The sequence below is a fragment of the Mustela lutreola genome, chromosome 1, assembly GCF_030435805.1.
Source record: "Mustela lutreola isolate mMusLut2 chromosome 1, mMusLut2.pri, whole genome shotgun sequence".
In the NCBI taxonomy this organism is placed as follows: Eukaryota; Metazoa; Chordata; class Mammalia; order Carnivora; family Mustelidae; genus Mustela; species Mustela lutreola.
Window position 1 is genome coordinate 130,354,168 of NC_081290.1, and position 72,089 is coordinate 130,426,256.

Here is a 72,089-nt window from a genome sequence, read left to right on the forward strand (position 1 = left end):
ACTGCTTGAATCCTGCTGTTTTTCTGATATTCTGTTTCCTTTTTTAATGTATTCTAGTAGTTACACAGCAAACTCCACTTTGGATAAAGGAAGTAGAATAGAAACACAGTTTATTTCATTCATCTCTGTTTCTTTTCCCTGCCTCCACACCATTGAAAAGTCCCCTGCGGCTCTTCTCCCCTCCTGCAGATCAATACTTCTTGTCTTAGTTTAATGAACACTCCTACATTGATCTCTCTCAGGTGCTGTGTTACTTTATGACAAGTTTCTTGGTTACAACTGGCTTTTAGCTAAGTCAGTGGAGCACCCTGCCATTCCCTACACAAAGCGTATTGCTACAATGGGAGCTTTATTCATCACAGGTTAATGTGTGATTTTTTCCCCCTCCCTTCAGAAAGGAACAAATAGATTTTTTTCCGATTTAATTTTTTAACTTATCATTCTTTAACTGTATCTTTTGGTTGCATTCCTGAAAGAATTGTAAAAATAGTTAAGAATAGTATGAGAAAATAACACACAGAGGCTGTGGATCTTTAAAGTCTGGAACACTTTTCCAAAAACTGAAAGTTACAATAGGCTTGTTGGTTATTTTTATTGGCTTTATATCTTGTTACCATAGTAGCAAGTCATTTAATAATCCTTGTACCCAGGAAGATAAACCAGAGGTATCTATCCCTGACACATAATTCCTTTCCAAAGTCAGTGCTCCCATCTGAGTTGTCCTGTGTGGATGACAAGAGAGAAATGAGGAGCACGAGTGAAGGCACAATAAGCCTATGGATGGTCACTCTTGGTCTCCATGTTAAGAAAAGCTTTAATAAATTCTCATCCTTTTGTGGCTTTTCTTTCTGTTGTTACAGTGTGTCATTGATTGACAGAGTAACTGCCTACTCCTAGGACAGAAGCACATCAATTTCATCTTCTGCCTCATTCACCTGGTCACTTCTTCTTGCTTGGTTTCCCTCTCAAATACTTGTAATCCCAAGTAAACATTTTCCCCTTGTTTGCTTAAACTAATTGCTAGCTCCGTTGCCTTTTGTTTGTTTGTTTTAAAACTGATTTCTTAGAAGTAGATAATTTTTTTGCATTTATTTATCTATTTATTTAAAAAAAATGAACATCATATCACCACACTTTGGGATACCATCAAAATATGACATATTCATGCATAAATTCTGGAATCTCTGGATTTGCAGCAAAAATAAGGATCAATCTCCAGTTTCAACTAAATGCTCATCAGTACCAGAGAGGCACAAAACTCAATGTCAATATTGACTCTTCATTTTTTTTTTTTTTTTAGCAATTCCTTTGTCTTTTCAAAAAATATTTGGCACCTTATCATTTCTCATACCTCCCACTACTCTTACTATTATCTTGAATAGTCACCAAGATCCTCCATCTGACTCCTTCCTTGCCTGTGAGAAGACAAATTTCTGTACAGCTGTCAGATGGTCCTCCAAAACAGAAGTTGGATCATATCACTTCTTTCCTCAGAGCAAGCTACTAACTCCTCATGTCATTCACAGTGAAAGTCAATATCTGTATGAGAACCAACAAGTTCATACATAGTCTCATAGACTGTTTATTTTAGTCTGTTTGGGCTACCATAACCACATAACACAGACAGGGTGACTTATAAACAACCGAAATTTATTTCTTTCAGTTCTGGAGACTAGAAATATGAGCCCACAGAGCCATTATGGTCAGACGAGGGATCTTCCAGATTGCACTCTGCTGACTTCTTACTGAAACCTCACATGATGGAAGGGGTGAAGGTCTCTGGGGTCTCTTATATAAGAACACTAATCTCATTCACGAGGGTTCCACCTTCACAACCTAATCACTTCCCAAATGCTTCCTATGGACACCATCACTTGGGCATTAGATTTTCAACAGTTAAATTGAGTGACACAAACATTCAGAGCATAACACTTTTCATACATTTCTGAGCTGATCTTATCACGTCCTTAACCATTCTATCCACATACACTCTTCAAATATAGTTAACGGGGACACCTGGGTGGCTCAGTGGGTTAAAGCCTCTGCCTTCAGCTTAGGTCATGATCTCAGGGTCCTGGGATCGAGGACCACATTGGGCTCTCTGCTCAGCAGGGAGCCTGCTTCCTCCTCTCTCTCTGCCTGCCTCTCTGCCTACTTGTGATCTCTGTCTGTCAAATAAATAATAAAAAATCTTTAAAAAATATATATATATAGTCAACAGAATTTCAAGATTTTGAGTTTCTGTTTCTTCAGGTTGAAATGCTTTTCATAAGCTAGTCACAGAGCTCAATTCCTCCCTTTTAGTAAGTCATTATTCGAAAGTCAGCTTATCACTAAGGCCTTCCCTGATGAACCTATTCTAAGTTGTACCCATTTGTGGCTCTACTTTATCATTTCCTATCCCATTTATTTGGTTTATTTTCTTTCTCCTCAATTACAATGTAAGTTCCCTGAAGTCAGAGCTTTTGTCTATTTTCTGTACTCTACATTATTCCATAATCAAAAAAACTGTCCTGCAAATGATACTCAATAAAGTCTATCAAATTAATGAGATGGCATGACTAAATGGGAAATCACTTTGTACATCACAGAGACTAATCTTAACTCTACCATCTGGGGGGCAAAGGATGTGTAGTCAAGTCTCCTAAGAGCCCTCCCAAGAGGATAGTATCCACATGTTGGGGTTTGTGAGTTTGAGGCCATAAACTCTGTGTTGACATTTGGCGGAAAGTAAGAATACCTATCAAAGGGTATACAATTCTATTGCTGGTATCAATTCTTAGGTCCATTCTCTAGTCACTTTTTCATCAGTACTAGATGTTGTCCTTTGTCACTTCATATTTTTTTTCCCCCACAGTGGACGTGTATCTTTATTATCCTACTGTAAAATGGAAAGCTAAATGTCGAAATCAAGTTAATATACAATTTCCACAGATGGTGGGTAGAGGAGGTACAAAGAAATATTTGCTATGAAAATGTCAAAAAATCTCTTTCTAAATTTTACCTTGACCTCCAACTAAAGAAAAGCATTGCACTTCTGGTTATATATTTACTACTCATTTCCCTTTTCATTTGATAGGATGTCACCAAGTAAAGTTACTTACCTGGAGAGGTGGGGGATGGCTGCTCTGAAACATTTCTTTATATCTTTTTCAGTTTGCGATGCTCTTTATATTAACTTAATTAGCGAGAGAGAAAGAGAGAGAATGCACACTGTAAGGTTTTACAGGTGAGATAAACATGACACCAGGGGAGATAGGCACAAGGCAAGATTATTAAAGGCGCTCTCAGACGAGGTTCCACGACTCAGGAAAGGGGAGTTGGGGAAGTTGTGTGCGGGAGGGGTCGAGTGGGTCTTTTATCTGGGTTAAGACAGGGCATAGGTTCACAGCCATAGAAGGTAAGGTATTCGGGGCATGGGTTCACAAGCATATTTGGTAAGGTATTTGGTGATTGGAGGGTAGGGGGAGTCCTGATGTTCCTGTTTCCTGCATAGTTATCAGGTTATTTATGGTGACGTGTCCTTGGCATGCGTCCGTCCGGCGGGAGAGTCATGGGTTAAGGAAGAGGGCAGCCTGGAAGATGACCGCCTGGCAGCCATTTTTATTGCTCTTCCTGCGTTCCTGGAGCTGCCAACCCAACAAATGCTAATCTAAAACCATTTAGGTAATAGAAGATATACTCCTATGCAGTTCTGACACCTACAAACAATGGCAACTATGGGAAGCTACTATCATCTTCTTGCACCTCATTTTTTCTCTTCCCAAGATGGACATAATAATACTACCTTGCAGGCCTGGCAAGGGTAAATATAAATGAGAAATATAAATGTAAGTATAAATGTGAAATCCTTGGCATACTGCTTTGTTTAAAATGTCTTAAACGTTTTAGAATTCTGATATGTCCTCATTCATTTTTCAAGCACATATTGAGTATTAACTATGTCTGTTGTTTTCATCCAGGCATTCAAGATGCAAAGATGATTTAGACATAGCCCTGGATATCTGTTTTACTGTGTATATTTCAGATTTATTTTTCATTCAGTACATGTCTGAAATGCCCTCTCCTTAACACTCCTGGATTTTTTTTATTAGTGAATCTAAAATCTTTTTTGGAAGGTGGCATGTTGCAATTGATAATCATAAAGTAATTATATATTCAGATTTAACACATAAGTCACTTTAGAAAATAGCCAATTTCTGTAAAGTAACTGAGTACTTAAGGAAAAAAAAAAAACTTTTTTTGTACCCTCAAAAATGTCTTTGCTTCTTTCTCAGCTGAATTGAAATACATCTTCTTATAATTTAGTTTCCTCCTCCACTGCTCATAAATGATTATACACATACTGGAGATTTTTTTCTCCCTGACAATTCATTATAGTGAATGGCACATGCAATATCCCATCCGTCTTTCTAAAGGCACATCAATATTGGCCTACTTTGATTGAACTATCTAGACCAGCAATTCATTAACCTGTAACACACTAGGCCTGTTGTTTTTATTATTACTCCCTTAATGCTTCCCTGTTATTCAGAGATAACATGAAGTTTCTAGTTCTCTACTTGAACATTTAGCTTTATAAAATACAATTATTTTCTCTCTTATTTAAGTGCTAGACCAAGGCCTCTAGATACAGGACTATAAGTAAGAAAATCTGTTAGTCATTATATGATGCTGAATAAAAATGAATCTTCTCATAGACTTTTCCTTTATTTCTTAATGCATTTTCCTCTGTCTTCCTCTACATTTTTAATTATTTTCCTTCTTTCTATCTCTTATATTTAATTACGTTGTGGGTTGAAATGAAAATCAAGAGATTATTTTCTTCCTCATCTCCTTGGTAATTAAAAGCCTTTTTATTTTTGGTGGTTACAAGTGACAGTGGAATAAATCATTAAATGTCACTTGGTACAGGGGATAGACTTGTGAATTGTCACATAATCTGATATTTCTAAATACAATTGGGTACCGCTTTATTCTTATTGTCTTTCTTTCTGTGATATCAAAATTACTTCTGATATAAATATCAGTCGACAATAATGCCATTCTTTCTTGAGAGTTGATATCTTAACGGACAGGAGAAAAGATAAGCAGACAGCTATTATGTCAAGTGATAAACTTGACTTATTCACACAAGCTACTGAAACATCTTTGAGTGGGACATGGTGAGTTGAACATATGATGTTAGTTCAGGAGAGAGATTTAAAATAGAGAGGTAGATTTGAATTCAGTAGTATATTGGCTGTAGGTGAAGCTATGAGGCTGGTTTGCTATTCAAGAAACATCTAGTTAGAAAGAAGAGATACAGTCTAAGACAGACCATGGAGGAACAAAAAGAAATTTAAGGGAATATGTACAGAGAAAATCTAAAAATCCCCTGAGAAAGAACAAGCAGATAGGAAGAGAGAGAAACGATGCCTTAAAAGTCAAAAGGAGGTGTCAGAAAGCTACTGGTCAATGATATTAAATATTTTATAAAGGTCAAGTTACAAAATCAAAGAAGTTCTGCTTAATTGACATGGTTATTTGCCTTTAGAAAGGAAGATATGATATTTAAAAAGCAATAGGATATTAGTGTCATAAAAATGTTCCTCTTTATGCAGTAGGAAAGTAAAAATGTCTCCTTCAACTTTGTTACAATTATCTGTGGAGTACTCATTTATATTCTGAAACCAGTATTGACCTAGAGTGTAGTAGAGATACTTATAGAAGGAAAAAATAAAAATAAAAACGAACAAACAAAAAACTAAGGCAGTTCATTGCAAGTAGAAATAATAGAGAGTTGAATTTTAATTGGTAACTCCTTTGAAAATAAATAATTCTTTTAACTAAATCTATCTGGATAAGAAGAGTGTAGGGATAGTTTTAGTCCCCTCAGAGCTGAATTGTTGGTAATAGAAAATGAAAAAGAGGTGTGGCAATGTGATTTTGTGTACCAGGCTCTGGTCTCATTTCAGAGCTTGGCTGCATGTGATCCCAAACTCTCCGGTGAGAAGTAACCCTTAGAGTGTCACCATCTCTGCTGGCTTTGACAGAATTATATAAGAAGAACTTTGCCTCCTTTCTTAATATAAATGAAGTAAAATCATTCCTGTTTAAGAATGCATCTCTTTATCTTCTATATTATATTCCTTGCTTCTGGTCTCCATTTCTGAATGCAATTTTTAAGCAAGGGTGACATTAGGATAGTAAAATCAAAGGAGAGTTGTCTGTTCTCCTAATTTAGAAGAAACCCTTGAGAAAATCCCAAAGGTCTCAAATTGATAAAATGGATATATAACTAGGGCATATGAATAGAGTTCAGGATATTATTGTTTCCATTTATCGGAGCAGATGGTTCAAGTTAGAAAAGATGTCATTTTTTTAAATAATTTTTTATTTTTTATAAACATATATTTTTATCCCCAGGGGTACAGGTCTGTGAATCACCAGGTTTACACACTTCACAGCACTCACCAAAGCACATTCCCTCCCCAATGTCCATAATCCCACCCCCTTCTCCGAAACCCCCTCCCCCCAGCAACCCTCAGTTTGTTTTGTGAGATTAAGAGTCACTTATGGTTTGTCTCCCTCCCAATCCCATCTTGTTTCATTTATTCTTCTCGTACCCACTTAAGCCCCCATGTTGCATCGCCACTTCCTCATATCAGGGAGATCATATGATAGTTGTCTTTCTATGCTGACTTATTTCGCTAAGCATGATACGCTCTAGTTCCATCCATGTTGTCGCAAATGGCAAGATTTCATTTCTTTTGATGGCTGCATAGTATTCCATTGTGTATATATACCACATCTTCTTGATCCATTCATCTGTTGATGGACATCTAGGTTCTTTCCATAGTTTGGCTATTGTGGACATTGCTGCTATAAACATTCGGGTGCACGTGCCCCTTTGGATCACTACGTTTGTATCTTTAGGGTAAATACCCAATAGTGCAATTGCTGGGTCATAGGGCAGTTCTATTTTCAACATTTTGAGGAACCTCCATGCTGATTTCCAGAGTGGCTGCACTAGCTTGCATTCCCACCAACAGTGTAGGAGTGTACCCTTTCTCGGCATCCTCACCAGCATCTATCATTTCCTGACTTGTTTATTTTAGCCATTCTGACTGGTGTGAGGTGATATCTCATTGTGGTTTTGATTTGTATTTCCCTGATGCCGAGTGATATGGAGCACTTTTTCATGTGTCTGTTGGCCATCTGGATGTCTTCTTTGCAGAAATGTCTGTTCCTGTCCTCTGCCCATTTCTTGATTGGATTATTTGTTCTTTGGGTGTTGAGTTTGCTAAGTTCTTTATAGATTCTGGACACTAGTCCTTTATCTGATATGTCGTTTGCAAATATCTTCTCCCATTCTGTCAGTTGTCTTTTGATTTTGTGAACTGTTTCCTTTGCTGTGCAAAAGCTTTTGATCTTGATGAAATCCCAATAGTTCATTTTTGCCCTTGCTTCCCTTGCCTTTGGCGAATCTAGGAGCTGGTTCTTTGAAAGAATTAATAGAATTGATAAACCCCTGGCCCGACTTATCAAAAAGAAAAGAGAAACGACCCAAATAAATAAAATCATGAATGAAAGAGGAGAGATCACAACTAACACCAAAGAAATAAAAACTATTATAAGAACATACTATGAGCAACTCTACGGCAATAAATTTGACAATCTGGAAGAAATGGATGCATTCCTAGAAACATATAAACTACCACAACTGAGCCAGGAAGAAATAGAAAGCCTGAACAGACCCATAACCAGTAAGGAGATTGAAACAGTCATCAAAAATCTCCAAACAAACAAAAGCCAAGGGCCAGATGGCTTCCCGGGGGAATTCTACCAAATATTTAAAGAAGAACTAATTCCTATTCTCCTGAAACCGTTCCAAAAAATAGAAATGGAAGGAAAACTTCCAAACTCATTTAATGAGGCCAGCATCACCTTGATCCCAAAACCAGACAAGGATCCCATCAAAAAAGAGAGCTATAGACCAATATCCTTGATGAACACAGATGCGAAAATTCTCAACAAAATACTAGCCAATAGGATTCAACAGTACATTAAAAAGATTATTCACCACGACCAAGTGGGATTTATTCCAGGGCTGCAAGGTTGGTTCAACATCCGCAAATCAGTCAATGTGATACAACACATCAATAAAAGAAAGAACAAGAACCATATGATACTCTCAATAGATGCTGAAAAAGCATTTGACAAAGTACAGCATCCCTTCCTGATCAAAACTCTTCAAAGTGTAGGGATAGAGGGCACATACCTCAATATCATCAAAGCCATCTATGAAAAACCCACCGCAAATATCATTCTCAGTGGAGAAAAACTGAAAGCTTTTCCGCTAAGGTCAGGAACACGGCAGGGATGTCCATTATCACCACTGCTATTCAACATCGTACTAGAGGTCCTAGCCTCAGCAATCAGACAACAAAAGGAAATTAAAGGCATCCAAATCGGCAAAGAAGAAGTCAAATTATCACTCTTCGCAGATGATATGATACTATATGTGGAAAACCCAAAAGACTCCACTCCAAAACTGCTAGAACTTATACAGGAATTCAGTGAAGTGTCAGGATATAAAATCAATGCACAGAAATCAGTTGCATTTCTTTACACCAACAACAAGACAGAAGAAAGAGAAATTAAGGAGTCAGTCCCATTTACAATTGCACCCAAAACCATAAGATACCTAGGAATAAACCTAACCAAAGAGGCACAGAATCTATACTCAGAAAACTATAAAGTACTCATGAAAGAAATTGAGGAAGACACAAAGAAATGGAAAAATGTTCCATGCTCCTGGATTGGAAGAATAAATATTGTGAAAATGTCTATGCTACCTAAAGCAATCTACACATTTAATGCAATTCCTATCAAAGTACCATCCATCTTTTTCAAAGAAATGGAACAAATAATTCTAAAATTTATATGGAACCAGAAAAGACCTCGAATAGCTAAAGGGATATTGAAAAGGAAAGCCAACGTTGGTGGCATCACAATTCCGGACTTCAAGCTCTATTACAAAGCTATCATCATCAAGACAGCATGTACTGGCACAAAAACAGACACATAGATCAATGGAACAGAATAGAGAGCCCAGAAATAGACCCTCAACTCTATGGCCAACTAATCTTCGACAAAGCAGGAAAGAATGTCCAATGGAAAAAGACAGCCTCTTCAATAAATGGTGCTGGGAAAATTGGACAGCCACATGCAGAAAAATGAAATTGGACCATTTCCTTACACCACACACAAAAATAGACTCAAAATGGATGAAGGACCTCAATGTGCGAAAGGAATCCATCAAAATCCTTGAGGAGAACACAGGCAGTAACCTCTTCGACCTCTGCCGCAGCAACATCTTCCTAAGAAAAGATGTCATTTTTAATCAATTCTGTGAAATCCCTGAGGATGCTGGACCTTATGCTAAATACCCTTTTAGAGTTAAGATTTTCTAAATCCACTATCAGATATGTTGAGTTGTAACACATTTTATTTTTTGATTCAATACATTTCTTTCTTATATCTGTTAGGAGTTTAGGAAAATGAAATATGTCATATGCTGATATGACAGTACAGTTGAATAAGTCATTATTAGTATACCATTACAGGATATTTCTAGTCTCTCATATTTGCAAAAACCCTTCCTTCCCTGCACTTTACAATGACAGGTAGCATACTGGAGCAGAAAGGACACAGGATATATAGTTGGGACTTAACTCAAACCTAATTATTTTATTTTACTGTGGCCTAGGCATACTAAGTTATTTCTCTTAATTTTTACAATATTTTATATAGATGAAAGTATCTATGGTGATCATGTACATTATATTAACTATATAAAATTATCTGTCATAGTGTTTGATACATAGCCAGACTTTAATGCATGCCATTCACTTTTTCTTATCTGTTTTCTCCCTCATTCTTTCTTCTTTTTGTTGTCCCCTCTTTTGTTCCTGCCCCCTCCCTCCCTTCCTTCCTTTTCCCCTTTTTCTTTTTTTTTTTCTTTTCCTCTGAATAATCATGAAACATTTACTTTACAGTAAAAGTCCTACAAAGTTCAATCTTTTTCCAGTCTTTCCTACTATATCATCCTCTGTTACTCAATTTGAACATTTCATTTCAGAAAGAATCACTTATCATTGCTTCTAAGCATAGTTTTTTCTGTTCTGGTCCTACATTTTTTTCTGTGTAGTCCCCCATAATAGAAATGTCCTCTCCATTTGATTCTTTTAGAAGCTCTCTAATTTTAGTAATCCTCTGAGGTCACCTTGACAAACATAAAAGACTTCTCTGATCTTACTGAACTTCAATGATTATATACCCTAAAATTCCAACTTAATATAATTTGCATTATTATTTGATTAAACAAATGTGATTTATAAACAAAACAATTTTTATCACTTTATCTGTTTCAAACTAATCACTGTAAAAATCAAACATGACAGATATTGATATGCTCACTCTATAGATGATCAAATAAGCTTACAGAGGAGAAATGTTTTGCCTGAGATCACAAAGCTAGTAGGAAGATAGTTAAAGCACCAACCAGGTTTCTTGCTTCAAGCAAAATGTTTTAAACTATTCAATTGCATTTTATATGTGTTATAAATTTCATATTATAATATCACAAATGAATAAATCATAAAAACCTTAGGGGAAAGACATCTTTAATTATATATATATATATATATATATATAATATACAATGTATATATAAAATACACAATTATATATAAAATACATAGTTATATATAATTGTGTATTTTGACTCCATCCACTTATTCATGCAAAAAATATAGAAGGATAGTGGAACAAATAGGGCCGTTCTTATATATTTCAAATATATATGGATTTTTCAGAAGAAATCAAATCACATAATGTTAAATGCGTTCGTTTTTTTTTCCCCAGAAGTAAAAAGCACTCTGCATAAGAGAGAGAGAGACAAAGATAACTTTGTAACCATTCCTGAAGTTACTGTCTTGCTGATCTAATAGTTAGATGAGAAATTGATCATTATTGTTATGCAGGTATATCTAGAACATGCCTTCAGATGATAACAGAAAGGCATCTGATTTCAGAACAGAAGCTGAGTTATCTTATGGATATCCTCTTACTGAAAATCAATACCTCATTTTTCACCAAATCTTGACCCTTAAGTGGATTTGCTCATTATTCTGAAGTAAATTTTTGCTTTTATTAACAATGTTGAACATTATATCTGTACTCCCTTCATCAGCAAATTGATATTTTGAGTGGTGATAATATTTAAACTTTTGTTTGGTTTATACTATGTTAAAATAAAGGTGTTTTACTTTATAGAAAAGATAACGGTGTAGTGTATTGAGTTTCTCCTAGAAGGATGATAAACAACATCACATACCACTATTCCCATTGTCATCTTATATCTTTGTGTAGGCAAACACACATTTAAAGCTTATAATGATATATGACTTAGAGTCAGATCACCCTTTACATGACCAAGGTATCATTAAAGGTACAACCTGAAGGGAAAGAAAAAATTTTTCCTCTATGATCAGGGTCTTCCAGAGGGAGTAAGAATTAAATTTACATGATACAGACTAACAGGAGAAAGAACTAAAATTTTATTACATGCACATGGAAGCCCAATAATGAAATTGAGACCTAAAGAAATGACCAAGGCAGGAGGTTTTCATACACCTTACATAAAGAAGATAAATTTGTGAGGCACTGACAGGATAAAGAACATAGATGTTTGGAAGCTTCAGTTAGCAAGGAAATCTACACAAAATTTGGACTGAGGTAGTAGATTAGAAAAAAAAAAAGTAACAAAGTTTCTTTCCACAGCTTTCTCAGTTTTAAAGCCCCTAACTGGTGATAAAGATGTCTTTTTACTTATTAATACAGGAAGGATAATTTTCATACCAAGATTTGTTTTCTGCTTTCAGGAAGACAAAGGAGAATCTGAATGTCTTTGCACTAGCCTGTTTTTAAAGTAACTTTTATTTAAAATAATCAATATGCCAATGTGGCACATTTGGGGGCAACCTGCCTTTAGCCCCTATAAAACAGATAAGATCGGAATTTGAATAAGACTTAATACTTCTCATTTAAGTATACATAGCTTGAGTCCAGCTAGAATATAAAAGAATATTATTTTTTAGGAAATCATTTTCAGTTCCTGTTTGAAAGGTTGTTGCATAGCAACTAATTGCTCACAGAGCACTACCTAATAATACCTGACCCATCTGACATTGCATCTATTTTTTAAAACTTTAATGCTATCTATCTTCCAAAGAAATCAAGGTAGATAATTACAGTGACCTGAACATTTTAAAGATAAAGGTTCATCTTTTTAAATTGATATGATGAAATTTCTATTCAGAAAACCATAATAGGTTTAGATGTACATGTCAGTTTAAAAGTGTTTTAATCTAGAATAGGACTAAAACAAATATGTCTTTTAGCTAAGGTATTTAGGTCAATCTAAGGAACAAAGAATTGATTGATATCTTACCAACTGACCAGCAATTTGTTAATGAAATCAACCTTATAAAATTTAGGATGTGGAGAGAGGGGAACCCTCTTATACTGTTGGTGGGAATGTAAGTTGGTGCAGTCACTTTGGAAAACAGTGTGGAGATGCCTCAAAAAATTAAAAATAGAGCTACTCTATGACCCAGCAATTGCACTACTGGGTAATTACCCATAAGATACTGATGTAGTGAAAAGAAGGGCCATCTGTACCCCAATGTTCATAGCAGCAATGTCCACAAAGCCAAACTGTGGAAAGAGCTGAGATGCCTCTTAACAGATGAATGGATAAAGAAGATATGGTTCACATATACAATGGAATATTACTCAGCCATCAGAAAGGATGAATACCCAACTTTTGCATTAACAGGGGTGGAACTGGAGGAGATTATGCTGAGTGAAATAAGTCAAGCAGAGAAAGTCATTTATCATACGGTTTAACTTACTTTTGGAACATAAGGAATAACATGGAGGACATTAGGAGAAGGAAAGGAAAAGTGAAGGGGGGGAATTGGAGGGGGAGACGAACCATGAGTGACTGTGGACTCTGAGAAACAAACTGAGGGTTTTAGAGAGGAGGGGGTTGGGGGGTTGGGTGAGCCCGGTGATGGATATTAAGGAGGGTATGGATTACATGGAGCACTGGGTGTTATATGTAAACAATGAATCATGGAACACTACATCAAAATTAATGATGTACTGTATGGTGACTAACATCACACAATAAAAAAATAAAAAGAATAAAATTTAGGCAATAGTTGAGTTCTCTATTTTGCTTTGCTGGTGTTTTAATGTTTTGAGGAAAATTTTCCATTTTATTACATATACCAAATTAAAAATTCTGGAATTTATTTAAAATAAATACATCAATTTTCTTATAGAAAAATCTGAATATTAATATAATTCAAGTATTTGTGTTCACAGAATTATGTGGTAATAATAAGAAGAAGAACAGCAGTAATAGTAAAAGATAAAACATCAAGGGGATTTGATTCTTTCCTCCAACATTTACAGATAGCCATGTGATTGTTGTGAATTTCATAAATGAAGGATAGCAATTTCATATATGAAGATAACACCTACTAGGTAGAATGAAGGTTATGGATGTTAAACATGATAATGAATGAACCTGTTACAGTACCAGAGTTAGGTCATATGACTAATTCATCTTGTACATCAATCCTTATATTTCATTTTAGATATACTAATTCTTTTGTGTACAGAACATTTCCCCAATGGCCATCATATTTTGCAGTTGGAGTTTTGGCAGATTAGGTGGTGACCTGGTGATGTGATTCTGGATTCTTAGATTCTTAAGAGAAAATAGTCAACACTTCTTTCTTTTTATTTTTTCCAATATTGTCAGAATGAGAGGAACTGAAAATCAAATGTTATGTGCTACAGTGAGAGGCAGAGTATAGTAATCATTCACAACTATATCTTTCCTCAAAGGCAGTGAACAATCTGACGAAGATAGTAGATTTTGTAAAATAAACCTTCATTCCACTCTTGTAGAATATGCTTACATAGCATAGGATATGCTTACCAAGTTTTCAGGAAGAACAAAAGTGATAGGCTTGTAATTAAAGTCAAAATAAGCATTTGGAATGTATTAAAAGAATGGAGATATAAGATGAATCCTGTGATCTAAAATTTTAAAAGACTGAATATAATTTGCTTCCTGAAGTTCTTAAAAATAAATTATACAAGTACCACCTGACTCAGAAGCAATATGGATGATAACGATTTAGGAAATACGTCAGTTTCTGATCATGTTCCAACAAACTACCATAAACTTAGTATTTTAAAACAACACAGATTGTTATTTTTACAGTTCTAGAGATTAGTAAAAAAATGTGTCTTATCAAGGATAAAATCAAGGTAGCAGCTTGGCTGTATTCCTTCTGGTTACTCTGCGGCAGGTGGGGACGGGGAATCACAACTTTCCTTTTGTAGCTCCTATGAGCTGTCTACATTTCTTGGCAGTTGGCTCTCTTCCAGCAACACTATAACCCTGACTTTTACCTTTAATATAACATCTTCTTCTCTGACTCTGTTCCTATGCCTCCTTCTAGTAAGGACACTGTAATTATATTGAGTCCACCCAGATCATATGGGGTACTCTCCTCATCTCAAATTCTTTAATTTAATCACACTGCAGTCTCTTTACCATGCAAATTAACAAATTCACAGGTTCTGGGGATTAGGGTGTAACATCTTTAGAGAAAGGATATTATTCTGCCTACCACAGGTGTTTTAGGTGGAATAAGTGCCATACAAAACAGCCATGTAATTGAGACTGAGTAAAGTTAATATGACATTAATATTCACGGGTAGAAATATAGCAGTTGCTAATGGAGGAAATAGTCCAGTTCAGCATTACACTTAAAGTTAGAGAAGACCTGGACTGAAATGATAAGTAAACTTAAAACAGATGTATGACAGCTTAAATTTGAAAAGGTGTATATAAAAATATTTGTAAGGATGTCCATCATATGAAGGAAGGGTTTAGCATTGTTCTTTTAGGCTTGAAGAGCTAGAAACAGCACTAGTAAGCAGAAGTTGTAGTGTAGCAAACCCTTGAGTCACCATGAAGGTGAACAACATATTTCCTTCCCCAGATGTTTTCCTTCTCTAGATGTCTTCAAGCTGGGATCTTATCTAACCCTTTATGGGCATGTGGTGATGGACATTAAGGCATCAGAGAAGTCAGATTAAATTACACAGTTTTTAAAGTTAATTCAAAAACCTTGATTTTATATTATTCTTTGATGTTAATGTCTTATAACTTATATTTAGGGCAGAATCATTCTTAAGTTTATTATTATTAATTTTTTTCCATCTGTCAAGTAAGAACTGGTTTATATAAGTCAATATTGATCTCAAGAGGTATTCAATCAGGTGGTGAGTTCTATCAGAAATAGAGCCAAACTATCACTATAAAAAGCTCATACATCATGAACAAAGAATTTATATTTAAATGACAAAATGTAGGGTAAAGATTCACACTTTGAAAAAGCTATGCAAATAATAGAGGAAGACTGCTTTAATATAGTTGTAGCACAGAAGAAAATAGGAAGAAAGAACAAATACCCAACTTTTATATCAACATGGATGGGACTGGAAGAGATTATGCTGAGTGAAATAAGTCAAGCAGAAAGTCTATTATCATATGGTTTCACTTGTTTGTGGAGCATAACAAAAAGCATGGAGGACATGGGGAGTTAGAGAGAAAGGGGTTGGGGTAAATTGGAAGGGGAGGTGAACCATGAGAGACTATGGACTCTGAAAAACAATCTAAGGGGTTTGAAGTGGCGGGGGGGGGGTTGGGAGGTCGGGGTACCAGGTGGTGGGTATTATAGAGGGCACGGATTGCATGGAGCACTGGGTGTGGTGAAAAAATAATGATACTGTTATGCTGAAAATAAATAAATGAAAAAAAAAATAGGAAGAAATTTCTAAGTACATAGGAAGGTCTCAGTCAATGAGAATTACACCTGTTCACCTTTGTAAAACTGTTGCAAATACTCTGTATAAAATGTTATTAATCCAATAAGAGAAGGAAGCACAGATGGCATCATCTAAATTTATATATAAAGTAGCATAATTAGAGATTATTTTCTTTGAAGGACATCAACAAAATAATTGTGTCCTTTCAATTATATAATTGAATTTTGATAAACAAGATGAATTCTCTACCCAAACTACAAAATTTGATATGCTGAGGAATCTCTCTCTTTGCCACTGTTATCATTTTATCAAAGCAGAATTTAAAAATCAATGGTAAACCTCAAACCCTGAATGTAGCAAAGGGACATAAAGAAAAAAAGAAAGAAAAGATATGTTTTTGAAGGTTTTTTTTTCATATAAAATTTACTTTGATAATAGTAAGGAAAAAGTCAATAATTGAATATCTTTAATTCGTTAGTAAAATAAAGATAAGATGTTCTGAGTTCAATAAAAAATAGTTAAACAAAACAAGGTGAAAACTTATAGAAGATGAAATTTGCTATGTTTTTTATAAAATATATTTTGTTTTGGGTATAAAATTGACTTTGGACGTTTTAAGGCACAAAGAGTTTGAAAGAATTAGCTATACATATTGGGAAGAGGGAAGTTATCCAAAAGATCAATTAAATAAACAGAAGAAAATAGGATAAATAAATGGATAAATTTGTCAAATAGATAAAAGGCAAAAAGAACATAATTTAAATATTATATTTTGTTCAAATCTAAGTCATTTTTATCCAATAGAAAATTAAAATATCACTTCAAATATTCTTTAGATGGGGCTCCTGGGTGGCTCAGTCAGTTAAGTGTCTGCATTCCACTCAGGTCATGATCCTGTGACTCTAGGATTGAGCCCTGCATTGGTCTCCTTGATTAGGAGGGAGCCTGCTTCCCCCTCTCCTCTGCCTGCTGCTGCCCCTGCTTGTGCTCTTTCTCTCTCTTTCTCTTAGTTAAATAAATAAGGAAAACATTAACAAGAAAAAGGTGATATCTTTAGAAAAAAAACGTTCTTTTAGAAAGCAGTCAAAATCACAGTGTTTTTCATAGCAAACAACCAAGACCTGGATGAATAAGAGACATTCTAGCCAGATTAGGGATATAAGAATGACTTTTTTGAGAACTTATAGAGGTTCAACATTGACATGGTAAAGTGATGCATCCTTACAGAGGAAAAGGGCCTTCAAGATATTTGTAATGGAGAATGAAAAATTAAACTAGCTTCAAAATTGCAAGCCAATGGGGCGCCTGGGTGGCTCAGTGGGTTAAGCCGCTGCCTTCGGCTCAGGTCATGATCTCAGGGTCCTGGGATCGAGTCCCGCATCTGACTCTCTGCTCAGCAGGGAGCCTGCTTCTCTCTCTCTCTCTCTGCCTGCCTCTCCATCTACTTGTGATCTCTCTCTGTCAAATAAATAAATAAAATCTTTAAAAAAAAATCGCAAGCCAATAACTCTTCTCTCAGAAACATACAAAATCTTTTCTAAAGTGATTGGACCCTTGAACAGTGCAGGGTTGAGGGTACCAACTCCCTGCACAGTCAAAAATCCATGTTTAACTTTTGAGTCCCACAAAACTTAACTACTAATAGCTTGCTCTTGATGAAAATCCTTACATAAACACAGTTGGTTAACACATATTTTGTATGTTATCTGTATTATGCATTGTATTATTACAATAAAGTAAGCTAGAGAAAAGAACATGCTATTTAAAAAGTCACAAGGCGGAGAAAATACATTTATAGTGCTGTACTTTATCTAATGAAAAAAATCCATATATAAGTGAACCCACACAGTTCAAACCTGTGTTGTTCAAGGGTCAACTGTATTCCATTCCATCAAGGAGGTTTCCACACTACAGTTCATGAGAGAGGAGTCAGATTCTGTCCTAAGGTTGTGATATACTAAAGTGTCCTATAAATGATCTCTTAAGTTTAAAAGAAGATATGTCATAAATTTGCCTCAAAATAATTTATGTAAATCATTTTAAACTGCAAAATAAACCTTGAAAATGCTATAGTGACAAGAATTTAAGCCTGCCCTTTGGAAAAATAGTACTTTACAAAACTTAAAAAATCAAACATATGGTTGATTGAAATTCCTTTGAAGACATAAACAATAGTTTTCAATTTTATTCCCTTTTCCATCAATGATTCAGATTAATTGTTCAATATGAGGTTATTTTTAAACAAGGAGGCTCCAAGTTACTCCTGAAATAAGAAGGAAGGGGTCAAACACTTCATACTGCACAACCATTAAATTCCTGTGCAATGTGTAATACATTTACTTTCAATCATGTAGTAATCCTTTTTTTCAAGGAGTATTTTAATGTAACCCCACACTCCAACTTCCAAATTGAACACATGAAGTTGAGGTCCACGACAATGGAGAATCTAGGAAGGAAAGAGAGAACTTTCTCTTAACCATGTGGATAAAGAGCTATCATTTGTTGCTTCATGAGAAGAAACAGGGAGTCTGTGTTAGATGTTACTGTATAACCTTGAGTGGCAGCCTATATGAAATTCTTTTGACAAGGTATGAGTTCAATCATTTCAGCAAACTATTTTTTGAAGTTTTAGTTTAGAACTCTTTCATTACACATAGACCTTATGTAATGGAACATGTGTGTAACTTATCTAGGTAATTATAACCATGTCATTGGATAAAGAGGATAAAATCAGATAAATACACCCTTAAATGAGCAAATCAGGAGATAGACCCCTTGACCAGTTATACTTCAATTTAGGGGTGAGTAAGGACAACCAAGAGGGTTTATCAAACCTGTATATTTCAAGCTTGTACTCAGAAATTTTGACTCCATATTGTGAAAAAATAAGTGAAAAGAATGGAATCTTACCAAGTCTTATTGTTATTGGTGTTGTTATATCTCACCTACACTCAAGAACTGAAGTTACTTCTCCACAAAGCAAGGACTGACATGAGGTAAATATGTTGTGAATATATTTTATAGGAAGAGATTTGGAAACATATGTGTGTTTGACATGTGGCACTAGCAGTTCTATATTGCCTTCAAAGACAGATCGTGTGCATGTTATAACAGCAGATGGTCTTTTCACCTAAAGACATTAATCTTAAGGAAAAGAAATCATCCATCAGTTAGACTGAGCAGGTGGTGCTTTCTGATCTCTCTGCCCCCAGTCTCTACCCACAGAGCAAAGACTAATTGAATTTTCTTTACAATGTTCTTATTAAGGCAAAATGAAAACTGGTCAAGCAAAACCAAACAGCTAGAAAGAATGTAAATTCAATGCATCGCCAATTTAGCAAATTGGGTTTGGTTAAACTATCTTGTTTCCTAGGCTTTATGGGGTTATTTTGGAGCTTAACCTGAAAATAAACTCAGTCTTTTCATTTATTTTACAGACAAGAATACTAAAACCAGTGTTAACTTAAATTGGGGAAAGTTGATAAGAATTAAAGATTTCTAATATTTTATCTTACTTTTAATTTTGTTAAGCAATTCTAATTTCAATGGTCCTTCCCTAGAAAATCTGAAGGTTATCTTCTTTTGGTGACCCAAATAGCACTGTCTGCCTAGTCACTTTCTCACCAACTTTGTCAGGATATGATAGACCATTGGTCTGGAGGTAAGAACAATTTTATGTTGTCAGGATTCTGCTGTTAACCAGTAGTTTTTTGTAGGTTAGTGTGATGGATACTTATCTATCGATTCTGTGCTGGAGCAAAAGTCTCCATACTAAATTTCACAGACTCTTTTGGCAGGAGGGTATTAGAAAGAAAGCCTAAGGGAAGCATTAGAGGAAAGTGAGAAATTGGGAAGAGAAAAGGGACTTCTTATTTTCGGTGTTTAATAGTGTTGTCCCTGCAAGAGAAGACAGTTGCAGCTTCATACTCTGATCTGCTTTCTTTGGGCCCTTCCAGCACCAGCTTTCCTCCTCAGAGAGACCAAGACCAGGAAACTCAATCTCCTTCAATGATTCCAAGCTCCAGTTTCACATTTCCCTCACCACCACCTACCACCACTAAGCTGTCTAAACTTCCCGATGGACTCTATGAAGTGACTGCACTCCCTGTGTTGTCCTCTGAGAGCCCTGGCTGTTATTATTCTAGCCCTGTGCCGTCCCCAGCCATGCAGCTCACCTCAGTATTCTGGATGGGCAAGAAAGAAGTGGGCATCTCTGACAGCATTGTGCATAGCCAGGAAAACCAGGGACTCTCACATTCTCACTTTACCACATGGAGAAAAGTGAGGGCTGAGAGATTCTTTCTTGGCATGAGTTATTTTAAATCAATAGGCTTATTTTTAATATAAAAGTTTGCATTTTAGATTGTTTAATATGAGCCCTTTAGAATTCAGCAGTGTTACTATTAGGATTAAGAAGGAAATAATTAATCTAAGTGGTAGATGACCTTCTAGTGGCAGAGATGAAACACTAGGGTAGAGGAAAGGTGATGCAGAGAAAGTGAAACTATTCCTCTTACCCTCTTAAGTGCATACAATCTCAGATTTTTTTGTTCCAGCTGTGGGCTAGAACTTTTCCACTAGACTTCTGGACTTCCACAAGGGACTTTTATCAATAGGAGGTTGTCAAAATTGGTGTTCTTTGTGGGGAAGATGGTAGAAAACACCTACTCCCTCATCTTACTGATGTCTCTTTTTCTCAGACACATCCTTACTTTGAAATTTTGGTAAAATGGAACCCAAACATGGTCTTTGATGTGAGAGAGCTCTTTCATTTACATTGTGAAATTAGAATATTTATTTACTCCTTGTAGGTCTTAGTATCTTTATGTTCAACATAGTTAAATACCTTGCAAAGTTATCAGGAGGATTAAATAAAATAATAAGTGAGTAAAGTTATTCATAAAATAGCTGTTCATAAATTTTACCACTATTTTTAGAGTAAATATAATGGAGTTGTTAAGAATATTGGTTATAGAACTAAATAGATGTGTGTTCAAATTTTGTTGCAGGAATTGGATGACATCATGATAATAGCTTGTCAAGCATTAAGACCTGGAACATAGTTGTTCAATGAATGGTGAATTATCATTATTATCTCATTTGTCAGTTGCACTGGGTTCTCTATCTTCATGTATAGTTCTTTCCTATGTTCCCTTTACAAATGAAAATTTAGCTGCCTCATCTCTGCCTTTAGAAGATCATTCACCCACTCAGACTAACTGAGGATTTTCTTTTTAACTCCAACATTAACACTGTTGAGTTATAAAGGGTTTATGTTAAACAATCTGAAATGATAATTTTCATATTTAAGATAAAACCTATTGATTTCAAATAGTTTCCCCTTCAGTAAACTTTGAAATTCTTGATAGCTTGGGAAAGGGAATTTTTTTCCTGAGAGTAGATTTAGAATTTATTTGGGGACGCAGCAGAAATGTCAATTTGCCAAGTTTTCAAGGTACTTGAAGTGGATAAATGACAATTTTTATTGTTACTTTTATTGGTTTTTCAATAATTTTTCAATAATTTTCAGATTTTTCATTCATTTTATAGATGATACTGTTAATACATAAAGAGCACAATTTACTTGTCAATGATTTAGCAACAGGTTTATTTATGATCAATGAAAAAACACAGTTGGATGTTTTCTAACATCTTTTGTCGGAAGATAAATAGGATATAATTTCTGGTGAGGCAGATGCCCTAGACATAATTTTACCATTATCAACACATGTCTTTTAGTATTGATGTGCTGTTTTGAAATCAGTGATGTTTAAAACTACCATACTACCTTGGTTCTCATTAAAAGGATCAGTGGTCTATGAATATTAATGTGAGAGAGTCCAAAGAACTAAAGGCCCAAGGATAAAATCAATAGAAGAATAAAAAAGGGAAGCTCTACAGTAATAGGTGGGAAAAGTGAACCTACTCAGACATGATGTTGGGTGGCATATTAAAAGAAAATTGAAGTAATTTAGATTTGAATAAGAATATGGATGGCTTAAATTGCAATAGCAAGGGTGATTATGAAAAGAGTCAGATTGTGAATCTATTTTGAGGGTTGAAATTGGATGGATAAAGATTGTCAGAAAAAGAGAAGAAGCATTTTAAACTAGAAGATTTGGGTTGCCATTTGCTAAAGAGTAGAAGACAGGAAAGAACAATTTGGCGATAGAGTGGAAATCAGAATTGCAATTTTAAACACATTAAGTTTGAAATACTTTCAGTAATTGAAGTAGTTATTTGATAAGCCATTAGATATTTGAGTCCAGAATTAAGAGAAGTGTAGGAAAGAGATACACACTTGAAAGTTAGTATATGGGTTGCTCTTAAAACCACGAAACAGGAGAGATTATAGTTTGGAAATGAGCAAAAGGGAGGGGGGAGAAAAGATTCAAGAACTATGGATCACCAAAACGTTTTGACTTAAGTCATAGGAAAAATCGAAAGGAGATGTGAAAGGGGAGATGCATGTGCAAATTTATAGAAAACCCAGAGGAAAGCAACACATACTAAACCTATGAGAAAATAACCTTGCTAAAATGGTATTCTGTAAAGATTGCTGTGCATCTCATTTTCCTACTTTTAACAGCTAAGAATATTTATTCAGTCTTAAGGTGAGGCATCTGTTCATAACAATCCCTGCCCAAGATCTTCAAATTTGGATCTGATGAATATGAATAGGGACAGACAGGCATGAGAGACTGAATCTATATTCTATTTGAGGTATGCATTATACTTAGTTATCCTCAGTAATTCTTACCTGAGCAAACAATGCAATGGAACTTGACATCAATATCTGTTTCAGATTTATCAGTAAGTAATGAAAACTATTTTACATATTCTGTGATAAGGTTGAGTTTTTTTTTAACCCCTTAAAGGCCTCTTTCTCTTACTTATATGCATTAACCTGCAGATTCTTTAAGCTGTCTCTATTAATTGATTTTAGAAATTTTGCTATCTCCAATTTGATCTACCAGGTACTAGCTGCTGGATTTGTATTTCAACCAGTAATATCTTGCTTTCTTGCTATTGTAACACTGCTATATAACCTTTTTTTTTTTTTTTTAAATCTCTTTGTACATTTTGCTGGTCAGTGCCAAAGGATGGAATTTTAACCTTCTTTGAGCTAAAAAAGAAAGTCTTGAGTGGAGTATGAGCTAGGTTACGGTTTATTTCATTGAACAGAAACTTGCTGATATATTTCTTATGTTTAATGTTAAAATTATTCTGTTCATAAATTCAGTGAATTTATAGTTTTTAAACACATCAATCTCCGTATTACACTGAAAACATCAGATTATGAAATTGGTAAATGGAACACTGTAATTCAAACAAAAGTTTGCCTTGTGTCAAACTCCATATTCTTTCTCCTGCTTCAGAATATCTGTAGCTGCATCTACCAGGCAGCTTCTACACAGACTGGAAGAGAGTTAGAAGAGAGAACAGAAAATGCCCTAAAAATACTCAAGTGGTGGAGATTTCAGTCCAAATTCCTCAGCTTACACTCTTATAAAAGCATGTGTTAAAAGATTCTTCTCTAATCCTATGGTTATGAGTATATGCTCCATTTCTTATGCAAGTCATATGGGAAGATATTCAACTGAACTACTATCTTACCATTGCCACTGTATTACCAACTTGAGGTGGTATAATCATTCCTCAAGTACTGCTGATACTGCTCCTATGATATATAGCAATAGTCAATCTCTAAAGGCTAACAATAATGATATAAGACAAAATGAAAGAACGTCTTTCCTGAGAGTGAGGAATCGTGAAGGTTTAATTGTAGAAAAGCCAAAGATCATTCAGTCCAATACCTTAACTTAGCATATAAGGAAATTGAAACAGATACAAGCTATGCACTAAACCCAGACATTTTGACTCTTGTCTTTACTATACTACAGTGGAGTTTCTGTCAAGAGAAGTGTTCTAAGCAATGTGGCAGAAAATTAAGTATGTTCATCTGACCCTGTTTCCTAGCGCTTCTGTTTGGGCCCATGGAAAACCACACACCCTTGTGTTAAGCATATAATCCGTGTTAAGCATATCATATGACTACTTCTGATGAATGAGTTGTGAGCCTAAAGTACATTTGTCACTGAAGCAATGGAAGCTCCCTGTTCAATTAGTCAATCTTTCTCTTCCTTTGTAGCAGGTGTCTTGGAAGAGTCCTCCTGTTGTGCTAGCAGGTCCTTAATATTGAAGTATTCTGCATTCTTGCTCCTTGAGGCAACTTTTTTTGGACTTCAGTGAGTGAGAAAAAAAACTTTGGTTGTATTAAGCCACTAAGATTTGGGGTTGTTGTTATCCAAGCAAAAAAGTCTTCTATTCCGACTAATTCAAGTACTTAAAGATGCTAAGAAAGGACCAAATCTTTGTGAACACTAGAATCGAAACCAAACATATAAGTGATCAAAGCACTGACTGAAAGCAGGATGCAAATAGACGACCTTGCAAACTAGGAACAGTTATTATGAATTGAAGGCATGCTATGTGAGGCTGGAAACTCTGATTTGACATGAAATACATTTTATTCTCTTTTAGGATTTACTTTATCTTCTACTGCAACTCCAATGTCATATTTAGGAAAGGAGAAATGCATATTAAAGGCATAAAAATAGAATTCTCTCCTTGAGTAGACACCACCTGTTCTGTGCACAGTCTTTCATTCTCTTTTTAATTTTTGCAAAGTGCATTTGACAAGATTTTTCTATCTGTGGAATGCTGTCAATGAGAAGTGGATCTGCTTTTTTTCTGGGGAAATGCTATTAGTAATGATAGTCACAGTTCAGCAACACTATAACAAGGTATTGCAGTATAATCAAATGATGCCTGTGGACTAGCAGAGTGATTAAAGAATCAATCATTGGCTCTTGGAGAATTTTATCAGTCTCTTAAAAATAATTTAAATGTACTGAGGTATAGATTCTTATTTTGAAAACTCTTACATATATAACAGACTGAATATTGTTTTTTTAAAAATGAGTTAATAATTAAGAAAGTTTGATGACACAGAAAATAATTGACATGTGTTCTTGGTCAAAAAATAGTAGCTTTAATTTGATTTGGCAGTGGGAACCCAGATTATTAAGGACCTGGTTTCCTTCATATGAGGGCTCTGGCAGAAAGACACTGTTAATATAAAGTTAGAAAAACTGAACAGATTTGCATTTTAAAAAATTATTTAAGACTTCTGTAAGATTTTTAGCTCAATATAACTGGACCCCTATTTTAGGTATATTTATTAAGCATGCGTACCTCTTGTATCATTTGGAGTCCCTTTCATGTCCAGCATCTTAAGGAGCTTTATTTTTAACTATTTTTCACTAGGGAAATACTATAATTAACAAAATGTAGTTGAAAAGGTGAAGGGGTAACTTGGGAATATGCAATTTGTTTTGTATTTTATTACTGAAATATAGCTGACATTTTAGTGTTAATGTTATTTAGTTTCAGGTATACAACATATTGATTTGGCAATCCTACACATTACTCAGTGCTCACCATGATAAGTGTAGTCACCATCTGCCACCATGTAACATTACAATATTATTGACTAGATTCCCTATGCTGTACTTTTCATCTCCATGACTTACTTATTTCATAACTGAAAGTTTGTCCCCCTTAATCCCCTTTATCTGTATTTTAATTAAAGAATATATTTTTGCATATTTTTGAAGTATTACTATACATGTGTGTTATGAATAGATAGGTGAATGGACATCTGGAACGCTTTGAGTGTTTGATATTTATTCTCTAAATTGAGGTACATTTGTCAAAATAATTGTTATATTCTGAATATTCGTGTCTCCTCCTCCTCCAATTCATATGTTGAAATTCCAAACCTCAAAGGTAATGGTATTAGGAGGTGGGACCTTTTGGAGGTGCGTAGGTCATGAGGGTGGCACCCTCATGGATGGAATTAGTATTATAAAAGAGAACCCACACAACTATCACCCCAGTCCCTTTCATCATGTGAGAACACAGAAAGAAGTCACCAGTTTATGAACCAGCAGTAGGATTTTCACCAGAATGCGACTTTGTAGGCACATTGATCCTTTCAACCACCAGAACTGTAAGAAAGAAATTTTATTGTTTATAAACTACCCAGTCCATGGTATTTTATTATAGCAATCTGAATGGACCCAAAAGATAGTATTTCGTGAATCTCTGAACACCTTTCTTCACAAAACAGTATCTGGACACAAAACATGATTTGACCTCATGTGGAGTTAATCTTCTGCTTTTAATGGTTTCCTAGAGTTTACATCTTACTCTTGGAACCATCTAGGATTGATGGAGTCCAAAGATTTGAAATCAACCATACAGCACTCTTCACTAAGAAAGAGCTTACTTCTTAGCTGGAACCACTATTTTACATGGGCTTCATTTTTTTTTTTTTTTAAACTCTTCTCTGTATCTATTTTCTTTGTATGAAAATTTGCAATCTGACCCACAAATGGTAGGTTATATTTCTCTGTACTTTGAATTAGAATTCTGCCCATGTAACTTGCAATGGCAAGTTAGTGGATTATGGGACATGAATAGGGACTTAAATGTGTCATCATGATTTTTTTTTTTTTTTTTTACTTCAGCAATCACTTGGAGCAAAATGTCTTTCCCAGGGAGAGAGACATGTAGAACAGATGCAAACTCTCAAATCAGCGATGTTCAGTGTATAGCCATGACAAGTTGGCACAGAGCCATTCTTGTATACTCATAAAGTGTTGCATTGCTTTATACCATCAAGTATTAGGGTTATTTTTATCATGCAATATATTGAATGCCACAGTTAAAACAAACAAATAAACAAAAACAAAGTAGAGCTGGACCATCTACCTAGAATAAGTTGGAAATTCCTAAAATATCACAGAATTTAGTATTATATCCTGGTTTTCTATCTCCATTTATGAAATCAGAGGGAAATATTTTAAAAGGCCATGTTCATTTTACTCTTTTTGCTCATGGTTGCCAATATCTACTATCTACTTTCTATTTATTGCTGTTTTAAGGTATGGATTTTTCTCTACCTTACTTGAAACTTGCAAATTCTCTCCAGCTTTTTAAAGTGCCTGATAGGATTTAAAAAAAAATCCTAAATACTTTTTTTTAGACTTGACTTTTTGGGTGTTGAGTTTCAGAAGTTCTTTATAGATGTTGTTCATAGCAGCAGTGTCCACAATAGTCAAAATGTGCAAAGAACCAAGATGCCCTTCAACAGATGAATGCATAAAGAAGATGGGGTCCATATATACAATGGGATATTACCCAACTTTTACATCAACTTGGATGGGACTAGAGGAGATTATCCTACGTGAAATAAGTCAAACAGAGGAAGTCGATTATCATATGGTTTTCACTTATTTGTGGAACATAAGGAATAGCATGAAGGACATCAGGAGAAGGGAAAAATGAAGAGGGAGAAATCAGAGTATTTGATGAACCATGAGAGACTATGGACTGTGGGAAACAAACAAAGAATTTTAGAAGGGAGGGGCATGAGGGGATGGGTGAGCCTGGTGATGGGTATTAAGGAGGTCACAGATCGCATGGAGCACTGTGTGTTATATACAAATGATGAATCATGAAACACTACATCAAAAACTAACGATGTACTGCATGGTGACTAACACAATAAAAAAGAAACCTGATATTTTTATAAGATTTTAATTATTTATTTGTCAGGAAGTGAGAGAGGGAGTGGAAGCATAAGCAGGGGGAACAACAGATAGAGGAGAAGCAAGCTCCCCACTGAGCAAGGAGCCTGATGTGGGACTCGATGCCAGGACCCCAGGATCATGATCTGAGCTGAAGGCAGATACTTAACGAACTGAGACACCCAAATATCTCAAAAATTTCTAGATACTTTTGAAATATCTAAATATCATTTTCTGTCCTGTGAACTAACATATCTTCACTGATTCTTTTAGTCTTATATGCTTGATCTTAGCCAGACTGGAAACTACATATTGCCCTGTTGTGACATAAGGTCACCAGATAAATCTCAGTACTATATGTAACATTATAATTTTTTATTTTCTTTGAAATTTAAATGACTTAAATTAGCCTGTAGATGCCAGCCAATATTACCTGGTAGGTTTTAAAGATCTACGCTTCTATTTTATCCATATCTCATTATGTACTGTAACACATAACCTGTTACTTATAAGACATCTATGATTCAAGTCTTATTCTATAACCTAAGATACTATATGGTTAAAATATTTATAAGTTCTAAGGGTGGCTTTAGGAGAATAAAAAGAAGAGCTAAAAATCTAATAATTTTAACATTAGAAGAAGTATAGATGAAACATCTCCAAGAAAGGGAAAGAAAAAAGGGGGGAACTAAAGTAATCAAAGTCAGAAGAGCAATACTTGCCATCTGCCTTCCAGATTTACTATATACACACACCTTATGACTAACTTGTGGGTTTATGGGTATGCTATTGTGAGAACCCCTATAAGATAAATAATATGAGCAAATGGAAAAGCAGAAGGCTATCCAAACACATTGGAGCTATAGTCCTTTAGTGAAAACTGGATTATTTAAAAGTTTTCTAAATTTAAATTCAATTAGCCAACATATAGTACATGATTAGCTTCAGATGTAGAATTCAGTAATTCATCATTTGCATATAATACCCAGTGCTCATCACATCATATACCCTCCTTAAAGCCCATCATCCGATTATGCCATTCCTCCACCCACCTCCCCTCTAGCAACCTTCAGTTTGTTTTCTATAGTTAAGAGTCCCACATGGCTTGTCTCCCTCTCTGTAACTTCCCATTTAATTTTCTCTCCCTCCCCTATGATCCTCTGTGTTGTTTCTTATATTCCACATATGAGTGAAACCATCTGATAATTGTCTTTCTCTGATTGGCATTTCACTTTATAAATATTTTTATCAAAACATGATGTATAACTATATGGTTTTATTTTATAACTTTATTTTATTTTATTATAATTTTATTTAATAACTTTAAATTATTTCAGTAAAATAAAAATACACTTGATGAATAATTTCAGTATATAAATTTGTATATTTGTACATTTTTAGTCATTAGAGTTTCTGCTTGTGACTCTGTGGTAAGCTATGATTCCCTGTCTTGCTCTATCTCTCTGTCCAGTCTTGGAGGCAGCCATTTCTTTTGCATCCTCTCTTCTCTAACAGATCTGAAAAGAGTTGTTGATTTTTTCAGCCTGTTTTTTTTTTTTAACTTGTTATTAAGATACAGTGGTGACTTCTAATTTCTTTACATGTAGAACCTCATTTACATATTCATTGAATGCAATATTTTATTGGAATAGTATATACATTAAAGATGTACAAATATTAAAGCTAAAGCTTCTTTTTAAAAAAATTTATTATTATGTTATGTTAGTCACCTTACAGTATATCATTAGATTTTTAATGTAGTGTTTCATGATTCATTGTGTATAAAACCTAGCACTCCCTGCAATATGTGCCTTCCTTAATACCCCTCACCAGGCTAAGCCCTCATCCCCTTCCCTTCTTAAACCCTCAGTTTATTTTTTGGAGTCCACAGTCTATCATGGTTCATCTCTCCCTCTGGTTTCTCCCCTTTCACATTTTATTTTCTTCTCCAAATGTCTTCCATATTATTCCTTGTGTTCCACAAGCAAGTGAAACCATATGATAATTGACTTTCTCTGCCTGATTTATTTCACTCAACATAATCTCCTCCAGTCCCATCCAAGTTGATGCAAAAGTTGGGTATTCATCCTTTCTGATGGCTAACTAATATTCCATTGTATATATGGACCATATCTTCTTTATCCATTCATCTGTTGAAGGGCATCTCAGCTCTTTCCACAGTTTGGTTATTGTGGAAATTGCTCCTATGAACATTGGGGTGTATATGGTCCATCTGTATCTTTGGGTTAAATAGCCAGTAGTGCAATTGCTGGTTCATAGGGCAGACAAAAGGTAAACCTTGATGCTTTTTCATGAAGTGAGTGCACCTGTTTAACCAGCACCCAGATCAAGAAACAAAATTTTTTCGAACATTTAAGAAACTCCTCTCATGTTCCTTTCCAATAAGAATAACTATAAATAACAAAATACATTTCAAAAATCACAATTTCTGAAGTCTGCTTCTGCCTCACCCCTACTAGTACTCTCTTTCTCTCATTCTCTCTTGCTCTCAAATAAATAAAATCTTTAAGCAAATAAACAAATGCCCCAAATTTGACACTCCTTCCATCATCAGAAGGTGAAATCCATGTTCTCTTTCCTTAAATTTGAATAACTTTTGACTATGGAGGATGATAAGCTAAATACCTTCTGAAGCTGGACATGTGGCATTTTCTATTCAATTATCTTAGGAGATTTACACTAAAACAAAACCTCTGGAAAAGCCAAGCTTCTATATGATGGAACTACCTGGAAATGTTCAGTCAAAATCACCAGATGAGTTTCCAGATGACAGCCAGAATCTACTCAAGATAAGTGAAGGAAGAAGCCTTTGTGGTGATGCCAGCCCCAGCCTCCATTTTACTATAAAAGCATGTGAAAATTTGTGTGATAGTCAACTAGTTGAAACCAGTCAATACTTAAAAACATAACATTTTATAATAAAGTGGTTACTATCTTTTATGTCACTACTTTTTGGAAGTAATTTTTATACAACAACAGTAGTTGAACTAATCTTTGTACTTGAAAGTGCCATAACAAAAATTTATAGCATGTTTCATTGGATTTAGAACAAGTTAACAGTGGAAATGATGTTAAGCAGTGTTTTAGTGAAAGCTTAAAGGGCCAAAGGAGGCTAAGATGTCTAAATGTCATCAGGAGCACATGGGGGTGGGACGCTTATATGTTTTGTGAATCTAGAAGAAAGGAGACCTCATTTGACAGAAAGTTTGCTGACATTCTCATGTAGGATAATGTGGAAATAGGAAATGTACCTAAGGAATTTGAGAGCCTAACTAAGTTGATTACCAGGTAGAGTATTAATATACCACATAGATTTTCCTAGTCAACTCTACTAAAATGGGAGAAATGAGAGGGAAGAAAAAAAAAAAGAACTGTACAGTGAAATTGGAAAAAAAAAACTGTAAAAGATAAGATCCTGTAAATTAAAAATAAATTTATTTTTCATTCCTTCCCAGATGTCAAAATTTCACCTAGGGTGGGAGAGGGGGAAAGAAAGCCTTCCTTGCTAAGATCACATCCAAGATAAAACTATATTATTCTTTGTTGAAGACATCAAAGAAACACAAACTTGTGCCTCACCAAAACTTTTAAAAAGATAAACCTCTAAGGATCTTAAGGGCATGTCTTCCAAATCTTGTTTAGTACCAACAGGGCTTCTACTCTTCTATCCTTGAGTACTACCAGTCTCAAGTGTTGTTCCATAGGACTTTCACTAGGAAATCAAGGTAAAGATGGGCCTATGTGGCAGTGTTTGACAGCTGTGCCTTTTATTTAGAGGAGTGAATACTCACAAAGTTGATAGGATATTGTTTCTCTTGGAAGCACTGGCAACTCAAGCAGAAGGGAAATAGAGAACACATGTTTAAAATAAGTTTTTGGATCCCCAACATCTTTTGGACAGAGAATAGGCTGAGAATACTCAGTTATAATCTTTATTTTCCTATTGAGAAAGGATGCATGACTAAGAAAATTGAATCAAAAGCTCAGAGAATGGAACCAATATCCGTGGAAAATCATTTCCAAGGAGTAGTCCTAGACCTGTCAACATATGCTCAGCTAGGTTTCAGAATTGCTGAACACCAATGACTGTTCCTGCATTTCAGCTCCTTCTTTTTGAACAGCAGTATTTACTGCTATAATGCCTTTACATTTGTGTGTTGGGTTCCCCTAGGTAGCTAATTTGTCATTTTTCAGTTCATAGGTCTTCAAACTGAGAAAAATAGTATAAAGGGGCTGTTTCCAACAAACTTAACCCAAAAGCTTCATCTTGACTTGGATTTGACTTAGATGACAAAATTTTAGACATTGAGTTATGTCTTATGAGGTTTTTGAGAGGTCTTAGAAAAACATTCAAAATTGAAATGTATTTTGAGTTTTATGGGATAGTTCAGTCTGGCAGCATTATAAGAATTTAATTGACTATATGTCTCTCCTTACAAGAGAAGGCCAAAATACTTTGGAAGGAAGGATTCTGAAATATATTTATTGATTTTACATTATATAATATTACAATTAAGTTTTACAACATCTATGTTTCTATTTTTTTTAATGTGGGAGGAATGTGAATAATTTATTGCCAGTGTGTAAACCATTACTCATTTATAACAACCTCTGAATTCTTTGACACTCTTCCCAGCAAGAGATAAATATCTTTGCTCTTTCTGCTTGAATCTGGGTGGATTTGTAACTGTGGCAGAAGAACATTATACAGTTTCTGTCTGCATCTCTTGGTCCACACACATTGTCCCTGATATAAGAAAGCCAAGCATCTACGAAATGGTTGCATGTAGATGTTCTAGCTGGTGACCACAGAAAAAGTCCCAACTGACAATGAGTATCAACCATCAGACATGAAGGAGGAAGTCTCTGTAGACACCAGCATCACCACTTACTGCAGCTGAGACTCTAAGTCATGAACCAAGTAGCTGAACCCAGTTAGCCATTAGAACCATGAGAGATAATAATGACATAATTATTGTTTTAAGCCATTCAGTTTTTGAGTTGTTACTCTGCAATAGGAATAAGAACACTACATAATATGTAAGACTAGAGCTCAACTTAAATATGTTTTAAAGGCAAAACATGCCATTTGTTCTTTACCAAGAGTTCAGCTTTACTGACAATGCATTTTATTTTCTAAGAGTGTATTATTCTGCCTTGTTTCATGGAACCTTTGATGATAGAATACCAGGTAATTACAGAAGTTAATAAAAATGGTTTTTGGCATGCTTGTTGATCATATATGGGAAAGCAGGTCAGGTGGAACTTATCATCACATGCTGAAAAAAATCAGTTCATGTATTGAATACTTCTTCCTTCCTAAGCAAGTGCTTTGGAGGATAAAAATTTTATAGTAAAGGGCAGGGGTTTATTTGAGGTGCTGTTATGTTGCCAGGATAAACTATTCCAGAATCTTTGAATCTCTTTATATACTAAAATACACTTAGTTTAAAAATGTTTCTAAGTGTCATCATTTTAACCCTTAGGTTCATTAAGAAATTATTTTCAGAAGTTGTTTAACTTGTCCATGTTTCTGATATATCAGTTCTTTGGTTTTTCAGTTACTGTTTGATCTACCAATTAAGATACCTAACTGCACTTTGCTAGTGTGTTAGAAGGTCCTCACTGCTTCTTGTTCAAATAGCTCATCTGTATTCCCTGTAAATGCTTCCTTTCTTCTGTAAATTGACTGTTAACAGGGAGTTTATAAACCATTTTAATTAATAAATCCACTCTTTTCCTTCGTGAATTAAATACACTTTCATGTGAGTAGAGGATAGTAAGGTCCATTTCAAAGACGCTCAGGATTTCACCTACAAAAAGCAATCAGTTTTTAAACCTCATTTAAGCTTTATCTGGCATTACAAAAGCTCAAAGTCCTATACACTGCTTTCAAGTAGAAAGTAATGGAGTTTCAATTTTGCTACATAGATTTCTTAGTGATGCTTGAAGAGTTTGATTTAACTAGATAAATGAATTAAAGGGTTGAAAAAGTAAGTTCAAGGAATACATTTTGTATGTGTATGTTGGGTTATTTAATAGAAAAAAATGATAGTAGTTAGATAGCTTTACTAGAGATAGAAGAAGAACTTGATTTAAATTCTAACATGAATCATTAGATACAGGAGATAATTTGCTGACAAGCATTTAATACATTGGAAATAAGTTCCTCATTAAAGTTGTGAAACAGCTGTCCCCGGAAGTTAGCATTTTCTGCAGATTATAGATAAATGCTGAATGAAAAAAATTCATGTGCTCAGAGATCACTCAAAGATTAAAATAACTTTTGCTCATAATCCACTTGAAATAATTTTGAAATCTATGCTCCTCACATATTTTTAGGTTTTCATTCAATTTTTTTCATTACAAGTTTAAATAGTTCCCAGGGATGTAGTTTTGTAGTATATTATAATTGTTGACATTTAGAAATAAAACTGTTGCACCCCTTTTTAAAATAACCTCTTTTTAAAATAATGGAATCTAAGTACCAGGATGATTTGATATTTACCAACACTCAGATTTAAAAACAAAGCTTAGACAGGGAGTCAAGATGGCGGAGAAGTAGCAAGCTGAGACTGCTTCAGCTAGCCGGAGATCAGCTAGATAGCTTATCTAAAGATTGCAAACACCTGAAAATCCATCGGCAGATCGAAGAGAAGAAGAACAGCAATTCTGGAAACAGAAAAACAACCACTTTCTGAAAGGTAGGACCGGCGGAGAAGTGAATCCAAAGCGACGGGAAGATAGACCCCAGGGGGAGGGGCCGGCTCCCGGCAAGCGGCGGAGCAACCGTGCACAAAATCAGGACTTTTAAAAGTCTGTTCCGCTGAGGGACATCGCTCCAGAGGCTAAACCGGGGCGAAACCCACGCGGGGTCAGCGTGGCCTCAGGTCCCGCAGGGTCACAGAAGGATCGGGGGTGTCTGAGTGTCGCAGAGCTTGCGGGTATTGGAACGGGAAAGCCGGCTACAGAGACAGAGCCAACAGTAAGCTCGCAGCTCGGTGTTACCTTGAACCGGTCGCAGGCTCGGTGAGCTCGGAGCGCGGCCGGAGGTCAGGCAGACGGGAGTAACTGGGCGCTGTTCTCTGAGGGCGCACTGAGGAGTGGGGCCCTGGGCTCTCGGCTCCTCCAAGCCGGAGACCAGGAGGCCGCCATTTGTATTCCCGTCCTCCGGAACTCTACGGAAAGCGCTCAGGTAACAAAAGCTCCTGAAAGCAAACCGGAGCGGATTACTCACCCCGGCCCCGGGTAAGGGCGGTGTAATTCCGCCTGGGGCAAAGACACTTGAGAATCACTACAACAGGCCCCTCCCCCAGAAGATCAACAAGAAATCCAGCCGAGACCAAGTTCACCTACCAAGGAGTGCGGTTTCAATACCAAGGAGAGCAGCAGAATTCCAGAGGAGGAGAAAGCCAAACACGGAACTCATGGCTTATTTCCTGGGATTTTTTTTAGTCTTGCAGTTAATTTGATTTTTTCTTTTTCATTTTTTTTTTTTCTCGCCTTCGGGTAAAATTTTTTTTTTAACTGTTACCTTTTTCTTTTTTAACGATTTTTTACTAGTTTATCTAATATATATATTTTTCTTTTTTACATTTTTCTTAGGTGTTTTCTTTTTTTAAAAATTCTTTTCTTTCTTTTCTTTTTTTTTTTATTTTCTTTTTGTTTTTTTTTTTCTTTCTTCCTTTTTGAACCTCTTTTTATCCCCTTTCTCCCCACTCACGATTTTGGATCTCTTCTAATTTGGTTAAAGCATATTTTCCTGGGGTTGTTGCCACCCTTTTAGTATTTTACTTGCCCCTTCATTTACTCTTATCTGGAAAAATGACAAGACATAAAAATTCAACACAAAAAAAAGAACAAGAGGCAGTACCGAAGGCTAGGGACCTAATCAATTCAGACATCGGTAATATGTCAGATCTAGAGTTCAGAATGACAATTCTCAAGGTTCTAGCCGGGCTCGAAAAAGGCATGGAAGATATTAGAGAAACCCTCTCGAGAGATATAAAAGCCCTTTCTGGAGAAATAAAAGAACTAAAATCTAACCAAGGTGAAATCAAAAAAGCTATTAATGAGGTGCAATCAAAAATGGAGGCTCTAACTGCTAGGATAAATGAGGCAGAAGAAAGAATTAGTGATATAGAAGACCAAATGACAGAGAATAAAGAAGCTGAGCAAAAGAGGGACAAACAGCTACTGGACCACGAGGGGAGAATTCGAGAGATAAGTGACACCATAAGACGAAACAACATTAGAATAATTGGGATTCCAGAAGAAGAAGAAAGTGAGAGGGGAGCAGAAGGTATACTGGAGAGAATTATTGGGGAGAATTTCCCCAATATGGCAAAGGGAACGAGCATCAAAATTCAGGAGGTTCAGAGAACGCCCCTCAAAATCAATAAGAATAGGCCCACACCCCGTCACCTAATAGTAAAATTTACAAGTCTCAATAACAAAGAGAAAATCCTGAAAGCAGCCCGGGAAAAGAAGTCTGTAACATACAATGGAAAAAATATTAGATTGGCAGCTGACTTATCCACAGAGACCTGGCAGGCCAGAAAGAGCTGGCATGATATTTTCAGAGCACTAAACGAGAAAAACATGCAGCCAAGAATACTATATCCAGCTAGGCTATCATTGAAAATAGAAGGAGAGATTAAAAGCTTCCAGGACAAACAACAACTGAAAGAATTTGCAAATACCAAACCAGCTCTACAGGAAATATTGAAAGGGGTCCTCTAAGCAAAGAGAGAGCCTACAAGTGGTAGATCAGAAAGGAACAGAGACCATATACAGTAACAGTCACCTTACAGGCAATACAATGGCACTAAATTCATATCTCTCAATAGTTACCCTGAATGTGAATGGGCCAAATGCCCCTGTCAAAAGACACAGGGTATCAGAATGGATAAAAAAAGAAAACCCATCTATATGTTGCCTCCAAGAAACACATTTTAAGCCCGAAGACACCTCCAGATTTAAAGTGAGGGGGTGGAAAAGAATTTACCATGCTAATGGACATCAGAAGAAAGCAGGAGTGGCAATCCTTATATCAGATCAATTAGATTTTAAGCCAAAGACTATAATAAGAGATGAGGAAGGACACTATATCATACTCAAAGGGTCTGTCCAACAAGAAGATTTAACAATTTTAAATATCTATGCCCCCAATGTGGGAGCAGCCAACTATATAAACCAATTAATAACAAAATCAAAGAAACACATCAACAATAATACAATAATAGTAGGGGACTTTAACACTCCCCTCACTGAAATGGACAGGTCATCCAAGCAAAAGATCAGCAAGGAAATAAAGGCCTTAAACGACACACTGGACCAGATGGACATCACAGATATATTCAGAACATTTCATCCCAAAGCAACAGAATACACATTCTTCTCCAGTGCACATGGAACATTCTCCAGAATAGATCACATCCTCGGTCCTAAATCAGGACTCAACCGGTATCAAAAGATTGGGATCATTCCCTGCTTATTTTCAGACCACAATGCTCTAAAGCTAGAACTCAACCACAAAAGGAAGTTTGGAAAGAACCCAAATACATGGAGACTAAACAGTATCCTTCTAAAGAATGAATGGGTCAACCGGGAAATTAAAGAAGAATTGAAAAAAATCATGGAAACAAATGATAATGAAAATACAACGGTTCAAAATCTGTGGGACACAACAAAGGCAGTCCTGAGAGGAAAATATATAGCGGTACAAGCCTTTCTCAAGAAACAAGAAAGGTCTCAGGTACACAACCTAACCCTACACCTAAAGGAGCTGGAGAAAGAACAAGAAAGAAACCCTAAGCCCAGCAGGAGAAGAGAAATCATAAAGATCAGAGCAGAAAACAATGAAATAGAAACCAAAAAAACAATAGAACAAATCAACGAAACTAGGAGCTGGTTCTTTGAAAGAATTAATAAAATTGATAAACCCCTGGCCCGACTTATCAAAAAGAAAAGAGAAAGGACCCAAATAAATAAAATCATGAATGAAAGAGGAGAGATCACAACTAACACCAAAGAAATACAAACTATTATAAGAACATACTATGAGCAACTCTACGGCAATTAATTTGACAATCTGGAAGAAATGGATGCATTCCTAGAAACATATAAACTACCACAACTGAACCAGGAAGAAATAGAAAGCCTGAACAGACCCATAACCAGTAAGGAGATTGAAACAGTCATTAAAAATCTCCAAACAAACAAAAGCCCAGGGCCAGACGGCTTCCCGGGGGAATTCTACCAAACATTTAAAGAAGAACTAATTCCTATTCTCCTGAAACTGTTCCAAAAAATAGCAATGGAAGGAAAACTTCCAAACTCATTTTATGAGGCCAGCATCACCTTGATCCCAAAACCAGACAAGGATCCCACCAAAAAAGAGAGCTATAGACCGATATCCTTGATGAACACAGATGCGAAAATACTCAACAAAATACTAGCCAATAGGATTCAACAGTACATTAAAAGGATTATTCACCACGACCAAGTGGGATTTATTCCAGGGCTGCAAGGTTGGTTCAACATCCGCAAATCAGTCAATGTGATACAACACATCAATAAAAGAAAGAACAAGAACCATATGATACTCTCAATAGATGCTGAAAAAGCATTTGACAAAGTACAACATCCCTTCCTGATCAAAACTCTTCAAAGTGTAGGGATAGAGGGCGCATACCTCAATATCATCAAAACCATCTATGAAAAACCCACCGCAAATATCATTCTCAATGGAGAAAAACTGAAAGCTTTTCCGCTAAGGTCAGGAACACAGCAGGGATGTCCATTATCACCACTGCTATTCAACATCGTACTAGAGGTCCTAGCCTCAGCAATCAGACAACAAAAGGAAATTAAAGGCATCCAAATCGGCAAAGAAGAAGTCAAATTATCACTCTTCGCAGATGATATGATACTATATGTGGAAAACCCAAAGACTCCACTCCAAAACTGCTAGAACTTATACAGGAATTCAGTAAAGTGTCAGGATATAAAATCAATGCACAGAAATGAGTTGCATTTCTCTACACCAACAGCAAGACAGAAGAAAGAGATATTAAGGAGTCAATCCCATTTACAATTGCATCCAAAACCATAAGATACCTAGGAATAAACCTAACCAAAGAGACACAGAATCTATACTCAGAAAACTATAAAGTACTCATGAAAGAAATTGAGGAAGACACAAAGAAATGGAAAAATGTGCTATGCTCCTGGATTGGAAGAATAAATATTGTGAAAATGTCTATGCTACCTAAAGCAATTTACACATTTAATTCAATTCCTATCAAAGTACCATCCATCTTTTTCAAAGAAATGGAACAAATAATTCTAAAATTTATATGGAACCAGAAAAGACCTCGAATAGCCAAAGGGATATTGAAAAAGAAAGCCAACGTTGGTGGCATCACAATTCCGGACTTCAGGCTCTATTACAAAGCTGTCATCATCAAGACAGCATGGTACTGGCACAAAAACAGACACATAGATCAATGGAACAGAATAGAGAGCCCAGAAATAGACCCTCAAATCTATGGTCAACTAATCTTCGACAAAGCAGGAAAGAATGTCCAATGGAAAAAAGACAGCCTTTTCAATAAATGGTGCTGGGAAAATTGGACAGCCACATGCAGAAAAATGAAATTGGACCATTCCCTTACACCACACACAAAAATAGACTCAAAATGGATGAAGGACCTCAATGTACGAAAGGAATCCATCAAAATCCTTGAGGAGAACACGGGCAGCAACCTCTTCGACCTCAGTCACAGCAACATCTTCCTAGGAACAACGCAAAAGGCAAGGGAAGCAAGGGAAAAAATGAACTACTGGGATTTCATCAAGATCAAAAGCTTTTGCACAGCAAAGGAAACAGTTAACAAAATCAAAAGACAACTGACAGAATGGGAGAAGATATTTGCAAACGACATATCAGATAAAGGACTAGTGTCCAGAATCTATAAAGAACTTAGCAAACTCAACACCCAAAGAACAAATAATCCAATCAAGAAATGGGCAGAGGACATGAACAGACATTTCTGCAAAGAAGACATCCAGATGGCCAACAGACACATGAAAAAGTGCTCCATATCACTCGGCATCAGGGAAATACAAATCAAAACCACAATGAGATATCACCTCACACCAGTCAGAATGGCTAAAATCAACAAGTCAGGAAATGACAGATGCTGGCGAGGATGCGGAGAAAGGGGAACCCTCCTACACTGTTGGTGGGAATGCAAGCTGGTGCAGCCACTCTGGAAAACAGCATGGAGGTTCCTCAAAATGTTGAAAATAGAACTGCCCTATGACCCAGCAATTGCACTATTGGGTATTTACCCTAAAGATACAAATGTAGTGATCCAAAGGGGCACATGCACCCGAATGTTTATAGCAGCAATGTCCACAATAGCCAAACTATGGAAAGAACCTAGATGTCCATCAACAGATGAATGGATCAAGAAGATGTGGTATATATACACAATGGAATACTATGCAGCCATCAAAAGAAATGAAATCTTGCCATTTGCAACAACATGGATGGAACTAGAGCGAATCATGCTTAGCGAAATAAGTCAAGCAGAGAAAGACAACTATCATATCATCTCCCTGATATGAGGAAGTGGTGATGCAACATGGAGGCTTAAGTGGGTAGAAGAAGAATAAATGAAACAAGATGGGATTGGGAGGGAGACAAACCATAAGTGACTCTTAATCTCACAAAACAAACTGAGGGTTGCCGAGAGGATGGGGTTTGGGAGAAGGGGTTGGGATTATGGACATTGGGGAGGGCATGTGATTTGGTGAGTGCTGTGAAGTGTGTAAACCTGGTGATTCACAGACCTGTACCCCTGGGGATAAAAATATATGTTTATAAAAAATAAAAAAAGTATAAAAAAAAAATAAAAAAAAAATAAAAACAAAGCTTATTATTAGCCTTCAGAATTTACATTTTTCTTTCTCCTCATAATTTTATTTTTACTCATTTCCCTCTATAGACTTATATCCTATTACTTCAAATAAGTTCAAATCAATTTATCTGCATGGAATCTTTTCATATAATAAAAATGAGGTTAAAATATTAGTATAGGTATTCTAAGCTTACATATATAATACTAAACACATAATTTAATATTTTGGTGCCATTAAAAGTCTTTAGTTGATCATTCTATGGTTCTTTTATAGGATTTACATATGTATAAATTTACGTACTTGTTAAGTTAAATTAAATTCTGTTCTTATTCAAATGTATATATGTTGCAATTTTAAAGTATATTTTATTTCCTTTGACAGTAAGGTATAAAGCATTACATTTCTTTTCAAGATTTAGATAACACTACAATTATAATAAGTAAATAAACTAAATGCTTTAAAAGTTTAAAGGATTAAAAACTTTTATAAATAATTATTAAAGATAAAATATAAAGTTGTATTGGTATTAAACATCTTAATGAGAAGAATCCTGATCAACATTCCTCATATATTTAATGAAAGGGAAATTACAAATTAAAAAAAGCCAATTAGTTCATGGGTTAGACTATTATTTTGCTTTTTTGTTGATAGAAAGTATAAAATATTAAAATTTTTAAAGGAAAAAATAAGATTAGGAGTGACTCAGAATAACTACTTCTTGATATTATTTGATTAAATAAATAATAGCTATATTCTTGAATGACATTTCATGTGAAAAAAATTACAAGAAAATATTATCCTTGGGGTTTATTTATTCCATTATATATTTTTTTGTTTTCCAGTAATATATTCCAGTTACATTTAAAAGAATTAGCTCCAATTTAAAAAGAAACAGCCTATGTCAGCTGTTTGAAGGTGTTTTGCTCTTCAAATTAGTCTTAATAGTGGATATTAAGAATAGCTCAGGCAAAGGAAACAAGAAGAAAAATAAACTATTGGGTCTACACCAAAATAAAATGCTTCTGCTTAGCAAAGGAAACCATTGACAGAATGAAAACATAACATACTGAATGGAAAAAGATATTAGCAAATGATATATTTAATGAGTTAATATCCAAAATATATAAATAACTTATACAACCCAACATCAAGAAAACAAATAATCTGATTTAAAAATGGACAGAAGACATAAATAGGCATTTCTTTAAACAAGACATACAAATGACCAATGGGCACTTGAAAAGATGTTCAATGTCACTCATCATTAGGAAAGTGCAAATCAAAACCAAAATAAGATATCACCTTACAAAAAAGTAAGGGGTACCTGGGTGGCTCAATGGGTTAATCCTCTGCCTTCAGCTCAGGTCATGATCTCAGGGTCCTGGGATCCAGCCCTGCATTGGGCTTTCTGCTCAGCAGGGAGCCTGCTCCCCCCGCCACCTCTCTGCCTACTTGTGATCTCTGTCTATGTGTCAAATAAATAAATCAAATCTTAAAAAAAAGTAAGAAATAACAAGTGTTGGTGAGGATGTGGAGAAAAGGAGACTCTTGTGCACTCTTGGTGGGAATGTAAATTGGTGAAGCCTAGTGGAAAATAGTATGGAGATTCCTCCAAGAATTCAAATAAAAATATCATATGATTTAGTAATTCCACTAGCATGTATATACACAAGGGAAACAAAAACACTAATTTGAAAAAATATAAGCACTCCTATGTTTATTGGGGGGGATTATTTACCATAGTCAAAAATTAGTGCAACCTAAGTGTCCAGTGATACATAAACGGATAGAGAAGATGTGGTATACACATGTGGTGAGATATTATTCAGCTATAAAAAAAGAATGAGACCTTGCTATCTGTGACAACATGGATGGACCTAGAAGGTAGTATGCTAAGAGAAATATGTCAGACAGATAAAGACAAATACCATATTATTTCACTAATATGTGAAATCTGAAAAACAAAATAAAGAAACAGAATTGAAAATACAGAGAACAAACTGATGTTTGCCAGAAGATAGGGCAATGGGGGAATGGGGAAAATAGGTGAAAGGTAGGGAAGAATAGGCTTCCCTTTACGGAAAGAATAAGTCATGGGGATTCCTAGTATAGGGAATATGTCAATGGTATTGTCATAGTTTTGTATAGTGACAGATGGTAGCTACACTTGTGGAATCACTCTATGTACACCTGAAATGAATGTAACATTATGTGTCAAATGTGCATCAATAAAAAAGAATGTCTCAAAATAATTAACAATCTGTTGATGGATATATACTTATATGTGTTTAAATCAGATGCTCTTATATGAATCTCTCTCAAAAAATATACTTTTAAAAAAATAATGGAAAATAGGAAAATTGCTAAATAGAAAAGACACTTTTTGATATTACAAAAAATTATGAGACAAATACTTATAGAAATAATGTGGAAAACATTAATTAATTAATTAATTAATATAGGAATCTCTGTGAATTTATGGAAAGTCAAATATTTTTTTAAATTTTTTTAATTTTTAATTTTTTTATAAACATGTATTTTTATCCCCAGGGGTACAGGTCTGTGAATCGCCAGGTTTACACACTTCACAGCACTCACCAAAGAACATACCCTCCCCAATGTCCATCACCCCACCCCCCTTCTCCCAACCTCCCTCCCCCCAGCAGCCCTCAGTTTGTTTTGTGAGATTAAGAGTCATTTATGGTTTTTTTTAAAGGTTTTTTAGTTGGATAATCTATACATTTTTATGTTTTGAGAAAAGTAGCCATTATAAGATTTTAAATGGCTGGGAGAGACTGTTATGTAAGAAAATACCTACTCTGAATTGAGTGAATTTTCAATGGAATAAAAACATTGGTACTAGGTAGGAGTCTTTTGTAGGGAGGGTAAGAAATGATAGAAGCCAGAAAGAAAGGAGTGGTAAGAGAACATTAGAAGAAAGTTAGCACTGAGAGTGAGTTAGGATATAAATTGGGCATAGTGTGTGTGTGTTTGTGTGTGTGTGAGAGAGAGAGAGAGAGAGAGAGAGAGAGAGAGGGTAGGAAAGGGAAGGTGGGAGAAGTCATGTTTTCTTAGTTTTTTATTTGACTGACTAGGAAAATAATGGTCTCATAAATTGATATTGAGAATCCCTGGCATAAAAAAGTGTTGGGGAATGATTTGAACTCTAGACAACTTGAGTTAACTGATTGACACTGTTTTAATATATTTGGCATTTGCTTCATGTCCAAAATTTGAGGAAGTCCAAAATGGTGACATACATTTAAGAATTACCACAGCAGGGGCACCTGGGTGGCTCAGTGGGTTAAGCCTCTGCCTTTGGCTCAGGTTATGATCTCAGGGTCCTGGGGTCAAACCCGCATTGGGCTCTCTGCTCAGCAGGGAGCCTGCTTCTCTTTCTCTCTCTCTGCCTGCCTCTCTGCATACTTGTGATCTCTGTCAAATAAATAAATAAAATCTTTAAAAAAAAAGAATCACTACAGCATCTATAAGAAGACTTAGAAGAAATAGTTAAACCTATACATATAAGGAAAAATTGGAAGAGGCAATGGTTGGGAGTGCATTGCAATGGAAGTCAAGTATCAACCTATCCCCTTCGGATCTCTGGTTCTGTATTACTAATTCCTATCAGAACTTTGCTCAGACTCCTTTCCCCTGTCTCAGGTGTAAAATTCTTAAAATACAGTTTTTTAGTTTCTTATCTATAAACTCTTCTCTTCTGAATTTCATTCTTGTCTCTTATGCTTTTTCTTTCAGTTATCTAGGCTTTAATATCTTTAATTTATGCATCCTATTATTTTCTCCCTATTTTTAATATCTAATCAGATATTAAATTCAGGTCTGTTTTCCATATCTTTTCCTTTGTTTTCAATTATCTTATCTTTAGCTTTGCACAGTGGCAGTATCGTAGCCAATTGGGTTTATCCAAGGTGCGATTATTGATAATTGAAAACTTTACATATTTTGTAAATGATCTGCTGGCCATCCATTCTTCTTTTTCATATGGCACATTAATTCCATATTAATCTTTCAAGTATAATCTTTCTAGTATACTATTTGGATTATTTTGGTTTCTAATATAGTAAGATTTGAACTAATGTATTTTTTTCAAAATTGTAAAATCTTTCAGTATACAAACTGAAAAATTGGTTTTTGTTAATTTTCAAAAGATGTGTACATTCTTTGTAGTTTTATTATTTTTATTTTTTAAAGATTTTACTTATTTGAGAGAGGGAGAGAGAGAAAAAGAGAGCATAACACAGGGAGGGGGGATGGGAAAGGAAGGGAGAAGTAGACTCTGTACTAAGCAAGGACCTCCCCCACCCACCCATACATGTGGGGCTCAATGCAGGACTTGATCCCAGGACCCTGGGATCATGACCTGAGTTAAAGGCAGATGCTTAGCCAACTGAGCCACCCAGGTGCCCTGACATTTTTGTAGTTTTAATGATAACTTGCAGACATAAATATTTTAACTTTCCCCTATTTATTGCAATAGAGTAAAGATGACACTCTTTTCTTTTTTTTAAATAGTTTTATTTAATTCAAAGAATAGCATTTTATTTGGGTCCAAAGAATAACCAATACTTTATATGCCATAACATCCACCTGTTTTAAGTGTAAAATGCATGAATTTTAGTGAGTTTACAGAGATGTGCAACCATCTCCAGAATCCAGTTTTAGAACATTTCCATTACTCCCAAGAGGATCCCTTCTTATCATTGACAGACAGTTCCCTTTCCCACACTTAGCCCTTGGTGATACTGGTTTGCTTCCTGCATATGCATTTATCTTTTATGGACATTTTATATAATTAAATGGTACAGTTTCTTTTACTGAGAATAATGTTTTTGAGGCTTATCCATGTTGTAGCATGTATGTGTTCTTCCTTTTTATTATTTAGTAGTATTCTCACACATTTTGTATTAGGAAAGAAACATCCCACCATCATGTGGAAGCCAAATATAGTAGTGGTTTTACAACTATTCTCTCTATCTGGAGTAAGTCAGTATTTGCACCAGGCAAGTGGGGAATACTAATTTCATTCCCTTTACTATTGAATGTCTTCTCTAGAGAAAGAGATGCATTAAATAATGTTTGTTGGCTGGGAGGTTTTTAATTCTTATTTTCAGGGTTACTTTAAAGATTTAATCTCTTCCATGGTAGAGAAAACTCACTCTTTTCTTTAGAGTGATATCTCATGAACATAAAGAAAAAATCCACAAAATATTGGTAAATTAAGTGCAACAGTGTGTACAAATATATGCAAGTGGGATATATGCTGGTCACATAAACATTGTTCAGTATTCAAAAATCAAATAATGTCACATCAATAGGGTAAAATAGAAAAATTATTTGATCATGGCAATAGCTGTAGAAAACAATGTTCGATAAAATCCAACATCCATTTATTATAAAAACTCTCAACAAGCTAGAAACAGAGGAAAGCATTCCCACTTGGATTAAGAACGTCTACAAAATACCTGTAGTTACCATGATACTTAGCAGTGAGAAACTAGATGCTTCACACTAAATTGGCATGTCAGGGATGTCTTCCCTCACCACTCCTATTCACTGTTGTGCTGGAAATTCTAGATAATGTATTAAGACAAGAAAATGAAATAAAAGCTATTTTAGGAAGCAAAGAACAAAACTGTCTTTGTTCACAGATGACATACTTGTCTATATAGAAAATCCCAATCCAAAATAATAAAAGAAAAACCTTTTACAACTAATAAGAAATTATAGCAAAGTGACAGATTAACATAAAAATCAATTGCTTGCTTATATACCAACAGAGAACAAATGAAGTTTTAAAAAAATATTTTTAAAAATAAATTTACATTAGCACCTAAAAAACTAAAAATATTTGGAATAAATCTAAAATATCTATATTATCTGTATACAAAACTCTGATGAAAGAAGTCAAATTAAATCTAACTAATTGATAATGCATTTAATATTCATGGCTAAAAGAATTCATTATTGTTAAAATGAGTTCTCATAAATTTGATCTATGTTCAATACAGTCCCAGACAAAATTTTGGCAAGTTGTTTTGTGAATATCAACAAATGGGTTCTCAAACTTGTATGAAAAACCAAAATAGGCAAATAGCCATCACACTATTGAAGGAGACTACTTTATGTCATTCTTAGTGTAAAGCTATGGTAATTAAGATAGGATGATATTTACATAAGAATAGATAAATAGATTAATGGAAAACAATAGAAAGTCCAGATATAGACCCACATAATTATAATAAACTAATTTTTGACAAAGAAGCAAAGGCAATTTAATGTAGAAACAGTAGTCTTTTCAACAAATGATGCTGGAAAAAGTGGACATTCCTATGCAAAATAGAAGAACAAAAGCCCCAAATAATCTGGACACAGATCTTACACATAGATAGAGATCTTAAATATTTTATAAAAGTTAACTCAAAATCTATTACAGACCTAAATGGAAAATGGAAAACTATAAAGCTTCTTGAAGATAATACAAAAAATATAGGTGGCATTGGCTTTGGCAATGATTTTTAGATACAAAACCAAAAGCACAATTCATAAAGGAAATAATTGATAAGTTGGAGCTCTTAACATTTTTTAAAAATTATGTTTTGTGAAAGACACTGTTAGAATGAAAAGACAAACTAGGGATTAAGAGAGAATCTTTACAAAGCACATATCTGATAAAGAATTGATACTCCAAATATACAAATAATTCTTAAAACTCAACAATAAAAAATAGCATAATTAAAATAGCAAAACTATATAAGCATATATATCAACAAGGAAGACCTTTGGATGCTAAGCAAATGTATAATAAATGCTTAACATCATATATCATAAGGTATTTACAAGTTAAATCAACAATTAGATACCAGTACACATCTAATAGAATGCCCGAAATCCAAAACATTGATCAAATTCAGGGGAAGATGTAGAGCAACAAGAACTCATCGATTGCTGATAGGAATGCAAAATGATATAGTCACTTTGCCACACAGTTTGGTCTTTCATACAAAATAAAATATACTCTTACCATATGATCCAGAAATCACACTTCTTAGTATCCACCCATAGAGGCTGAAAACTTAGGTCTGCCCAAAACTTGTAAAGGTATATTTATAGCAGCTTTATTCATAATTGTTAAAATTTGGAAACATTTGAGGTTTCTTTCAATAGGTAATGGATGAACAATCTGTGTTACATCTATACAGTTAAATATTCTTTGGTGATAAAAAGGAAATGAGGTATCAAGTCCCCAAAAGACAGAAAAATTTAAATGCAAATTTCTAAATGAAAGAAGCCAATTTGACAAGACTACATACTGTTGGATTCTAACTATATGACATTCTGAAAAAGACACAGCTATTGAGAAAGTAGAAATGATCAATGATTGCCAAGGTTTTAAGAGTAGGGAAGAGAGATGAATATGTGGAATATAGGGGACTAATTCTTTATGAAACTATTCTGTATGATACCATAATGGTGAATACATGCCATCATTTGTCAAAAGCTATAAACAGCACAGCACAAAGAGTGGGATTTAACATAAAATATGGACTTCAAATTTTTGTTCACAATAATTTATCAATATTATTTCATCTAGTATAACAGATGTACTATACTAATACCAGATATTAATAGGGAAAAGATGAGAGATATATGGGAGAAAGATATATAAACATTTTGTATTGTTCTTTTTTTAAACCTAAAATTGCTTTTAAAAATCTATTAATTAAAAAATGTGATACAAATACCCAGCTGGAAGTCTTATTTGCAAATATAACAGATACCATTACTGATCTCTCCTGGACCTTACTATATCATGCACAGAAATAATTCTGTATTTGTTTTTGGATGCATTCCTAGATATCCATCTGTTTTGTTTTACCTTTGTATCAAGGTAATTGATTGTTATAAAGATAAAGGTGTATTGATTTAAAATCATCTAGGCCAAGATTTTTATCTTGCCAATACAAAAATATGTACAATATTGAAGAATCATAAACATTCAAGCCCTCTATTTGTCTTCTTCTTCCTCAAAAAATATAGACTGAGATCATATTTCTGTTTCTTACTCTATGTGTGAAAGTACAAATAGAAAAATTTTGTTATAAAATTAGTGGAGAACTTCACCCAAATCTGTTAATAGTGATATGGAAAAAACCATGCCTTTTCCTAGAACTCTTCATTATTTTTTCCCAACCCTATATTATGAAAAATTTCAAGCTTATAGAAAAGCTGAAAGAATTACATAAGTTTTGGTTTGCTGTTACTGTCATAATAAAATACCAGAGACTGAGTGGCTTAGAAGCAAACAATTTATTTCTCTTAGTTCTGGAGGCTGGAAATCAAAGATCAAAGTGTTAGAAGGTTTGCTTTCTTCTAAGTCCTCTCTCCTTGGCTTACAGATGACTATCTTCTCACTGCATCTTCATACGGTCCTTTCTCTGTCTGTGGGCATCACTTGTACCTGTTTTTCCAGTTATAAGGGCTTCACCTATAACTTCATTTTGATTACTTCCTTAAAAATGATTAATTTGCATTTGTAGACTTTCATAAACACAACAATACAGTATAAACTTTGTTGTCTAAGATTTCTTTCAGAGTAATAGTTTCAATAATTCACCCATGATTGTTTCTTTTTATTACTAAGTGATCATATTTTTTCTCTTTCTTTTGTTCATGGCCACATGGCTCCTTCAAATATGGAGCTATTATTTTGAAAATCTGCTAATGTACACTCTTGAGCAAATCTCATGTGAAGAAATTGGCAAAAGTCAATTGTCTGCCTATTCATCAGCAATGAAAAAATAGCATTTGACATTAACACAATACTACTTAATAACTGCACCAAACTAAGTATGTACAGGATCTATATGTGGAAATTCATGAGACACTGATGAAAAAAAATCAAAGTAGATCTGAATAAATGGAGAAAATTTTTATGTTTATGGAATTAGAAAACTTAATATTTTTAAGATGTCAATTATTCCCAATTTAATCTTTAGATTTAACATAATCCAAATCAAAATCACAGCAAGTGATTTTGTAGATATAGATAAACTTATCTAAAATTTTATGTGGAAAGACAAAAACCCATAATAATAAACACAAGACTAAAGAAAAAATATTAAAATCAGAGTACTGATACTACCTGATTTCAATTTTACTATAAAGCTATAATAATCAATAAAAATAGTCCCTAAGTTAAAATATGGTGTTGTACACTTAAAAATTTAAGAGAATAGATCACAGGCTAAATGTTCTTAACACACACACACACACACACAATCAACACAGTATTGATAAAAGAATAGATATAGCTCATTAAATAGAATACAGAGAGCCCAGGAATAGACTCAAGCAAATATAATCAAGTAATCTTTGACAAAAATACAAAGGCAAAACAATTGAGAAATACTAATCTTTTCAAGAAATGATGCAGGACAACTGTACATCTATGAGCAAAAAAAAAGTGAATCTAGATACAGACCTTATACTTTAGGCTGAATATTGGTATCCCTCCAAAATTCATACATTGAAATTCTAATACCCAATGTAATTGTATTAGGAGATGGAGTCTTGAGAGGCATTTAGGTCATGAGAGCAGAGACCTTGTCCTTACAAAAGAGGCCCTGGGTAGATCACTTGACCCCTTCTATCATGTGAGGTAATAGAGTGAGGGTGCTATCTATGAATAAGAAAGCAGGCCCTCATCAGAAAGTGTCCATGCTGGTGCCTTGATCTTGGTCTTTACAGCCTCCCAGAACTGTGGAAAATAAATGTTTCTGTTTATAAGTCACCGAGTCTAGGTTATTTTATTATAGAGGCCCAAATGGACTAAGACAGCTTACATCTTCCACAAAAATTAGCTAAAAATGTGTCATAGACATAAATGCAAAACATAAAAGTATAGAGTTTCTAGAAGCAAACATAGGAGATAATCAACATGATCTTGGGTTTGTCAGTAAATATTTATATATTTATGGAACAAAAAGCTAAATATGTTTTAAAAAGATACATTAATTTTATAAATATTTTTTAAAAGGCCATGTGGAAGACTTTAAGAAAGTAAAATTACATTCCATAGACTGGAGAAAATATTTGTAAATCACATATCTGATGAAAGACATGCCTCTAGGGTATACAAAGAATTCTTAAAACTCAAAAATAATGAACTGTAAGAAAAAAATGCTCAACATCCTTTGTCATTTGATAAATGTAAATCAAAACAACAATAATGTGTCAATACACATTATTAGAATGGATAACTTCTAGAAGAACCTGGCAATACCAAATGCCAGTAAGGATGTGGAGGAGCAGAAACTCATATGAATAAGTGATGAAAGCAAATGATAGTGTAGAAATTAGTCTGGCAATTTTTTAGAGTTGAGTATAGACTTAACATATGATCTATTAATTGCTCAACTGCCTTAAATACTAATGTCCATGCCCTTTAATATATGAATGTAAACAAAGTGTGATATATCCATACAATTAAATATTATCTGGCAAGAAGGAAGAATGAGCTATAATATATTTATCAACATGGTAAATCTTGGATGCATTTTGTTAAGTGAAAGTAGCCAGATTGAGATGCTACGTATTTTATGATTCCATCAATAAGACATTCTGGAAAATGTAGAAAACAGGTCACTCATTGCCAGAGAGTGATTTGTTGAGAAGAAACATATGGAAAATTTCAGAGTCATGGAAATAATTTGTATGGTGAACCTTAGTGTATACAAGTAAAAAAGTAATCAACTTTTGTTTGGGGATGTTAGGGAATCCTAAAATAATATGGGGGTTCTGGTGAAATTGTGGAGAGTGGCATGGGGTCTGGGATGGTGCTTATTCTGACCAGGTAACCTGTCCTTCTTGATATATCTGAGTATTAAAATTTCTGCACTGTGAAATTTCCAAGTACATGGCCATATGTCTGCATAGAGAAGAGTTAATGGACTCATCACAATATATATTTACTGTCCAACTAATTTTTTAGCCAATGGGTTTCAGATATGAAAACAGGCTTAGGTCTAGAAACTGGGTGAAGGATTATGATCTGTAAAGATCATCCTCAGTCTCCTGCTTCTGCATTCTTACCTATTTGGGTTGTAGAAGTTAAATAGATTTGGCTGCCCATCTATGTACCTATAAGGATGCTGACTTATCAACCATTTTTACCTCCTTCTGTGGAAAAAGCCCTTTCAATTGACCATTTGAGCTCATTGGCCATTAAAATAATTGTGGCATTTTTGCTTCTGAATGTTGTGTCCCCATTCGGTCTCTGTTGCTTTGGGGTATTATTATCCTCATGGTCATGAACAAACTTGGCTCTATGACTGCCTAACTTACCCTCAGTCCTGATTTTCAGAGAAGAGTTATCAAGCAACTTCTTAGTGCTCCTTTCATCAGTGCATTTCTGATGATCTTAGTGAATGATGAGTTCTGCCCCCTCTGCTATGGACTATAGTCTTATAAGCCTCTGGCCTCACATATATATACTTCCATGTTCATTCCTTCAGCCTCTTTATTTCTTAGTCTACTTTTAAGGGGAGCCAGGAATTCTAATTTTTTTCAGCATTGCCCATTGCTTTCCACAGGTTTCTAGAAGCCACAATAGCTGGGAAAGTTGCCAACATTTTCTGTTATTATTCTCAAGAGTGTGTCTTGAGAAAGTGTTCTAAAACCAAAAAATATAAATGATATACAATACATAGAACATATTTATAATGTACAGTTTACAAGTTTTGACATATGCATACAAGCTATGAAACCATCATCACTTCAATCAAGAAAATAAACATATTCATTATCCACAAAACTTTCATCATACCCATTTATATTACTTTTCTCCTGACCTTCCCCATTCCCCTATTGTGACTCCTTGATCTGCTTTTTGTCACTATATATTTGTTTGTGTTTTATAGAACTAATAATATCCTATACTATGTGCTCTATCTTCTTTCACAGAGCTTAATTATTATTTATCATAGTTTTTTTATTATTTCATCCATGTTGTTACATGTGTTGGTTATTCCTTCCTTGTTTTTGATGAATATTGTTATTCTACTCTGTGGCTGTACTGCAATTGGCTTACCCATTCACCAGTTAGTAAACATCGGGTAGTTTAGAGTTTTGGGGTATTGTCTATAGAGCTTCTATGTGAACATTTATATAGATGTCTTTAAATGGAATGTATAATTCATGTTCAAGGACAAACCTAAATGAAATGGCTTGTCATTCAGTTAGCAACTGCTCGTGTTTTTTGTTTTCAAAATGATTGTTCCATTACACATTCCTAACAGCAGTGTGTGAGAATCACAGTAGAATGTAACATTTGTTACAATCAATATTATAAATTTTAGATATTCGAATTGACATACAAGGTAATCCATTGTCGTTTTTTTGTTTGTTTGGGTTTTTTTTTGCATTTCCTTAAAGACTAAACGATGTTGAGCATCTTTTAATGTACCTATTTGCCATCCATATCTATTATTTAATGAAGTGTACTTTTAAATCATTTTCTTGTTTCTGAGGTGGGTTATCTGTTTAATGACTAAGTTTTGAGTTTTTATATATTCTAAGGACAAGTCATTTATTTTTCCCCACTTTGTGATTTTTGTCTCTTCATCTTTCAAAGCCTAAAGTTTTCAACTTTCATAAAAATATGTCAATTTTCCAACTTACCAGTTTTTAATGGATTATGATTTAGTGTCTAAGAAACACTTAAGTATTTGAGTAACATTTAGTATTTAAGAAAGTAGTAGTATTTAAGAAACATTTGTCCAATTCAAGATAAAGGTTTTCTCTCTTTGTCTTCCTAGATATTCTTTAGCTTTAGCTTTTATACTTTGGTCTAGAATACACTACGAATTTTCTTTTGCTTTTTAGCATTATTGTTATTTGTGATAATATCTTTAAAAAAACAAACTTTTGTTATTTTACAAATTTGAATGATAAACATTTTATAAACCCAACATTAACTGGGCGTCTGAGTGGCTCAGTTGGTTGGGCAGCTGCCTTTAGCTCAAGTTATGATCCCAGAATTGAGCTCCGCATTGGGCTCCCTGCTTGGTGGCAAGCCTGTTTCTCCCCTTTCCTCTGTCTCCCAAATTGGGCTCTCATTCTCTCAAATAATAAATAAAATATTTTTAAAAAAGAGTTTATTATTTTTCTTCTAAGGACATATTCAATCTATAGAACACATTTTTCACTCTATAGAACACATTTTTTGGATTTAATATAATTTAATTTAATGTAATGTAATTTAATTTTTAGTTTTTTCAGTGTTCCGAAATTCATTGTTTATGCATCATATCCAGTGCTCCATGCAATATGTGTCCTCCTTAATGCTCTAGTGTATGCATTGAAATTTATTTTGTATATAAATATCCATTTTTCCAGCATTATTTGTTGAAAATATTTTTCTCCACTGAATTATCTGTGTATCTTTTTTGGAAATTAATTGAACATATAGGCCTGTTTCTGGAGATGTTATTTTGTTTCTCTCTCTCTCTCTCTCTGTATATATATATAAATATATATATATATATATATATATATATATATATATTTCTAACATTTTATGCCAATACCACACTGTCTTGATTATTGTGGCTTAATAATAAATTTGAGCATCAAGCAGTATAATTCCATATTTTTCCTATTTAAATTTTTTTTGCTTGTTTTTGTTATTATAAGTCCTTTCCATGTTGAATCAGCATGCATTTAGGAAAAAAAAAATGCTTGAATTTTATTGAGGTTAGATTGAATCTATAGATCGATTGGGGGAAATTGTTATTGATATTCTGTTCTGTCACTTATAAGAAAGGTATGTCTTTAAATGTATTTCTGTTAGCAGGCTTTTGTAGATTGCTAAATAGAGGTTTACATATCTTTTGTCAGATTTAAATCATCAACCCAAAAGAAGACTGGGCTTCGATTGAGTTTTCATCTCAGTGTCATTTTCTAGAAAATGTCTCCAGATAGTAAGTTGGGGCAATCTTAGGATATCTTAATTTCCTGTCTTTCTGACATCACTTTATTGCTTGTTGTTAATATCACAAAAGCATGGTTTTAAACATTTTGTTCAGATTTTTAAATGGATTTACATTGGAAGATCCCTGTTACTCCATCTTAATAGAAATGTAATGAATTTTGAACCAGAAAGATTCTGGGGGGAGGGGAACAGGGACAGGGAGAGAGAGTCCTCAAGCACATTTCCTGCTGAGTGAAAAGACCAATGTGGGACTCATCTCGAGCACCCTGAGATCATGACCTGAGCTAAAATCAAAGAGTTGGCCACTTAATTGACTGAGCCAATGAGGGACTCCAGATACTATATTTTTAAAGAGTTTAATTAATTTATTTATTTGTCAGAGAGAGAGAGAGAGGTCATAAGTGGGCAGAGAGGCAGGCAGAGAGAGAGAGAGAGAGAGAGAGGGAAGCAGGCTCTCTGCTGAACAGAGAGCCTAATGTGGGGCTTGATCCCAGGACCCTGAGATCTTGACCTGAGCCAAAGGCAGGGCTTAACTCACTGAGCCACCCAGGTGCCCCAGATACTATGTTTTTCAAGGGGTGTTTGTCTTTGATTCAGAGGACCAGAATACTATTAAGCAAAATAAGTTAGTCAAAGAAAGATAAATAACATGATTTCTTTCATCTGTGGAATTTAAGAAAGAAAACAGATGAACATAGGTGGGGGACAAGACTCTTGACTATAGAGTACAAATTAGGGATTGCTGGAGGGGATTTGTGTAGGCAGATGGGTTAAATGGCTAATGGGTATTAAGGAGGGCACTTGTGATCAGCACTGAGTGTGAAGAAACAGCTGAAATAAAAATTACACTGTATGTTAATTAACTGGAATCTAAATAAATCTTAAAAAAAAGATTGTGATAGAGCAGGGAAACAAACAGAAATATTCAAGTGGACCATTTCCTGAAATACTCATAAGTACTCTTTTTTTAAAAAAAAATATTTTATTTATTTATTTGAGTGAGTAAGAGAGAGAGAGAGCATGAGCTGGGGGTTGGGGTAGAGGGAGAAGAGACTCCCTACTGAGCAGGGAGTCTGATGGAGGACTGGATCCCTTGACCTGAGCTGAAGGCAGATGCTTAATGGACAGTCACCCAGGCTCCCCGAGTATTCTTGTAATTATAAACTAATATTACCTATTCCTACTCTCTATAATTTTTTAGATGTTCAGATTGTACCTGTAACTTAAATTTTATCTTCAAATGCAGCAAGAGTAGGAGAAATATTTCAAGGCAAATAAAACATCCTTGCTCACACCAGTCAGATTTAACTCCTTCCCTCTACAATTTTGGAAAAATAAATGATTTGACTTTTCTAGCACAAAGATTGAGTGAGAAAAAAAAAACACACATTATTTTCTCCTCTATATGCTCTCATTGAATATGATACTGGATTTGGGACTGTACTGAAACTGAAGCTTTTTAAAAATCTCAAAAGAAAGAACATGTAAACAGTGGTTTTGAAGAGAATGAGAAAACATAGGGAAAGCAATACTGTTCCAACAAATATCATAACGTGTGTATTACATAGTCTTAACTCTAGTGGAACCAGTTATTTGAAAATATACATTAAGAAGTATCTATTAACATTGTTTATAATATTAATAATATTAATATAATATTAATAATAATATTCTTTATTTATAATATTCTTTATTTCTAATGAGGTACTTTGAACATTCATGGCACCATTTGAAGACTTGTTGATGATGAAATTTCTACCACCTCTCAAATTAAGGTCTATTTTACTCCACTCCAGATCCAAATGACAAAAATGTATCCACTTCTAACATAAGCAGTACTGACAAAGAAACATACCTTTTCTCTTTCCGTTTTTTTTTTAATGGTAAAATACATATAATATAAAATTTACTATCATAATCTTTTTTATTTTTATTTTTATTATTTATTTATTTATTTATTTTGGTGAGAGGGGTAGGGGAAGAAGAAGAGTAGAGAGAATCTTAAGCAGGCTTTATGCCCAGCACGGAGACTCATGTGGGGCTTGATCTCTCAACCCTGAGGTTATGACCTGAGCTGCAATCAAGAGTCAGATCTTAACCAAATGAGCCCAAATGAGCCCATCTGTATAGATCTTTTCATTTTGTAAAACTGAAACTCTATTCATTAAACAATAACTTCCTATCCCCTCTCTGTCTCGCCCCTGGCAACCACCATTCTGCTGTGTGTTTCTATGATCTTGACTATTCTAAGTACTTAATATGAGTGAAATCATGCAGTACTTACATTTTTGCAACTGGCTTATTTCACTGCACAATGTCTTCCAAGTTCATCCACATTGTAGCATGGCTGAAAATTTTCTTCCTTTCTAAGGCTGAGTAATACACTGTTGTACGTATATACCATATTTTGCTTGCTTATTCATTCATTGATGGACATTGAGTTATTTCTAGGTTTTAACTATTGTGACTAATGCTACTATGAACAAGGGTCTGCAATATCTCTTTGATATCCTGTTTTCAATTATTTTGAGTATATACCCCAAAGTGGAATTGCTGGATCATATGACAATTCTATCTTAATTTTTAAAAAAAATCTTAATACCATTTTCCATGATGGCTATACAGATTAATATTCCCACCAATGGTATCTAATAAGTTTCTGTTTTTCCACAATTATTGCCAGTATTTGTTATCTTTGAGGCTGTTTTGATAACAGCATCCTAACAGGGGTGAGGTGACATCTCACTGTGGTTTTGATTTGCAGTTCCCAGATGATTAGTGATGTTTGGTGTCCTTTCATGTGCCTGTTGGCCATCTGTGTGTCCTCTATAGAAAAATGTCTGTTCCTATTCTCTGCCCATTTTTAGATCTGATTTTGAGTGTGTGTGTGTGTTGCTATTGAGTTTGTATGAGTTCTTCATGTATTTTGGATATTGACCTTTATTAGATATATGATTGCCAATATTTTCTCCTATTCAGTAAGTTTCCTTTTAATTTAGGTGATGCAGAAGCTTTTTTAGTTTGATGTAGTCCCCTTTGTTTACTTTGCTTTTGTTTCCCTTGACTTTGGGGTCAGATTAAAAAAAAAAAGTCTGTAAGAGTGAAGTCAAGATTGCCTCCTGTGTTTTCTTCAAGGAGTTTTATGGTTTCAGGTCTTACATTCAAGTCTTTAATCTGTTTTAAAATGATTTTTATGTGTAATGTAAGATAATGATTTAATTTCATTCTTTTGCATTTAGCTGTTGAATTTCCCAGCACCATTTTTTGAAGAAACTCTCCTTTTCCTATTGTGTTATTTTTGCCCGTTTGTAAATGAATTGGTCATACATGTATGTGTTCATTTCTGGAATTTTTTATTAAGATTTAGATCAGATTTAGAAAATATTTTAAATTATGTTTTTGCTTTTCTAATGTTTGGATAGTCCACAAGATAATTATAATGGAATATATTTCCTCTATTATTTAACCAAAATTTCAAGATTTAACGATGTTGTTTTTAAAAATATTCACTGGGATCACTTTTGTATTATTATTCTTTTTATCATTCTTTTTGATGATCACTTTCTTGTTTTTCTTTTTATTATTTTTATTAGTGAACAGAAAACTTGGTAAAACACTGTTGGATGTTTTGGGTACTCTTGCTAAGAAAATCATTATTAATCTGAGATTATAGTCAATAGCCCTGATGAGATTTTTTTTTTTTTTCCTCATGAGATTTCTTATTAGACCTTTTGGAATATAAACTTTTCCCTCCAAACTTCTGGACTGGAGTAATCCTGTATATAGAGACTTTTTGAATGCTAGTGACATTCTTATTTGAATCAGTTTACTTCATCAATAATCTCAGGACTTGGGACACCTGGGTGGCTCAGTGGGTTAAAGGCTCTGCCTTCGGCTCAGGTCATGGTCTCAGGGTCCTGGGATCGAGCCCCACATCTGGCTCTCTGCTCAGTGGGGAGCCTGCTTCCTCCTCTCTCTCTGCATGCCTCTCTGCCTACATGTAATCTCTGTCTATCAAATAAATAAAATCTTAAAAAAGGATAATAATCTCAGGGCATTATAAAATATAAAGGAATCCTAGAAAAGAGTACAATAAATTATAATAGACACAGTCTTCATTTCTTTTTCTCATGTTTCCAGGATAATCAGCTTGGTCAAAATACCTTCTTGAACTCAAAGTTAAAAAACTACAAAAGGTTTTTGTTTTGTTTTTAATTTTTTTTGTTTATCCAAAGATCTCTGGAAATTCTATGAAGAGCCTATATGCCAGCTTTAGGACATATCTTGCATTTAAAGATAAGGGTTTGAGGGATATTAACTTAGAAAAATGTTTAAAATTAGTACCATATACTCAAGTTTATGGTTGGTTTAAAAAAAAAACACTTGTTTTTATTAATATACATTTTGTGGAAATATTGCCAGAAGCATGGGCTAACAATCTCACTTGGTGCATAGAGAAAGATTTAACTTCTTCCTATTTCAAAAATTAGTTCTAAAATTTCTCCATCTTTTTCTAATTGAGCATCTACCTTCAGTTAGTCAAAATGCCAGTGGTGGTCTTCTCACAGCACAACTCCTAATTTAAATTGATAAATGTACTTTAAAATAAATTTCTAGAGAAATATTCATCTCATCACTCCTGAGTTTCACTTTGGGCTCACCAAAGTTCTGCCTTTTGTCCCTTAATTGGTAATCCTGTTCTAGAAAGCACTATTATTCATTTTTTCTCTATATGACCTTGGGGTCCGAATACCAAGATTTCAGCTACCTCACTAAAGAATTGCCCCAGCAGTTGTCTATTATATAAGAACAAAAAGGGTTTGTCCTGGAAATTGGCCTTGAAGTTAAAAGGCTGCTTGGCAGGATATAAACACCAACATCTTTGAAGTCAACTGGCCCTTTGTCTTGTTCTAGGCTTAATATCTCATTTTCCAAACTGTAGCCAACTTTTCCTATTACCTAGTGTATTTAAGATTTCCATGATTATACTCTGCCTTGTATGGAAAATATGACAGAAAAGTGTTTATAATTCTTTGCCACTCTCTGTGAATGTCAGTACATGGAATTTCATAAATTCCATTTTGCTGAGCCTTCAAAGACAAACACAGTAATAAAGGATACCTATAAGAATGCAATGGTTATATAACTTGGATGGAGTAAATTTCTCTGTATACAGGAGTTAGAAATAAAGGCCAAGATGAGCTATTCAGGAAGATTTAGACAGGAGTCTGAGAGTTTAGAGGCCATATGTAAGAATGAAGCAACCCAGATAATAACTGAGAAGAGAAATTAAGAATTATACACTGATTTAACATATTATGTTCTTTGTGGTAAATTCAGTCACATTCATTTCTCCTCTGTAACCTTTGTAGTAAGACTTCTATTTCTCATTTATGCCTGATAGAATGAGTTTTCTTTGGGCAGAATGATAAGCTCCATGGAGAGCTAGGCTGCTTATGGACTGGATATAGATGGATTTCATTGTGTGCTTGCTTTGTGTTCAGTATTTCCCAACATGTTTTCCACATGATTGTTTATTGCTGAAATGTGTTGATCTAGATGATCCTCCACTAGTTATATTTACCTAAGTGCTGTGGACTGGAAGTTTGTCTTCCCCCAGAATTCATATATTGAAATCCTAACTCCCAAGGGGATAGTATTAAAAGGGCAGACTTTGGGGAGGTGATTAGGTCATGAGGATTCAATGTATGCAGAGAGCCTACTTTCCTTTTCATAAACAGAGCCTTCTAGCTTTAACTTCACTTAGCAGAAAGTGTAAAGCATCTCTCTAGCACCTCTTTTATGAGGACATTAACCCATTCCTGAGGTCTCTGCTCTCATGATTGATAGTAGAGTTCCTAAGAGTTTATAAAAACAAAATTGCTGACCCCAATCCAGAACTATTAAATCTAGCATTTTAAAATCTTGCACTTCCTAGCCTTTGCAAATGTGAAAAATAATTGTTGTTATTAAGCCACTAGGTTCATGGTATTTTGTTACAGCATCTCAAATGGACTAAGACAGTAAGACTCTTTCAACACTATTAGCACTGATTGGTAGACCAGGGCCAAGAGAACATCATACATATACTTGAGGTGATAGTCTCTCTGTCATTCTGGAGTCTATGGTTCTGGATTAGGGCCGGCAATTTTGATTTTATGTTTCCAGGAAATTTTGAGGCTAAAGATAAAAGATAAAAAAAAAAAAATCACTCCTTTGTAACTCTATCTGACTACAGGCTTGACCTGGATCATTGTCAGTTTTGTTGCTGAGCTGGAATCCTTGCTCTTAGAGCAGTTCTATCATGGGGAATTACTAAAAGACTGGGGCATCCAGGTAACCAGCAGTCACTAGATAGTTGAGCCTCAACAAACATTAGATTCTTTCTCTTCCTTAAGTAGGCAAAATTACAACCAGTTTGTAAGTTATAGTAGTCTTTCCCCCATACAATGTAAATATAAAACTTTTTGCCAAGTCGCATAAATTCTTGGTCAATCCTCTTCAAGGCAACACCCTATAATATATGAAATATATTTTTATAACCTATAATTGATGTTACAAATACTGGACAGGCAATATAAACATGTTCTCAGTATAGCTTCTGCTCTCATTTTTTCTCAAGTATTTTACTTCTTTATTCTTTTTCTATTACACTAGAAATACTTCCTTTGCTGTTGGCTTATTCCTAACTTGGAGGTGGGGAGGTTTGGAATATGCATTACTTAACTGAAAATAAAAACAAAGAAACTGCCTTCATTCTACAACCTTTCACCCCCTTTCATTCATCCTTTTTGAAACCAAACTTTTTAATATTGTTATTTTACTTTACCTCTTATTCATTCTACATCACATTTTACTGGGTCTTTGGCTCCCAGTCAAGAAATGAACTTCCAAATTGCCATATCTAAAGGATACTTCTAGATTCTAATTTTCTCTCTCAGTAACAACTAATCCAGATGCTCACTTCTTCCTTTATAAATATTCTCTTCTCTTGGCTTTCATGACAACCCTCTCTTCTTGTTTTCCTTCAATTATTCTTGCCCACTATCTCAGTTTCCTTCTCTGTCTCTTCTTCATCTATGTTACTTCTAAAACCTCAGAGCTGGGACCTTTCTTTTGATTATCTCTTCTCTCTCAGGGTGATCTAACTGGGTTCAATGACCAAAAAATTGTGACTACTTGCTGGTTTCTAATCAAATTATATTTGAATATCTGATTTCTTTAATTCCTGTTCTTTATAGCCAACTCTGTTTTCTATCTTCATTTGCATATCACTGAAGCATCTCAACTTAATAAATATACACCTCTTTTTTTAAAAGATTTTGTTTATTTATTTCACAGAGAGAGAGAGGGAACATAAGTAGAAGGAGGGGCAGAAAGAGAGAGAGGGAACACAAGCAGGGGAGGGGCAGACTTCCCACTAAGCAGGGAGCCTGATTTGGGCTCTGTCGGAGGATCCTGGGATCATGACCAGAGCCAAAAGCAGATTTTTAACAGAATGAGCCACCCAGGCACCCCTATATACAACTCTTACTTTCATGTCTCTTCAAATTTGTTTTTTTCTTAGTCTTCTACATGTCATTAAGTGCTAGAACCAGTTGCTATGAGCCCAAACAAAACAAACAAATAACAACAAAAAAAGACAACATAAAAAAACCCATCTTCTGTCTTGCCTTATAAAGCACTATGAAACTCATTTGATTTTTTCTTTCATTTATCTCCCCCTCCACCATCACACACACAATCAGGAAGATTATTGATTTCAGCTCTAAAATGTATTTCAAATTTGTTCACTTTTCTCCATGTTCTGCCATTTTAGTGTAAACTACTATCTTTTTTTTAATTTGGATTTTTACAAAAGAGTCCTAATTTCTTTCTTTCTTTTTTGTTTCCCAAGATTTATTTATTTATTTATTTATTTATTTATTTATTTATTTGACAGAGATCACAAGTATGCAGAGAGGTCGGGGGCTGGGAGGAAGCAGGCTCCCTGCTGAGCAGAGAGTCTGATGTAGAGCTAGATCCCAGGACCCTGAGATCATGACCTGAGCGGAAGGCAGAGGCTTAACCCACTAAGCCACCTAGGCGCCCCAAGTCTCCTAATTTCTATTTGTCTTTTTTCAAGACATTTTTCACAACCAGAAAGACTGTATTTCAAAAGGAAAAATCATTATCACATTCCTTCCCTGATTAAAAAACATTCTGTCTCCCTATTGCACTTAAGATAAATCAAACCCCTTACAATGATCTGCAGGACCTTTTTGATCAGACTTGAGTAACCATGAAACCCCTTCTAACACCACCCTTCTAACAAAAAGCACGACTTTTTTTTTTTCTTCTTCTGTTTTTGAATATGCACAGCTTTTTCTTGCTTTAGAAACTTTATCTTTCCTCTTCATTCAGTATGGAAGTTTTTCTATTGGGTTTTGGCACAGCTCAAATTATTACTTTTTAATGAGGTCTACTTTCAACATCTTACCTAGAGAATAACTCCCTGATTTCATCCCGTGTTGTTTATTTTCTTTCTTGTACTTAGCACAGTTTGTAATTATCTTCTGGATCTCTTGATTTACTTGTTTGTTTTCTCTTGTCATCACTACAATTTATACTTTTGAGAGGAGAGATCTCATCCATTATGCTCATCACTGATTGCTCAATGTGTGGCATGTTTCCTTGCAATTAGTGGAACTTAATAAATATTCACTGAATAAACAAAGGTTTAGATGAATGAATGGACCATGGAGCCTTCTAGTTCCAAGGCTCATCAGCTTTTCTTTAGGGCATTTGTACTTTTAAAACCTAAAAATAAATCAATGTATACTTTAAGGTATAAGTCCAAAGATTTTGAAACTCCTTTAGATACATTAATCATGCAATCTCAAGAAACAAGTTGGTAGAAATGACCTTCTGATAAATGTGTTTTAATTCTCATCACTGCTTATGTAATTTAATGAAACTCTATTTCTCCTTCTTGCAGTTTGTTTCCAAACATATTTTAGAAGAATGACATAAAAGATCTCATGTCCTTGTAAACAGAAAGACAAGTGTCTTTTCTGTACTGATGATGTCTTACTACCACATTCCCCAGAGTTTCCTAAAAGGCCAATGAAACTGCCAATTTCTGTTAAGAGGAGTTCAAACAAAACCAGAATAGTTGTTTTGGAAGATAGACATTGGAGCTAACTGGATAATTGTGGAGATACTCTGTTTACCAGGTTTATTCACTTATATTTATTCATTATTTGAAATAATTATTGAAACTAACTGAACCCAAATTCTAATTGGGATGTAATTTAGTTTGTTGGTGTCAGTGACATATGAAGAATGGGAAGATAGTAGAAGTCCATTCTAGACAGAAAACATTTTATCACTGACATTTTAAAAATTCTTATGTATGATGATAATAATAGGCAGGTTGATTTTTAGTCAGTTTTACTGTTGCTTACAATTTTCTATAGAAAATACAGCCCATTTTTGCCTATATCATGAGGGAGACTTCTCTTAAGGTACTTGTCTTCTATTTGATATACCACTGGCTACTAAGGTAGTTTTTTAATGGGATTAATATATATAATTACTTATGTATATATCACCAAAATTATAGCTTTATTATATATACAGTTACATATATAATTAGTTACTTCACTAATTATAATGTATACTTGATTATATAATTTACATAATTAATTTTATTATTCTATGCATCAATCTACAGTTTTTCATATAATGCAAACAAAAACTAATATGTCAGAAGAAGTGATCAGAAATAATTAGTACAGATTTCTAAGATTATATTTTATACAGAATTAATAAATCAAGACAGGGACTTGCCTTCCTGACCATGAAGGGCAGGTACACTATTACTTATATTAGATATTAATATTTGATATTGTATATAATTATATTATATATATTTTTCATCTTCCTAAGACAAAAAAAACTCTATTATGCATGCTGATTTATCATTTGTGATTTCTTAGGTATTTTTGAAAATTACACTAAAGTTAACATACAGTGTTCTACTTAGTACTCATCATGTTATGTGTACTCTTTAATCCCCATAGCCTATATCAGCCATCCCCCAACCCCACCTTTCTCTGGTAACCATCAGCTTGTTCTCTATGGTTAAGAGTCTGTTTTTTGGTTTGTCTCTCTCTCTCTTTATCTTCTTTGTTCATTTGTTTTGTCTTTTAAATTCCACATATGAGTACAATCGCATGGTACTTCTTTTTTTTTTTTTAACTTGAAAATATTTTGGGATATTTCCATAAGACATAGCTCATTTTCTTTTAGTTACCATAATATTTTATTGCATGTATGTACTGTAATTTAATTTATGTATCTAATTGCTTATTGATGAAATACAGATAATTGCTAGTCTTTTATTATAAAAATACTTTAGTGAATAGCATTTTAAATAAATCATTTTAAGTGTAATAATATTATTCTAGGTTGTTTCCAGGAAGATAGGAGATCTCAGATTATATATTCTTTTTGATATTCAAGATCAAGATCTAATTTTATAGTGTAGGTGAAAATCTGAGAATTTTGCCCCTGAATTTTTACAACCCAATATATTTAAAAAATATTTTATGGTTGGAAATTCTGGGTATTTAGTACAGTATTTTAAGTTACACATTTAACAATCTCTGGGAGTACATTTCAAATTTTCTATCTTTTTTTGCATTTAAGATCCCCAATTGATATTAAGGATAATTTTTTCTTTTCCTATCATCACAAGAATGTAAGTAAAACATACATAAAAGATTTTTTAATTTTAAAACAAAAATTTCTATCAACACTTCTTTTTTTTTTTAAGATTTTATTTATTTATTTGATAGAGAGATCACAAGTAGGCAGAGAGAGAGAGAGGAGGAAGCAGGCTCCCCGCTGAGCAGAGAGTCCAATGCGGGACTCGATCCCAGGACCCTGAGATCATGACCCGAGCCGAAGGCAGTGGCTTAACCCACTGAGCCACCCAGGCGCCCCTCTATCAACACTTCTTGAATGAAAATCAGTACATTTCAGTTTTAATTGCCCATCAGAACCACCTCTTGGGCTTTTAGAGCATACTTTTTAAAATCTCCACCCTAGATAATTCTTGGGTGGCCTCATACATTGTCTTCTATGTTCCACAGGTTATAATGCATATTTATATTTAAGAACAGCTGAACTTAAATATACAAGAATTTTAAGAGTGCTATTACTTAAAAACTGTATTTTATTTATTAGGTAATGAGTTCAATTTTAAATTGTCTACCATCTTCTCTGCACCATCTTAATGAGATCACTGAAAGTCTAGTTGGAATAACTTGAACACAGGATAACCATAGAATAAATGTGCTGGGCCACTATCACCCTACTTAACATTGGATATATTAACCATTATCATGTGCAACAATGCAGGGTATTATCCCCATCTGAATTTCAAAAGTTACAGAAACTTTTTTTTTCTAATTAATCACTTCATATCTCTTATGCTGTAATGCAAAGCCATATTGGTTTGCTAGTGAACAGAATTACTTAATGTTACTTCTAAAGAATCTATTTTATGCATAATTAATGAGTCAAGACATAGGCATACCTTCCTCATTAGGACAGATTAGACAATATAATATGAAAAGGAAGTGAAAGACTTCTAAAATGGGTATTAGTTAAGTTGATAATAGGCGATAAAGTCCAAGAACAGAGACAGAATAATAATTTTTAGCATAGATCAGTAATAACCTGAAATTTTTAAAAAATTTACTCTACAAATGTCTGTGAAAAAGCCATTAAACAAAGAAAAAGCCAGGTTATACATTTTCAGCTAACCTAATTAAACATTAAATAATGACCTACTTCATGAGAATATACTGTGGCTTTTGAAGATAGACTTATTTTATATCATCAATGTATATAAAAAATAGTTTCCAAAGAAGAATTAACACTGATAAAATGTCTCCTACATAATGTGATAAAATACTAACACTAGAAAACAAGGAGCAACTTCCAAGCTACTTTATCATGCTCTGAAAAGAGTGGTTCAATATCTTCCTCCTTAATCTCTAACTAACATTGCCAGAGGTATGAACCTAATAGTTTGTCTTGAGTGGCATATCTTAAGAGAAGTAAAGATACTTGAATCACTCTCAGTGCTTGGGGACAAGAACATTGACCATGTGTCCCCTTAGGTAAGATTTCTAACGAAAGAAGTGATGAGATGATGGTCAAGACAATTTCCTTCATCTCCTTCATCCTTTTCTCCGTTCTAGTCTACTTTTATTAATTTGAATGTCTTTAAGGTTTACAGAATATTCAATTTTGAGACTTAAACATCAGAATTCAGTGTTAATATTGTTTGCTTGGCACTGATTAGCCAATACATTTCAACAGTTTCAGAACATTAATTCAGCTCTGTTGTGTTTCAGGTACCATTTTATTTATTTGCACTTTGCTGAGCACAAAGCCTCTCTGTACTTTGAGAAATGTGATAGAATATATTAATATAAATTGTATATATGTGATGAAAAAGGTTGTATCAATCAAATACCATTGACCATGTTCTAGTAATTTGGCTTTGGGAACAAATTTTAAATCACAGTAAATGCAATTTTATATTTTTTAACTTAATTAATTTTAAGACTTGATTTATTTATTTGAGAGAGAGATAATGAGAAAGAGAGAGAGAGAGAGCATGAACAGTGGTTAGAGGGAGAAGCATGTTCTCCAGTGAACAGGGAGCCCAACCAGGGGCTTGATCTCAGGACACTAGGATCATTATCTGAGCTGAAGGCAAACACTTAACTGACTGAACCACCCAGGCACACTGCAAACACAATTGTAATCTGTATTTATTTTTTCTTACATGTCTTTACTTATGTCACATTAGCAAATTTTAAATTTTTATTATTAAATTTTTTGTTTTTATGGCAAGAACACTTAATATGAGATCTACTCTTTAAATAAATGTTTATGTTTATAATACAGTATTGTTAGTTATGGGCACAATATTGGATAGCAGATCTCTAGAACTTAATCATTTTGCATAACTAAAACATACTCATTGTGAATAACAAATCTCTATTTTCTCCTTTCCCCCAACCCTTGGAGACCATTATTTTACTCTCTGCTTCTATGTGTTTAACTACTTATTTTTTTAATTAAGGATTTTATTTATTTATTTGTCAGAGAGAGAGGGCACAGGTAGGAGGAATGGCAGGAAAAAGGAGAAGCAGGTTCCCTGCTAAGCAATGAGCCTGATGCACATTGGATCCAATGTCATGTCACATCCAGCAGATTTCTTCTTTTTTTAAGAATGACTAAAATTCATTCATTTATTCATTGCATGAATATACCAAATTTTCTTTTCTTTTCTTTTCTTTTTTTTTTTTTAAAGATTTTGTTTATTTATGTGACAGAGAGAGATCACAAGCAGGCAGAGAGGCAGGCAGAGAGAGAGAGGGAAGCAGGCTCCCTGCTGAGCAGAGAGCCTGATGCAGTTCTTGATCCCAGGACCCTGAGATCATGACCTGAGCTGAAGGCAGAGGCTTAACCCACTGAGCCACAACCAGGTGTCCCCCAAATTTTTTTTATCAATTCATCTATTTTTTTAAAAAATTATTTATTTGAGAGAGAGAGGAGAGAGAGAGCGAGAGAGAGGTAGGGAAACTCAAGCAGACTCTCCACTGAACATGAGCCCTATGTGAGGCTTGATCTCATGACACTGAGATCATGACCAGAGTCAAAATTAAGAGTCAGATACTTAAGTGATTGAGTCACCCAGCAGCCATATCCATTCATTTACTGAGGGACATTTAGATTTATTTCTACACCTTGGCTATTGTAAATAAAGCTGCAGTGAACATGGGAATGCAGATTTCTCTTCAAGATCCTGATTTCATATTTTTTAGATAAATCTGGAAGTAGTATTGCTATATAATATTATATTTCTATTTTTAATTTTCTTAAGGGTTCACTCTACTGTTTTCCATAGATTATTTTACATTCCCATAACAGTAAACCAAGGTTCTAATTTTTCTACACCAACACTTATATTTTGTTTTCTTGATAATAGTCATCCTAAAATATATGAGGTATTATATCATTGTACTTTTGATTTACATTTCTCTAGAGGTTAGTTCTGTTGAGTATCTTATCATATATCCATCAGACACTTGTATGTCTTCTTTGGAGAAGTGTCTTCTGTTCCTTTGCCATTTCTTAATGAGTTTATTTGTTTCTTTACTATGGAGTTGAATGTGTTTCTTACATATTTTAAACATTAACTCCTTGTCAGATGTATGGTTTTAAATATTTTTTCTCATTCTGTAGTTGCTTTTTCATTCTGCTGTATGGAAGCCTTTTAGGTTACTATACTATCACTTGTCTATTTTTTTGCTTGTTGCCTATGCTTTTGGTGTTGTACCCAAGCATTCACTACCAAGAACAATGTCATGAGATACCCCTTATGTTTCCTTATAGAATTTTTATGGTTTCACATCTTAACATTTAAATGTTTAATATATTTTGGTCTAATTTTTGTGCAGGTGTATGATAAGGTCTAATTTCATTTTTTCCCCCCATGTGGACATTCAGGTTTCCCAGCACTACTTATTGCAGGAAGTATTCTTTCTTCATTCTGTTTTTGTTTTTTTGTTTTTGTTTTTGTTTTTGTTTTTTTTAGTAACCTTGCTGAAGGTCAGTTGTCCATGTTTGTGTGGGTTTATTTTGGAGCACTCTGTGTTGCAATGATCTATATATCTCTTTTTATGCCAGTACTGTTTTAATCCCTGTAGCTTTATAATATATTTTGAATTAAGTATTGTGATGCCTCCAGCTTTATTCTTCTGTTTTGGCTATCCAAAGTTCTTGAGTATTGAGATTGTGATTGAGAGTGATTGAGAGTAAATTTTAGTTCTTTTTTTTTTTAATTTCTGTAAAGAAATGCCTCTAGATTGCTCTGAGTGATATTGACATTTGAACATTGAGTTTTTCAACTCATGAACATGAGATTTCTTTCCATTTGTATGTTCATTAATTTCTTTTATCAATGTTTTGTAGTTTTTACTATATAAATTTTATCTCCTTAATTAAATATATTTCTAAGCATTTAATTTTTTAAAATATTTTATTTATTATTTGACAGACAGAGATCACAAGTAGGCAGAGAGGCAGGCAGAGAGAGAAGGGGAAGCAGGCTCCCCGCTGAGCAGAGAGCCCGATGTGGGGCTTGATCCCAGGACCTTGAGATCATGACCTGAGCTGAAGGCAGAGGCTCAACCCACTGAGCCACCCAGGCGACCCAAAGCATTTAATTTTTTTTTTTTAGTAAAGATTTTATTTATTTATTTGACAGAGAGAGATCACAAGTAGGCAGAGAGGCAGGCAGAGAGAGAGAGAGGGAAGCAGGCTCCCTGCTGAGCAGAGAGCCCAATGCAGGACTCGATCCCAGGACCCTGAGATCATGACCTGAGCCGAAGGCAGCGGCTTAACCCACTGAGCCACCCAGGCGCCCAAGCCTTTAATTTTTTAAATGATATTTAAACTGGATTACTTTTAAACTTCCTTTTCATGGGGTGCTTGGGTGGCTCAGTCAGTTAAGTGTCACTCTCTTGATTTTGGTTCAGGTCATGATTTGGAGTCCTGGTATGGAGCCCCATGTTAGGCACCATGATAAGCAAAGAGTCTGCTTCTCTCCCTCTCCTTCTGTCCCTTGCACCACTCTTTCAGACAAATAAATAAATCTCTAAAAAAATGTCCTTTTTATATATCCTATATAAAAAGGACATCTATATATATAAATTTATATATATATTATATATATAGCTATGTGTATATATATATTTTTATTTATAAAAGTCCTTTATATATATATATATATAGCTCTATATAGATATCTATATAGAGAGATATAGTCTATAGACTATATAGTATAATCTTCGCTTAAGGATTTGCTAGAATTTCTGTGCGGTTTCTTATATTCCACATATGGTGGAACCATATGATAATTGTCTTTCTCTGATTGACTTATATAGCTCAACATAATACCCTCCAGTTCTATCCATGTCAAAATAAATGGTAAGATTTCATAGGGGGAAGGAATGGAAAATTGGAAAGGAAAAAATCAGAGAGGGAGACAAGACTCTTCTATAAGAAACAAACTGAAGGTTGGAAGGGTGGTGAGTGGGGGGATGGGAAAACTGGGTGATGGGCATTAAGGAGGGCACAGGATGTGATGAGCATGGGGTGTTACATGCAACTAATGAATTACTGAACTCTACCTCTGAAACTAATGATGTACAGTATGTTGGTTAATTGAATCTAAATTTTAAAAAAAGATTAGTGAAACTTTTAATTTCTACTAATATAACCATAAAACTTAAAAGCTGAGTGAAACCTTCAACAACAAATAATGAAATCTGATTTGGTAGCTTTGACTTTTCATAAAGATATTCACTCACTGTGTTATCAGTTCATCTTTTTTCAACTTTAAGTTAAAGGAAATAATTTCTATACACAAAAATTAATTTTAAATATTGATATGTTGAAGAGCATGAGGTTAATTTATTTTTTCTAAGTTAATACTGTACATGTTTTGGAAATGTGAATAAAAGCTACATGCATGCAATATACTTAATAAAACTTTTAAAATAAGTTTTATGCCAAAAACTTTGGAGATTTTATATATATATATATATATACATATATATATATATATATATAAATTTATAATACATATATAAATAAATGAATAACATCCACTATTATTAACTTGTAAAGATAGTGCAGCATCAGAGAGAGAGAGAGAGAAAATAAAAAGTGAGATTCCATTTCTTCAACAAATTTGTCCAATGAGTGGCCACCCATTGAATTTTTAAGCAAAACTACTGGATAGTAATTGATGGCAACAAAGTGCCTAAGATACTTATTAATAAATATATTAATAATAAGAAGCATTATGTAACGTTTTACAAACATTTAAAGTACATGTAACTGTATTACACACTTTAATTGTTATGGGTCTTAGAAATTGCCTTTTTCTATTCCACATGATCTCTGCTTCAGCTAATGACTATAAAGGAGCAAGCACTTGAAGTTGGTAGGCTTAACTTCAAATCCTGGTTCTGTTATTTAGTGATGAAATTGGGCTGAGTTTTACCTTTTTATGAACCTCAATTAATTTGACCCCCTAAAATTAAAATATATATACATATATTCATAATATTAATAGCAATGAATATATTATAAATATAAATACTAATATATATATATAAAATAGTAATTACCTCCCATCCTTTTTTGTATAATGTCTTGATTTGTTAAAAATTAATTTTACTATTTTAAGATAAAAGGCTACTTACATCTCAATGATATCCTTTCATAATCTTCATTGTTTGTTAAAATTTTTAAATCTTATGAACAGAAATTGACAAACTTTTTCTGCAAAAGACCGGCTAAATAATTTCTGCTTTTCGGCCATGCGGTCTTTCTTATAACTACTAACTCTGCAGTTATACCAGGAA

At 34.3% G+C, this 72,089-nt stretch overlaps 1 pseudogene; it reads left to right on the top strand.

Moving 5' to 3' along the window:
- The first annotated feature begins 44,458 nt into the window (after nt 1-44,458).
- LOC131822839 (U4 spliceosomal RNA) lies at nt 44,459-44,609 on the top strand (annotated as a pseudogene).
- The last annotated feature ends 27,480 nt before the right edge of the window (nt 44,610-72,089 follow it).